Here is a 72,089-nt window from a genome sequence, read left to right as displayed (position 1 = left end):
CTAACAAATGAAAATTTAGAGTCGTGTTTGAAACTTAAAACAAGTTATATCCAAACTTTCTAAAACCATGCAAAGCTAACGCTCCCCATTGAATTTGTTTGCTCAAATGTACGTTATTGTTTTTTTTTTATTTTAAGTACAAGTTACATTGTTTAGTAAAATTTAAATTTTCTACTTGAATAACCATGCAAAGCCATCGCTCCCATTGAATTTGTTTGCTCAATTGTTTATTATTGAAGTACAAGTTAGTGTTGTAATCTAATTTGGTGAAAAACACTACTTTATATAAGTAATATATAAATATATAATAGATTAGTTTATCAATTATTTATGCGGTACTATTTATTGTTGGCAAGAAAAAAAATTTTGTGGCTCTTTAAAAACTTAAAAATTTTGTAAATTGTAATTTTTGACTCTTCCGACTCAAAAGGTTGCTTTAATCCTAAAAATTAAACCCAATTAGAACATTGACCTAGAGCTGGGGTCGGCAACCTTTTGAGTCAGAAGAGTCAAAAATTACAATTTACAAAATTTTTAAGTTTTTAAAGTTTTAAATTATGCAATTGTAAAAAAGGGTTATGTGTATATAAATGTGTAATATATATTGTATAAATGTATATATATATATTAGGGGTGATATATAAATGTTAAAGTTAGAAATAGGTGTGTCATAGTATTTATAATTATTATTCTATGTTTATTATGTTTCTTTGTCTTTCAGCTCATCACTTCACTTCAGTGGCTGAAATCCTCCATTCTACCATATAAATCAATTTTATTTATTTATATATATATTTTGTTATTTATACACTATATTTTTTTATTAGACCATATAAAAATGCATTTTTTAGTTCAAATTATTTTTATAAAATTCTATTTGAAATACTAATGATCCGGTTTTTTAAATTAGCATTTTTATAAATTATTTAAATTTTATTCGTTTTATTGACAAAATTAATCTTGTTCAAGAAATTTAAAACGCAAGTAAAGATATAGTGGCAATTTCTTGATTTAATGTAGTTTTTAAATCTGGTTCAGGTAGGATAAAAAATATATTTATTTATATATATATATATATATATATATATATATATAGGTTGTACTTTGATATTTATTATTTCACATAAGCTTTTTCTTAAATTTTTTTGGTAGGTAGAGTTTTTTGATTTTTTACTTTATTTGTTAAATTTTGAATACCCCCTTAGTTTCCCCAGTCAGCATTCAGCCACCTGCTTCAAAGAAGAAGCATGCTTGCATGTTAGTTTAATTTTTTCAAACCACCTGATTCTAGATTCTAGGGTCACCTGATTCTAGAGGTACCATAATAAATTATCTCATTTTGTTCGCTAATTTTTTTATTAAAAAAATTAATTTGCTTGCAACATTTAGCGTTTTTTTTGTGGTAAAAACATAAAGAGAAAGATTATTTAAAAAAAATCCAAGTAGCATAACTAACAATAATCCAAATTACTTCAAAACTTAATCATTTCTATTTCTAATATATTTGCTTTTTATATTAAAATGGCATGAACTGAACCTGGTCTTTAGGGTGTAATTTTACCTTTTACATATTTTAAAATTGTGGGGGAAATAAAGTGTGAAATTTAAGTGCGATCGAGATCAAAGTGTGAAATTCACTACAAAAATATACAAACTGTAAATAAAAATGAGACATGTGAAATTATACAGTTTACCAGATTATATTCAACATCTCATCTTTTCACTTCATGCTGCATCCTATATCTTCAGAGTACGAGATCGACCAATTTTTTCAGCTGCTTGATGGATTTGATCTTTGGATTTGCTGTGGTGATAAATGCAATGCTGTGTAGCCAAATGGTAAAATATTAAGGTAATTCTAATTCTTTACTACATTATATATATTTCATGTTAATACTAATATTTATTAAAAGACTCCATCAATTTGTTATGTTTAGCTTCAGTTAGAGCAACCAAGTAATGAAACTACTCACTCTGTGACTTCAACCAACCATTATCACTTACCTTGTACCAGGGGCCAGGGTCAGAGCATTAGCCCACCCGGGCTAGTCTAGCGGTTCATTGCAAATATTTGGATACTAGATTTTGGATACGGGTGATGTTTGTGTTTGGGTTTCAATTATCCTCATATCTCAGGAATGGTCAACCTGAGACTGAAGAAGACTACACTTAATTTACATTCATACATATCATCCTCTGAAGTAATACCTTATGGTAGTTCTGGAGGCTAAACAGAAAAATAAAGTGATACTGCAGTTACTTTTATTTCTAACTTTTTTAAATATTTTTGGTAGATCCATCAAATGTCATGTGAAAAACAGAAATGTTGTTTGGCAAATTACAATATGAATGCAATAAAGGAAACATTAGTATAATAAAGAGAAGAAATTTAGTAGAATTACATTTCAAGATATGCCAGTATCTGGTCAATGCCTAATTTATCTTAGATATATATATTTTATATGAGATATACCACCAAAACACAGTAGTTAGAAAAGTTAAACTTGCCATATTAATTTTCACTAACTGTTTTTCGCAGTATCCTGCATATTCGTATAAATTCTATTTTTATTACATTAAAACTTACTCTTTTTAATGATTTCCCTTTTTTACCATACATTATAATGTTATTTATTATGAAATTTGAAATATTATGAACATAAATGTAGATGTGAAAATATTTATAATTTAAAAAAAAATAATACAAATCAATTAAAAAGAATAAGTTAATATAAATAGTAATAGTTAATATAATATATAGGTTTATGGGAAATAAATAAGGTAAGTATAACCAGTTTGTATTAAATTATAACTAATCTAATTACTGTGTTTAGGTGGTTTATATTTCATATAATGTTAAATTTTTATATATATATATAAATTTTTATGAATTTTGTTAGTTATTGAAATGAAACTTCATAAGATTATCTTGTACATTTGTTGGCTTATATTTTAAGAAGACTTATTCATATGTTTATAATTAATAAATAATATTAATAAGTATAATATTATTTATCAGTTAACAGTACATCACTTGATTTTTCATCATTGTTAATAAAATTGAAATGTAGTATATAATTTAACTAAATTATTATTTTTGTAGACAATTATTTGTTTATAATGTAAAGAATAGCCATGAAAAGCAATTGATTTTGAAAGATTTCATCGTGTAAAATAAATGAAATAAGAATGAAATTATTGTTTGTTGTAGGTCCCAAGTCCACTGATAAGAACTTTTCTGTAGGGTTTTTTTATGTGTACTTTTGTGTATGTTTCTGTTTCAGGTTCAACATAAATTCTACATTAAAATTACTTAGATAAGCAGTGTAAATTAAGTTTTATGAAAATAGATTTACATTTTGTATATGCTGTGTATGTTTTTTCAGGTACAATGTAGATATTATTTTATTAGTTAAATCCGCGATCCCAATCCCTAATAGGGTCCCAGTAGGTTTCCCCATTGATAGGATATGAGTTTTTCAATGTATTTGTGTTGCATGGGAACTGTGTTCATACCTTGTAGTAAGGTCCAGTTCCTATGTCATAAAGGTGGAGGTTTTTCAGTCGGTGAGAGCCCGATACTACCGTCTGTTGCGGGCGCAGAGGGTGGCTGGTAGAGCTTTTTCCTCCTCGTACGCAAAACAAAAAAAAAAAAAAATTAACAGTTGTGATTTTGAGTTGTAGGTGCTGTCCTGGTAATTTGCTAATTTTTAAACTTTATTATCTAGACGCATACCAAATATTAATGCGATTTATCTTTCAAAACTTAAGATATAAATTTTTATACTAAAATAACAAAATGGTGGACAGCGGGAGAACGAAGGAGAAATTACCATTTTTCCTAAGTATATTTATTGTTTAGTTTTACAACTAGAATTCGAAAAAGTATATCTAGCCCATGATTTTCGAAACACTACAGCGTATATGTATAAAGTATATGTACAATTAAAGTAACAATAAAATTATTATTAATACTGTTTCATAGCAACAGTTCAAAACGTGTGACTAAAATAAAATTCATAAAGCAGACTACGTTACTACATTCCCAGGGCTTGTCACTGGGTGGTTTGTGCCATGAAACCATGGCACGCCAATGGGTGGCTGAGCACCAGTTGAGACACTGGACTCATTGAGCCTCGTCTCGCTGAGACTAGGCCGCCATTGGGTGACAAGCGGAATGTTTACGTGTACCGCCCGGTCAAGTGTGCTTGCCACCGGGTGTCTACCGAAAGAAAAGAGCCGTGCATTGCACGCAATTAAGATAATCCGAATCTTATATCGTAGCGTGTCGACAATGCACGGCCAGGTTTTTATCTTTCACTGGCAAGCAACAGCTTGTCAGGACCAGTATCATTCTGCTTGTCAATGGATGACAAGCCTAAGGTAAATAATCCCTTGACAGGGATTAAAGCTAAGACCGGCTGACCTAGAAGCCACTATATTAATTTTGTATGAACATTGTTCCTTATTTCAAGCTCCAGAATCAGTTTCCATAGTATTTTTCCTTCCCCCTGAATCTCTCACTCTCTCACTTTATATAATTTACAGAATTAATTTATAATTTTTTTAAGTATTTCAGGAATACATTTGCGTATGAATCAACACTTTTGATTATGAACCACAGACCTTTTTTAAAGAACTCGAGTGATACAGATTGTATTTTTAGTCTTAAAGAAATAATTTTATGAATTACTGGAAAGAATATATGTAATTTCAATGAAAGCTATGTCATTCTGTGAAAAAAAAAACGAAATTATATTTTTTGTTCGATTCTCGTCGTTTATAATTTTCTTCATTCATCTTATAACAACTTTTTATTTTCTTTAAATTTTCTTTAAGCTTTCAATTTATTTCTATTATCCATATTTTAAATAAGATATCCACCTTAAGTTAAGAAAAATTTCAAGTTTAATCAATACGACAATGTTTAACGTAGGACAAGCCCTCTTCTTACAATTCCAGCAATATTTTTGTCATCCCTTATTGTAAAGGTTGGTTATATCAAAAATTGTTTCAGATAAAAGTTTTAGGTAATATTTCGAAGAATAAGGGCCACTTTAAACCGATTCGATACTCTCTTCCAATTGAGGTAGGTATAATTTTTTGGTTCCCCCCCGGACCTATGGTTGGTAATATCTCCGCCTTAGAAACATCGTCTTTATAACAAAAGAAAGTAATTGCGTTGTCATTTTGCGTAAATGAAGTCGAGGATTCAAATGTATCACTTGCTGCTAAAATACTATTAACAGGTGGCGAATTTAATATGCTGTGAAACAGTTCAGTTTAGAATTTTGTTTAACAGGTAGGCAAATTTGATATGCTCTTACACAGTTCAGGATGTATTGTTTTAGAATTTTGTTTTACAGGTAGCAAATGTAATATGCTCTGTCACAGTTCAGAGTGTATTATTTTAGGTTCTTGCTTGACATGTAGCAAATTTAATGCGCTCTGACACTGATCATTGTGTATTATTCATATATTTCCTTATCAGGTGCCAAATATTATATACAATGTTTTTTTTTTTTTTTTTAATTATAAAATTTAATTTCATAGTGACAATGTAAATAAATATGTTGTATGCAGTTATAATACCTCTCAGGAATGCCGGGTATGCAAAGTATTCGTACCCCACCAACAATGTGGCGTCCCGTCTTTCATCATCCTGATATCGTTTATCGGGTTTCGGCTGAGGAAATGTGTGTATAAACATATGGTATATAAATTAAATGTGTGCAATATAAATATTTTAATGCTACAAATAGTTGTATCATTCTATTTATAATATTTTGCTATATGTTTGCCTTTGTCTTTTCAGCTCATCACTTCACTGCCACTGCTGAAGTCCTCCGCTCTATCTTATAAATCAATTTTATTTATATATATTTTTTTAGTATTACTTAGACTACTTAATGTATTTATTTTTTTTATTTATTTTATTTTATTCATCACATTAAATAAATTAATCTTTTAATTAAATGTAAGTTTAAGAAAGATATGTAAGTTTAAGATATGTAAGTTCTTTTTCTTATAGAATGTAATATATATTTCTTTTTATAGTTTTTATATTAATGGAACGCAAGAATGGCGGGAGTTTCAATATTTCTCCCTACAGATCGCAGAGGCTGGACAATGTTCCTTGCTGCCGTATCTTTCTATAATCGGGCGGATTTCATCGGTTATTTAGTGGCGGTTATAGATTTCAAGTTTTATTTATGGACGGATTTGCTCATTTCCGTTCCTACGAATATGGAATGCTAATCATAAATCCGTCCATAAAATATAACAAAACTTAAAACTTAGAACTTAGACCCGTCATTAAATAATAAACCCTTAAACACACCAGATTACAGAATCATACAGCAGCAAGGGGAGATTCAAAGGGAGACATTTTTGAAACTCCCGCCACCTTTGCATTCCATGGTTTAATTTATTTACTGGTTCTGACCGTGATAGACTAAGCTTTTGAGCCTAGTAATCCCGGCGTGATTCCCCTGCAGTCCATCCGCTGAAGTTCTTTCGGTACCAACACCTATGGGCTAGCAGGAGTGCGCCTACCGGAGCTCTAGCTATTTGGAGGGAGAAATGCGCCCCATTCTCCAGAGCGAGTCGCATATGGTGACTAAATGAAATTGTGTGGTGTCTTCGTGGGACAGTGTAGGGTGATGTCTAGCTTTTAATAGTTTTAACAAAATTTAATTGCGAAATTAAATTTGGAAATTTTGTGCGGTTTCCATTTATAGGTTACGCTCCTAAGCCTGGTTTGTCATCTTTTGACTCTCGAATCGCTTCTTCACGGTGGATCGTTTAATACGGCATGAGGCCGTTATCTTATACCCTGTGGAGTACGGTCCTCTCGGCAGATGTCCCGGAGATGGCCGTGTTCTGACACGGCCGCTCTCCCGAACATTCTGCGTGCCTGCACCACCGCCACCTCGGATACGGTGTGTACTTCCACATCGTAGCGAAGAGTGACGTTTCTGATGAACCACGATGCTCCAAATAACGTCCACAACGCTATGTTTTGGACGGCTTCTAATTTCTTTTGAACCGTGGAGTTCAACAAAGCTCCCCATGTCGGGTAAGGATATGTTAGAATTGGCAGGACGTATAGCCGAAAAATGAGCAATTTGGTCGCCAGTGGATATGGGCTGGCACTGTTCAGTACTGGGTTTAGTGAGGCCCTGACGGCCTTTTCCCTCTGGGTCACATATTAAACATGTTCTCCTTAGGTAAGCCGTTTGTCCAGGACTACTCTCAGGTTTTTGACTGTTTTCCCATAGGGGATTTTCTCTCCTGAGATTTCCAGCTTGTATGTGAACATCACTGCCACCGATTTTTCACCGTTGACCTTGATTCTCTACATACCGAGCCACGGCTCTAAAAGATCCAGTTGCCGTTGGAGTCTCTCGATCGCGTAATCTACACTTCCGGATTCAAAATAATATGTCGTGTCGTCTGCGTATAGAGCTGTTTTGACTCCTTCCGACAGCGGCATATCGTTGACGTAGGCCGTGTACAAAACTGTTGCAGTTAACGCTTTTCTATTTAGGCCTCCGACAAGATTGTCGATTACTATAACCCGTTGGAGGGTCGTCGAGTGGCCCTCCCTGAACCCAAATTGCTCAGGCCGTACTCCTTTTCACAAAGGTCGCCTAAGTCTCTCCAGGAAAATCCTTTCGAATGGCTTTGACAACACTGGTAATAAGGATATCGGCCTGTAATTGTGGGGAAAGAGCAGACTTTTCCCAGGTTTGGGTAGGCATACCACCTTTGCAGTTTTTCAGCAGTTCGGAAAATATATAACGTACAAAATTGACGTGAATATTGTGGTTGTGGTCGCGGTCATTATAAGAGCGGGTGGAACATTCCGGAATGTTGGATTCTTGCTATTCCAAGACTCGTGCTTAGCGTTGGGCCCATCCCAATTTTCTAGCACGGCATCTAGATCTGCGCTGGGTACTACTGAGTTTGGTTTATTATAAGCCGAAATCAGCCGATACACCGTGCCTAGATGCTCCACATCTAACATAACATAACATAACATAATGGAACAAGTCTGTTCCATTATGTTAGTGTGGAGGTCGACCCGCGTGTGTATATGGCGTCTGTGGTCTAAAATTGCGGTTCCGCCAGTGGCAGGGCGTCCTGGTTGTACTGGCCTATCCGTCATTCCGAATAGTCAGTTGTTTGTTCGTGTTCAGACACGTCTCAGACAACAGTATCACGTCTATTAGTAGATCCTCGGCTAGACGGTCCTTGGCTAGACGGCATAGTTATACCCTCTTGCCTACTACTGAATTGGCGTTCCACTGTAGCAATCTGAGAGTTTGCCTAACCTACTTCATGTACATTAGTACATGAGGTACATCATGAGTACTCATGATGTACTCTATAATGGATTGAATTCAGTCCTTAAGAGATTTTGCTTGGAGCAGGCGGGGCAATATTGCTAGAATTTCCGGTAGGACTCCTTAATTGTCACTTGTGACAAGAAATCCTTGCCGGAACTCTCCTTCGGGAGTGCGGTTATATTTATTTTGCCGCTGGAGGGGCCGGGAGTCGTTAATGCCTTTTTAGTGGGGCGTGGGGCTTCCGGGACCTTGGTGTGTTTGCCAGAAGTCGTGGGTTTGGCACCCGCCCTATTTGATTTTGCCGATTGTTCGGCTGCCTTTTTTTTCTGCGGAGCAGGCTTCGTCGCAGGCTTGTTCGGCTTTTTTGCCTCTACCTTCCTTGTAACTATTGCCGGTTTAGGCTTAGTTGGTTTCGGGGTAGGTGATTCCCTTTTTTCCACCGTCACCGTTGCCGCCGGTAAAAATACGTGGGACTGGGGGCTCGGTTTTCCCCCTCCGGCAACTCGTGCCCAGCTACATCTGTCAGTAACAACAGATTTTCTGGATACCCTTTTGCTTGTTCAGATGCTAATAATAAGGACAGCCGCTGTAATTGGCCGGGTGCGACCCCTTACAATTTGCACACGGGGCAGGCTCTTCACGGCTTCAGACACTTCGCCGTGTCGTGGTCTCCACCACATTTCACGCAGAGCTGTGCCCTGCGGCAGTAGTTCGACGAGTGGCCGAACTTTTGCATCTGTGGCATTGGGGCGGACCCCCTCGAGACACAAACGCGGTGACCTTAATTCTACAGTTTTCCATGTCATAAATGCCCTGGTGTCTGGCGTTCGTTTTTCGGCGACGAGGCACGTGAGTGTCTCCCTTCCGTCCCTCGTCATCAGCTTTTTAACTGAAACTGCCTCGTAACCGAGCGAGGACAGCTCCTCTATTACCTCTTCCGGGGTGGCCCATAACGGATGCCCCGGATAACCACTTTAAATAATACTTTAATAATACAAAGTAATTTCTTAAATAATCATATTTATTAACAAACTTAAATCCAAAATGTCGGTTTGATTATCTATTTAAGCTTCCATTTAAGAAGATCTATCTCGCCTTAAGTATTCTAAAAGCATCTAACATTTCATAAATCTATTTTCGATGTCACGCAGTATTTGAACATATACTGACTGGTCTTTTGCGAAGAAACATCAAGGAACTATTACAGTATATCCATTAGGAATCATTTTAGTTCTGTTTAAAAGGAATCATTTTAGTTCTGTTTAACTTTTACAGGAATGTTAAAACTAAAAATACACTCCATTAAACCTTTTGTATGAGCAAACTACAGATATAAACCCCCTTGTTATAGCCTTGTAGGGTATATGCCCTATCTTGCCTGCTGGTTATCCACTGTAATTATTAGTTTATTTCTATAAATGTATATGCTTAATAAATCATTTTCCCAACTCATGTAAAACTAAAATTGAGCACCTTCTCTTTTATAATTATATATGAGATTATAATTTGTCATTTAATTGGTACCTGTCACCTGCTATAAATCGTTCTGCACCTCCTCCCACTGTTCACATATATAAAATTTCTTTATAATTATGTTTCATATCGTTTTTGAAAAAGTACCTCTTTATGGATTACTGAATAGAATAATACGATTAATTTTTTTCTATAATCCTGCAGATAAAGATAACTTCAATATTGAATTTAATATTTGTATTATTTAATACCCGTTTTTACCTGGATTGTCATCGATCACAATTTGATTCCATTTGCTATTCATCAGTAACTTTTAATTTACAAAATTTCCATTTAAAAATTTTAAATCATTTTATCAAACATCCTTTTCTGCATCTTTGTTTCAATAGAATAATTTATAGAGCTTTTTTTAATTAATACCCGGATCGGCCATATTATGCTGTGAAAATGCATTCTTAAGAAAATCTTAAAAGGGGTAATTAAGAGGTCTGGATAGTAATGCAAACAAATGCACAAGTACAAAAGAGGAAAAAAATAAATATGGAAAATATAAGTAAATTCATTATGATTAAAAACTCTGTTGAGTAATTTATTCCTATGAAAGATCTAATTTTTTTCAAGTATCAAAAGTAATAGATATTTACCCCAAAGTTATACGTGTTCAAATCTATAATATTTATTTTTCTTTTGATATTATAAAACAATAAAAATCTTCTCGATAACTCATATATTCCTCTAGGTCAATGTTCTAATTGGGTTTAATTTTTAGGATTAAAGTTTTAAATTATGCAAGTGTAAAAACATACAGATTAAAGTGTATTATACAGATAGCAAATCTGATATGCTCAACAGTTAGCAAGTATGCATGATATGCTTTGAAAATGCTCAGGATGTATTATTTTAGATTGTTGCTTAATAGGTATAAATTTGATATGCTCTTGACACAATTCAGGGTTTATTATTCAGATTCTATCTCAACAGAGTTTTTTAAGCTCTGGTACAGTTCCGGGTGTATTATTTTATTTCCTTTGTTATCAAGTACCGAATTTTATATGTTGTGAAACAGTTAAGGGTGTATTATTATAGATTCTTGTTTAACATGTATCAAATTTGATATGCACAGACACAGTTCAGGGTGTATTAATCAAATCTTAGCTTATCAGCCACCATTTATGATATACAGTTTCTGTTTAATTTTAATTCTTGATTATATTATGGCATTGTAAATATCTATGTTGTATGCAGTGAATAATTCTCGCGAGTGCCGGGTATTTAAATCTTTCGTACCGCGTCTTCCGCGTCGCGCCCGTTTTTTATCATCCCGATATCGTTCATCGAGTTACGGTTAGGGGTTATGTGTATATAAATGTGTCTATATATTGGGGGTGTATATAAATGCTAAAGTTAGAAATAATTGTATGCATAGTATTTATAATTTTTCTATGTTTATTATGTTTCTTTGTCTTTCAGCTCATCAATTTACTACCAGTGGCTGAAGTCCTCCATTCTACCATATAAATCAATTTTATATATATATATATTTTTTTTTTTTTGTTTTGTTTTTACCATATAAAAATGCATTTTTTAGTTCAAATTCTATTAAAATTAATTATTCAAATTCAAGTTTTTATAAAATTCTATTTGAAATATTAATGATCTGATTTTTAAAATTAGCCTTTTTTATAAATTATTTAAATTTTATTCGTTTCATTGACAAAATTAATCTTGTTCAAGAAATTTAAAACGCCAAGTAAAGATATAGTGGCAATTCCTTGATTTAATGTAGCTTTTTAATCTGGTTCAGTTAAGATAAAATATATATATATATATATTATTTATTTATTTATATATATACTTTTACTTTTAGCTTTTTCTTAAATTTTTTTGGTAGGTAGTTAACAAAATTGAAGGTTAGAGCACGTCTATATTTATCTATTACAGTTTAACATTTTTTTTTATTTGAAGTATTTTAAATTTTGAATACCCCCTTGGTGCACGTTAGTTTAATTTTTTCAAACCAGGGTCAGCTGATTTTAGAGATGCCATAATAAATTATCTCATTTTATTCACTAATTTTTTTATTAAAAAAATTAATAAATATTTTTTTATAAAAAAAATTAATTTGCTTGCAACATTTAGCATTTTTTTGTGGTAAAAACGTAAATAGAATGATTATTTAAAAAAAATCCAAGTAGCATAGCAGTAATCGAAATTACTTCATAACTTAATCATTTTTATTTTTAATACATTTGCCTTTTATATTAAAAAGGAATGAACTGATCCTGGTTTTTATAGTGTAATTATTTTATCTTTTACATATTTCAAAATTGTCGTTCTCTCCTTCTCTCCCACTGTCTCTCTCTCTCATTCGCTCTCTGACTGGCTTTCCTCCTGTCATTGTTTCTGGCTGTGTTTCTCTCTCTCTCCCCCGTCTGTCTCTGTCTCTCGTTCTCTCTCTCTCTCTCCCCCCGTCTGTCTCTGTCTCTCTCCCCCCGTCTGTCTCTGTCTCTCGTTCTCTCTCTTTCTCTCCCCCCGTATGTCACTGTCTCTCGTTCTCTCTCTCTCTCTCTCTCCCCCCGTCTGTCACTGTCTCTCGTTCTCTCTCTCTCTCTCTCCCCGTCTGTCACTGTCTCTCGTTCTCTCTCTCTCTCCCCCCGTCTGTCGTTGTCTCTCGTTCTTTCTCTCTCTCCCTTTCTGGTTTTCCTTCTCTCTTTCCCTCTGTCTATCTTTCTGGTTGTCTTTAGCTCTATCCCTTTGTTTCTTTGTCTGTCTGTCTCTCTCTCTCTTCCTCTGTGTCACTTTCTTTCTCTTTATTAAATATTTATTAATTAAAAATTTACTCGATTAGTATTAGGGCACAAGAGTATATTTTTGTGAACATTTTGAAGTTATTTGATCAATTTCAGGACGATTCTGTAATTTATTGTATAATTTTACGGTTTTTAATTTTAATATTAATTTTGCGTATAGACATTTTGGTTTAGAGGTGACGCTTTCTTCCCCGTTGAGTGTGTGTGCTGCCAGGACAGCTGCACCTCCCTACTGTTGCTACTGGCGCAGAGAGGTCACGTGATGCGCCCTGCTGCTCTGCGCATCTCGCCGTGCTGCATAGCAACGACTTGTCAACCGTCGCCATAATGAAATTCCATATAACAGTCAAAAAAAAAAATTTACACCAATCAAGTGATTGGTGTATAAAAAGTGTGAAATTGAAGGCGATTGTGAAATTAACATTACATTCCTCACTACAAAAATATACAAACTGTAAATAAAAACGAGACATGTGAAATTATACAGGTTACCTGATTATATTCAATATCTTATCAACTTTTCACTTCATGCTGCATCCTACATCTTCAGAGTACCAGATCGACCGATTTTTTCAGCTGCTTGATGGATTTGTTCTTTGGATTAGCTGTGATGATAAATGCAATGCTGTGTAGCCAAATGGTAAAATATTAAGGTACTACAAATTCGTTACTACATTATATATATTTCATTATAATACTAATATTTACTAAAAGACTCCATCCATTTTTGTAATGTTTAGCTTCAGTTAGAGCGATCAAGTAATGGAGCTACTCGCTCTGTGACTTCAACCAACCATTATCACTTACCTTGTACCAGGGGCCAGGGTCAGACCATTAGCCCACCCGGGCTAGTCTAGTGGTTAACTCATCATTGCAAATATTTGATACTAGATTTTGGATACCGGTGATGTTTGTGGTTGGGTTTCAATTAACCTCATATCTCAGGAATGGTGCACCTGAGACTGAAGAAGACTACACTTAATTTACATTCATACATATCGTCCTCTGAAGTAATACCTTATGGTAGTTCTGGAGGCTAAACAGAAAAATAAAGTGATACTGCAGTTACTTTTATTTCTAACTTTTTTAAATATTTTTGGTAGATCCATTAAATGTCATGTGAAGAACAGAAATTTTTTGTGGCAAATTACATTATAAATGCAATAAAGGAAACATTAGTATAATAAAGAGAAGAAACTTAGTAGAATTACATTTCAAGATATCCCAGTATCTGGTCAATGCCTAATTTATCTCAGATATATATATTTTATATGAGATATACCACCAAAACACAGTAGTTTTCGCAGTATCCTGCATCTTCAGTCTATATTAAATTTGATTTTTATTACATTAAAACTTATTCTCTTTATTGATTTCTCTTTTTTACCATAAATTATGTGATTTATTGTGAAATTTGAAATATTATGAACATAAATGTAGTTGTGAAAATATTTATAATTTTAAAAAATAATACAAATCAATTAAAAATAAAAAGTTTTAATTTAATAAAATAGAATTTAATAACAACTGAAGGTGTGTGATACCGGGCAAACTGGTTGTTGGAAATAAATACTGTTATTCATATCAGTTAACAGCAGTACATCACTTGATTTTTTTTCATCATTGTTAATAAAATTGAAAAGTAACATATTCTTATAATTTAACTAAGTTATTCTCTTTTTAGACAATTATTTGTTTACAATGTAAAGAATAGCTATGAAAAGCAATTAATTTTATGAGATTTCATCGTGTAAAATAAATTAAATAAGAATCAAATTATTGTCGTGACAATCATCTTTTCACCAAGATACCCCAAAACATTTAATTATAATAAAAATTAATTTTCTGTACTTTATAGATTGAGAATGGGTTTTGATGAATGAAACAAAGCGATATCTTCATTTAACATATTATTAATAGAAGATGTACTGTGCGAGAATTTACAAGTGGTTTCACAAGCTTTTCTTTTTATATGGAAATTTTGTTTTGTCCTTGCTTTGGCGATGAATCTGTTGCCTGACGACAGCAGTTTGAAAGTATAATGAAACCATGCTCGCGCCTCATCTTTCAAAAATCGTAGAATATACTTACGAAATAGATGTTACATAAATATTTCATGAATTTTAAATACCATAGCAAACAAAGTGGAAGCCTATATAAAATTGTAGTGGAAGCCTATATAAAATTGTAAAAATAATCACAAAATACATGATTCAGTCCATACTATAAAAAACTTAAGTATGATGTAAAAAAACAAAGAATATTGAAAATTACTAAAAGGAAGTTAAGGTGGTGTACACCAATATCCTGTAAGTACCGATTTTTGTGTTACCATTCAACATTATTCTTAGTTGAAAATTTAGACTCGGCCGAGTAGGTTCTTATAACATACATTCCTGGATGCGTTATAGATCTGTTACCATCTATATCAGTGGAGCTTAATTCAGAATGACTATAGTATAGGATAACCTTTTACTATAGGATAATTTTCCACTAAAGTTACTTACTTTTGTTATTATTGTTTAATATTATAAATTTGCATGTTACAATTAAGTTGTGTCGTTTTTAAGTTGATAGTATAATATTCAGATAAAATCGCGGTAGGTCCCAAGTCCCAGTAGGGCCCAATGATGGAACTTTCCTGTAGGGATTTTTTTTATGTACTTTTGTGTATGTTTCTGTTTCAGGTTCAACATGTTTCTGTTTCAAGTCTTATGAATATAGATGTAAAGTTCTGTATATGCTGTGTATATTTTTCAGGTTCAACGTAGATATAATGTTATTATTACTTAGTTAAATCGCGTCCGCGATCCCAATCCCTAGGGGTCCCAGTAGGTTTTCCCATTGATAGGATATGATTTTTTCACCATATTTGTGTCGTATGGCAACCATGATCATACTTTATGGTTAGGTGCAATTCCTATTTCATAAAGGGGGAGGTTTTTTGGTCGGTGAGAGCATGACACTTCCGTTGTGTGCGCAGACGGTGGATGGTAGAGCTTTTTCCTACTCCTACGCAAAAAAAAAAAAAAAAAAAAAAAAAAAATTGTTTTTGTATTAGATACCTTACTAATATTTTTTGCTAGTGATTTTGAGTTGTAGGTGCTGTGTGGGGAGTATTTTTAAATTCCTGGAAGCTGTGACAAAAAAAATGATTACTGATTACTAAAATGTAATGTTGAAGGTGGAATATGATTATGGCAGTGAAAAATATTTTAATTAAAATGACTATCATCGTTGCTTCAAATCTGCATTGAATAAGAAGTGAGTACCATTAATGTCTAAATTAATAAACTAAATTTTTGTTTATTCAAATGCAGATAAATTGAAATAAATTAAATACAGTTTATAAAATTTTAAATCTCTGGAATTGAATTTTTAAAATATTTTATCACATATCTTCGCTTGTTCGATGATTAATCAGCTTCGCTAAATAAAAACCAACAATAGTTGCCCATTCCAGGATCCCATCTTCCTTGGTACTGATGCTCCATGGTCAGAATATCCTGACTGAAACGCTCTCCCTGCTCATCACTGACAGAACACAAATTTTCGGGAATAAAGTCTAGGTGATAGTGTAGGAAATGAATTATTAATGACATAAAAATATATATAACAAGGCCATAATTTATGACAATAGAGCATTTAGTAGTTTGGAATTTTGACACTATGCAGCTGTCAGGAAAAATAATTTTAAAAGTTGTACTGATATCTTGGCATAAACTTAATTTTGGACAACATTGAGAACCTTCATAATCTCCGCCTTAGAAACATCATTTTTATAACAAAAGAAAGTAATTGCGTTGTCATTTTGCGTAAATGAAGTCGAGGATTGAAATATATCATTTGCTGCTAAAATGGTATTAACAGGTGGGGAATTTAATATGTTGTGAAACAGTTCAGATTATATTATTTTAGGAAGTTTTGTTTAACAGGTAGCAAATTTGATATGCTTTTACACAGTTCAGGATGTATTATTTTAGAATTTTGTTTTACAGGTATCAAATGTAATATGCTCTGTCGCAGTTCAGAGTGTATTATTTTATGTTCTTACTTAACATGTAGCAAATTTAATGCGTTCTGACACTGATCATGGTGTATTATTCATATATTTCCTTATCAGGTGCCAAATATTATATACTATGTTTTTTTAAAATTATAATTTCATAGTGATATTGTAAATAAATATGTTGTATGGAGTTATAATTTCTCTCACGAATGCCGGGTATGCAAAGTATTCGTACCCCGCCAACAGCGTGGCGTCCGCCTTTCATCACCCTGATATCGTTCATCGGGTTTCGGCTCGGGAAATGTGTGTATAAACATGTGGTATATAAATTAAATGTGTGCAATATAAATATTTTAATCCCACAAATAGTTGTATCATTCTATTTATAATTTTTTTCTATATTTTTTGCCTTTGTCTTTTCAGCTCCTCCACTCTATCTTATAAATAAATTTTATTTATATTAATTTTTTTTAGTAGAGTACTTAAAAAGGTATTTTTTATTTTATTTTTTTAATTTTATTCATTACATTAAATAAATTAATCTAAGAAGTTTAAAAAGTAAGTAAAGATATAGTTTCAATTGTTTGATTAAATGTATATTTAAAACAAGTAAAATCCAGGCTTTTAAATCTTGTTCTTATAGAACATAATATATATTTCTTTTTATAGTTTTTATATTATATTTCATCCCTTTTTTTACTTTGATATTTATTATTTTATATAAATGCTTTCTTAAATTATTTTGATAGATAGCTAACCAAATTAAATGTTAGAGCATACATAAATTTATCTAATTGCAATCTTAAAATTCTTCTATTTTATCTTTTTTGAAAATATTTTAAATTTTGAATGCCCATTCACTTTCCCTAGTCAGCGTTCAGCCATCTGCCATCTGCTTCAAAGGTGTTGCACGCTTGCAAGTTAGTTTAATTTTTTGCAAATCAGGGTCACTGATTATAGAGAAATTGCCAAAATGAATTAAAATCTCATTTTATTCACTATTTTTTTTATTTTATTAAAACAAAAAAATTAAGTTACTTGCAATAAACTATGTTGCACCATTATTTTATACTGCAATGAGGCAGGGAGGCCGAGGCATTTGGGATGCAGTTACAAGCCGGGTCTGTACCGGAGCGGAACTGATCTCAATGCACCGGTTCTAAATTTCAAACAGTTGCTCATCTTCCACCTGTGGAGGAGGCTTTACAGCCTCACGATTGAAGCATGGCAGCAAGAATGGCACACCACAAGTAAGAGAAGGTCCTTGTATAGATTTATACAAGATCTTAGGGATGGTATATTCTCTGTCGTTTTTAAGAGGAACGGGAGCCTGAGTGCTCTTCAAAAATGTAAATTTAAACCAATATTTGTTTCGGTTTCACCTGGCAACTGATGAGCTGTGTGTCTGTGGGGAGGTCTAGTAGAACGAAGACATGATGTTCAACTGCCCAGCTCTTGAAGGGGGCCAGAACTCAGGCCACGCTGGAACTTGCTGGCATTCAGCGGCCTACGCATGGCAGCGAATTGCTCTCTTTAATGAGATAAATTTAATTATTGATAGTCATATATGTTTTAGTAGTTGACTGGGTGCGCCTACCCGTTATATATGACAAGTGGGTGGTGGGACACAAGCGAGTGGTGTATGGTACCATGCTTATTCCGGTCACGCTTTTAGGTTAGCTCTAGGAGCTAGTTAGGGCTAAACTGTTTTGAGGCTCAGTAGCCGTTTACGGTACAGACATTCGATCTTATGCTTTAGGGCAACCGAATGGGGTGGTGGCGGGGGAAATGCCAAGCAAACCAAATTACCTTTGTTTTTATGGCAAAAGCTTAAGTAGAATGATTATTTGAAAAAATTCATCTAGCATAACTGAAATCCAAATTATTTCAAAATTTAATCATTTTAAATGTAATATAGTTGTCTTGCATATTATAAAGACATGAACTGGTTATGGTTTTTGTAAGGTAATTATTCTATCTTATACATATTTTAAAATTGGAGGCGAAATAAAGTGATTGGTGTAAATAAAGTGTGAAATTGAAGTGTGACAAGATCAAAGTGTGTGAATTAACATTATCTTCCTCACTATAAAAGTACACTAACTATAAATAAATATTTGAGATGTAAAATTCTATAGTTTACCCCATTATATTCAGGATGTAAGCAACATATTAATAATCAATGATTTTGGATTGATTAAATCCAGTTAAATTCATATATACAGGTACGTTTAGTAAAATAAAATTTTGTTTCAGAAACAAAAGAACTACCTGATAATGAGATCATAAAGGAAACTTACTCCATAAGTTTTTGTTTGTGGGAATGGTTGAAATGTGAGGATACAAATAAAAGGTTAGACAAAAATGATGAACTGATCTCTTCCAATGTCAATGACTTCATCAAGGTTCACAGAGACATCATTAATTTGAAGACAGAAAATGTAAGGAAACGAGTTTAAAACTCCATCGAAGTCAAGGTAAAATTTTTAAACATTTATTGTAAATTTATACAGTATAAATCACAGTGAGTAATTTTAAATTAAAATTATTTTAATATTTGAAAGGTGTAAATTTATAATATTAAACAGCTGTTTTTATTTTTTATAAATTCATAACAATCTGTTGTTAAGTTAGTTCTGTTTTGGTCTCAAAAATTTTTTTTTTTGTTTTTTATTTATTTTATTAGATTATTTTTTTAATTAAGTTCGCTACATGTTTTTATAATAAAATTGTTACATCTATTAGTCATTTAACAAATTTATCTTATTTCTAACATAAAGAAATGTGTTTTTTGTTACCAAAATTTTTCTGTTTTTGGATAGATATCATGCAAACTACTGGAGATAAATGTCTGGAACTGTTTTATTCCATTTTTCAGGTCAGAAAATATATGAAATCTTCAAGATTTTACCCCATTTTCAGAGCCTTAGAAGTTTCACTTTGAAGTCATTTCATCTGTGGATCTGAAATCCGGGAGAAATTTTTCACTAGCCGTAACTCGATAACAAAGCGTTTATAAACATGTATTTGAGTGAATATAGTTCACTTTCTTCATGTTCTAGAATCAGTTTAAATAATATTACTGTAAAATGAAATAAAGTAATTTTTTTTAACCGAGCTATTTTTTTGAATAAAAAAGAATGAAATGTGAAAAATAAATAACTTTAGAAATATTACTCATATTTTTTTTCTTATTGAATTATGTATTGTAATTTTTTTTATATCGCAGGTTAATAATTATTAATAAATCAATATAGTTAAATTAAAAAAAAGGAAATGAAATCCGATTCTCGCCGATGTTCCTTCCCATTATAAGTTGCAAATATTTCATTAATAAAAATTTTATTGGGCTATAACCCTGTACGAATAAAAATAAGTACCACTTATGACATCGTTGAAAAGCTCTCAATGAGGGCTTATTACTGCAGTTAAGAAAATTTTTGGACACTTTTGGTCCAGTCAATTCAATCAAACGGGGAGGTGCACAACTAGATATTACAACAGTCCTAAATCCAAAATTTCAACATTCTACGGCCAATCGTTTTTGAGTTATGCGAGATACCTACATACGTACGTATAGACGTCACGCCTAACTAGTCAAAATGGACTCAGGGGTGGATAAAACGCAATTTTCGTTGAAATCTGATAACTGAAAGTTTTTCGCGATTACAATACTTACGAAGTAAAAATTGGCAAGAACGGTTTAGTAATCTGTCCTTGAGGTATGTTACAAAGTCTTAGCCAATTATTTTAAATATTTAAATATATAGATGTTTTGAATCCTACTTGAATTAATCTGAATTTCTTGCACAAAGTTATATTTAATTACCTCCAAGATAAATACATGGAATATTGTGGGTAGACTGTTAAAATGAATTTTATTTGAGGTGTTTCGAAACCACTTATGATACACTTTAGTCTTAAACCAATGTACATTTTAGATTTATGTATGTTAAGCCTTTTTAGCAGATTTCCAAAGAATTTAGAAATCGCTACTGCCCCCGATCTTGTTTATATACATACGCGTATGTATGTATAAAATTTTTTTGTCCCCTCTACCGGAAGGCAAACCTTAACCGATTTTGAAAAAACTTGACAGGGTGAAGTAATTCTATTGAGATTAGAGCCCCGTTGTTCTTCAAGCGAATTGGTTCACAGGAACTGGAGTTAAAAGAAAAATAAATTTTAAATTGAAATATTATTAGACATATAATTAAATGAATGAATTTAATGATGCTTGCTATCAACATATCTAAATGTAAGTACTATTACTGACTTATGACCAATTTTCCCATTTCCTTGATTAACAAAACCCTGACTTTTGTATAGTTTTTCCTATAAAACTATAGGGTCTTTAGTGTGTAAATAAAATAATAAACTGCAAAATAAATTTGGCTTCCATTATGTATGACTACTAATTATTAATGTTTGCAGTATCATCATCAAAAGAAAATAATATTTATTTTATTTTTATAATATTATCAATGAAATATTAAATTTTGCATATTAAAAATTCCAATAATGAAACTTTGTTGTGGAGTTGTCATGTAATGATCACCTAACTACTACCATTTCCATAACAACTGTTTTTATATTTTTATTTTTATTATTTATAATATTAAAGGTTGAATCATCATCCTTGCATTTTGTGATTTCACTATCATAAAATATATAGATAATTTATTTAAAAAATAATAATCAGCTATAAAAAGCTTAATAATTGAATTTTTTAAGCAGCTTGATATGCGTACTCTTCCAGTTCAGTAAGTAAATAATGATTAATTTAAATTAATACATATACTAATTATAGCATTAATTTAACTAAAACTTTTTTTCAGTATTTGTTTTCACATCTTTTCCTTTCACTGATGTTTTGTTTTGATATATTATATAATTATTTTGAGCATAACTCAATTTTATTTCTGACCGGATAAAATTGTTATTTTAAACATAACCAGTAAACGATTAAAGAAATGTTTTTAAACATGTAGACAATCTTTGGTAATGACATAAAATGCAATATCTAAATCTGATTTTTTTCATACTTACAGAATACACAATAACAATGCACAATAACATTTTGACATCCGAGTCTTTTATTCCCAAAGTATACACGTTTAGATTTTAACTCAAATCTTTTATAAATTACACTCCCATTACAGTTAGAAGATAATTAATAATATTCATATGTAAAAAAATAATTATTGCCTATTTAAGTAGCATAAAGATACAATTGGAAGAATATATTAAATGCTGCAAAATAATATTTATTAAAGAAAAACAATTTTTATCTGAAAATGATTTTTGTTAATAATTTCCAAGTAATTGGCAGATAAGGGGTAAAGATGAAAGAAATATAAATAATTATTCTTTATTTTCATAATCCAAAATATTTAGGTTACTGTTATTTTTATACATTATTTGCAGGGGAAGAAGAAGCCGCAGAGCTGTTAATTCTGCACCATACCAGAGGCCAAAGCCGTTTGAAACGTTACATTCACTCAATCCAATCATGACCAGGTATGTTAATACGTTATCTTTTTCATTGCAGTACTTTAAGCTCAAAAATGTTCATAATTTTCCATAGTCTATGTAATACTGACAAAGTTTCTTACACTTTCAGCTAAGAAATGAAAATGTAACTGAACTTTATTCAGTTTCTAATCTTATAATTTTAACACTAAGTTTACCATAAACTACATACATCAAGAAAATATTGTAAGAGGCAAAGATGAAAGAAATATAAATAATTATTCTTTATTTTCATAATCCAAAATATTTATTACTCTTATTTTTATATCTTATTTGCAGGGGAAGAAGCAGCCGCAAAGCAGTTAATTCTGCACCATACCAGAGGCCGACGCCATTTGAAAATTTACATTCACTCAGTCCAGTCAGGACCAGGTATGTTATCTTTTTCATTGCAGTACTTTAAGCTCAAAATTGTTCATAATTTTCCATAATCTGTGTAATGCTGATAGAAGATTCTTTTAAACTTTCAGCAAAGAAATGAATATATAACTGACCCAGAGCTGCCGTTATAGCGCTAACCTTTATAACTTTATAACTGAATAAATCAGTTCCTAATCTTGCAAAAAATATACCATAAACTACATCAAGAAAATATTTTAATTCATCTAACACACATTAACTCGTCTTTCTGTGAAAGTATTCTGTAAAGTATCCCTCGATACTACTTTTAATTAACATATTTAAGGAAATTTTAACTTTTCTATTTAGTTATTTTTTATTAATGATGATGAATTATTAGACTATAATTAATTATTCATTACCGTTTCAGTAAATACTATGTTTTTTGTTGTTCAATTTAAATTATTTACATTATTCTCTAATAATTGTCATTCGGAGCTTATCTTCTATTTTGCTTTGTTTTTTATTGTTAGTTTCTATAACTGGTGTTGTTGGATATTGCAATTCATTTTTTCATTATCGGTGATGTCCACTATTATGTAATATACAGTCCATTTTATTTGCGTAATTTTTATTGTTTATGTGGATTTTATTTATTATATTATTAATTTTCGTTTTCATTAATTTGAACAAGGAATTCTTTATAAAAGTATATTCATAAATAGTTTGCCACTGAATTAAAGAAACACTTTTTCCTTTTAGCTGGAAATGATTTTTGTTAAAACATTTTATACGATTAAGCAGATGAGATAAGGCAAAATAGGAAGAACTATTATTATATTTACTTATTAATTCTGTAATTTAAAAATATATATGATACTATTATTTTTATATAATTTATTTATTTTTAGGGCAAGACCCCACAAAGCTGCTGTTACTTCTACACCAAACCAGATGTCACAACTAGTTCAAAACTTAGCTTCGGGCTCTCAGCTCATAACCAGGTATATTAACTAATTAAGTGCAGTACTTAAATCTCAAAAATGTTTATACTTTTTGTAATGTATGTAATACAGACTGATGCTTCATACATTTTCAGCAACGAAATGACAATGTTATTCAGTTTCTTAGCTTATCCTAAGATAATTTTTAAGACTAAGTGTACTTGAAATTACATCAGAAAAATACTTACTTTAATCAAATGTTCTTTAAGTCACCTTTCTATTTTATCATGATTATATTTACAGTACAGGAATAATATGTGAAACTTTTGAGAGTCCCTAACACTGGGGAATATGTAAATTGTTTCCAAGATAAAAGAACAATTTTACTGTAGATCTTTATTTGCCAGTTTACTGATTGTTATGTTACTATCATAGATTTTGAAGATAAATGATTTAGCTACTCTATTGTCCAATGATATAATGATAGTTTTTTCAACTATTTAACCAATTTGCAGAAAAATGTTTTTGTGGAAATCTAAAATTAATTCTATTTAGTTTCCCATTTATTTTATGGATAGATTGCCATTAGTATGATATATATCCTACAAAATAAGTGAATGTTCTAATGCTATTTGGATATACCTTCACTTGTATTATCTTCTTTGAAGTAATGATTGATTGTATGTTGACCTATTCAGTATTGTATTTTGTTTTTGTATTTGTAAACTTAAATACACGATTAAGTAATGAAAATATGTAAGCTCTTTTAATTTACAAATTAAGCTTTCTTAATTCTACCACATCTGTTGAAGCCCTATTCCTAATCTGAATTTTTTTCTGTTCTTCATTCGAGTATTTATAATATGCAGGAAAAAATCTTACTTGTGTGATTAGATTAAATAGCTATGTGTTTAGATATTTTACTTGATTAACTGCTTTTTTGTTGAATTGAAAAAATAAATTTATCAACAAATTTTATTTTCCATTACTGATTCTATTGAATATTATGAGAAAGATACATCAGTAATTGTGCATTGTTGTTTTGATTATATGGAATCCAACTCTGCTAGCTTAGCATTTCTCTATTATTTGTACCTTTGTAATTTATATAATTAATTAGGTAGATGATAAATTATAAAAACTTTGAATATAAACTGTAAAAAGAGCTGGTGCATTTATGAAAATTAAAAATTACTTATTTTCAAAACTTGTAGTGAATTTGAATAATAATTAGACGGCAGGTTCAGTAACTAAATATCCTTTGTGACTTAATAAAAGCTGTTCTAACTATAAGAATTCAACTTAATTAGTTAATTGTATGGTTGAAGACCTTTAGTAAGTTTGAAACTAATGTATTTTAATGTAGGAAAGGAAACAGGCAGCATAAAAACTAGAAAAAGGGAACTTTCTTTCTTAGAATAAGTATTTCAGAATAAGAATGTATATGAAAGAAAGATAAAGTATGATTCAATAATAATACATTTGATTATGTAAATAATCATATTTTATTTTTGTAATTTAAAAATATTTAAGTTATACTGCTATTTTTAAATATTTTTCTTATTTTTAAGTATTTTTATTACTTTTAGTGAAAGTGCCCACACCATTGTTACTTCTGCATCAAATCAAACATCACAACCAGATCAAAACTTAGCTTCAGGCTCTCAAAACAAGATCAAGTATGTTTACTTTTTAAGTGCAGTATTTTTATTTCTTAAATGTTCATGCTTTACATAATCTTAATAATACTGATTGAAGCTTCAAACGTTTTCAGCAAAATAACTGATCTTTTTTCATTTTCTAAGCTCATACTAAGGTAATTGAACAATACATTACCTTGAAGTACAACAAGAAAATATTTAGTACCGGGTTTGGTTGTTGCCAAAATTTTGAAAACATTTTAATGGTACATAAATAAAATGACTGGTTACTATTATTATCTGATACGTTAGTCGAGCTGTAATTTGAACGTCATATATTCAAAAATCTTCAGTTGAAGCTATACACAGGGTTGAGTCTTGTAAACATATGTTCTCTTATTACATGACTTGGTATTATTAAACTCAATGCACCTCTACCTTACTGTTGACAGGAGAGGTAGTAAGATCAGATAGCAATCTATAACAATCCAGAATTAAAAAGATATAAACTAATGCCCAATGTGCGGCCTAATTGTCAATGTAAATTAGAATTCACTTGCTTTTGCAGTTCAAATCAGTATTATTTCATAACACTGACTTTACATGCCTTATATGCGATGCTACAACTTTTAACCTGAAAAGCTATAGAATTCTTAAGGGGTGGTTCATTGTTAATGAACCACCCCTACCTGTTCACTAACCTGGGTGGTTAAAATAAAATAAGTGAGGTTGAAAATTGCTATTATCCAGTTTAAGGTTACCTTAGCCGTTAAATTTTTCTTTCATATCAAAGGAACAGCTGTTGACTACTAAAGAGTAATCCCTAGTGTCTCTCTCTTGAACTAATATTGGGTGTTGTTTTTAACATTGTTCAACATCTCTGACTTTATACAGACTAACTTCCATGAACAAGATCAACATGATCGTATGCATAGCATTTTGTGTGAAATCTTGGAAATACTATTTACTTCTCTACCATCTTCCGTGGTTGTTCAGTATCACAATGCTCAATCATTTCTTTTTATTCTGATTAGTAGATTGGTTTTCAATTAACATTTTCACATTCACATCCATGTATGGTTACTACTCACAACACTGATTATGTATGTGTTATGGTTATGAAAGTCTGATGAGTTGCTATTTAAGAAGTCGTAAATGATCTATAAATTGTAGTTCTGCTTTCAAAATCATCTATGATAGACTTAACATCATGAAGTTTGTACAAGGAGGGTCCAAAACAACTCACAAAGCAGCATGAACAAATGCCCTTGGATAACTGACCAAAATTTGACCTGCTATGATAATGTAGGTGATGATGCTTTATTGGACAGAATCACTGGTAACAAAATACGAGTCAACCATTTCAAGCCAGAGGGAAAACAGCATAATATGGAATCAAAATAACCACAGCCAACTACCAGAAAAAAATTAAAAAGGGAGTCATAAGTAAGAAAATTGATAGAACTTTTTTGAGAATTATTAAATCTAGTACTTGAACATTATCAGGAAAGGGACTTTGCAAAGTAAGTAACATGACAATGTCCATCTGCACATTACTGCCCACACAGTTGTAACCCTCCCAATAATCAAAATCATTATACGTATAGAGTTAACCTTTTCTATAATTCTGATCTTCCTCCTTCAGACTATCACTTGTTTGTCTGTCTTAGAGGCCATTGATTCACCTTTGATCTAGGATTGAAGGAAGTAGTGCATGTATAGCTTGCACTATTACAAAAAACATATATACAAAAACCATGTTATTTACAAAAAACATTTTTTTTTGTTAAGTCATAAAGAAATTTAATGTTGGCAACTCATGAACTGCTGTAAAAAGTGCAATAAAAATCAATGGGGACTATATTGAAAAAATAAGTTTTTTATTTATAATGAAATCAAGTTTTTAGCTCCATTATGAAAATTATTCACTCACCTTTGTGTATAAATCTTGTAATAGAAAGGTACGAGTGTTTTTAAATAGATGTGGCTAATAAAGAGTATACTTTTGTATTAATTTCCGGATAAAAAATTTGTTGTTTTACTTTAAGCAAGCAAACTGAGTAAAAGGTCTTGACAAAATTATAATCTACAAAGCTTAAATACTTGAAATGTGAATGAATTCCTAGCAAGTTAAACAAAATGATCCAGAATAACAATTGAGTCGCTAAAAATTTACGTATATCAATAAATATGGTAGCATATATGGTAATCTGGGTTAAAGCTTTGAGTACCACCTGGAAGCCATGTTTGAAACAAATGTTTTTCACAAACAAAGGCAAAAGTGCTTACAGATATAGTATCATTACTAATTACTATACATTAATATTAAAAAACCTATTCGTATTATAACCCTCTATCCTTATTATAACCCTATAATAGGGCTACATTTTGGGTGGTAACCCTATTATATTAAATTTATTCTGTTTATATTTCATTCTGTTGTGTATATAATGCTTTATCCTAATTACTAACAATGTGTTTTTTCTGTTTGCCATTTAGATCACCCGCTATGAATCACTTTAATAGTAATGAGACCAATAGTTTCATGACGCATTTATCATTACTGTCAGTTGCCAAATTAAATGAAGACGGTTATTTATATTTTGATTTTGAAGAAACCAGCAGAACTGAAGAGGATTTAAATGTAAGTGGTATTTTTTTTAAATTTCATACTTACATTTTTTTTATAAGCTTATTGATTATTAAATGATCACTTATAAAAAGAGTTGAAGAAATTTGATTTATAATGGAGTGTTTGTGTAATTTTGTTTGATACATTTTTAATAAAATAATTTATTTATTATCTAAAAAATGGTTAATTATTAGAATTCAAATTTAATTATAATTAACATTATAATAAGTTCTAATAAAGTGATTTTTTTTCAATATAAGTGAATGAAATTTTATGCATGTTTAAGAATTAATTGGTTGGTTCAGTTTTTTATTTTTTTATCTATCATTATCATACTTATTTTTATTTTAGTAATTTTCTTTACACTCATTTATATAGGCTGGTAGTATTTCTTCTGATATAATATCTCTATTGTTTATTTGCATATTCGTGGTATGAATATATTTAGATGTAATAATTTTTAGGCCAAACAAAGACTCTTGTATCTTTGAATAGTTCAAAACTTTGTTTAGTTTAATTTATGAACTATCAAATCATTATCTGGTGTGAACAGGATTTTCTCAATCTTGGAAGTGGTACACTCTAACAGATAACCATTTGCTGCAAATTACAGAAATTCTGAAATGCTTTTGTCTGTTCTATTTTGTATTAATTTCATGTATCTGTAAAGTAAGATTCAACATATTTGATTTTTAACAAAATTTGCTTAATTTAAGATTTTATTTTTACGATTGTAAAAAAAAAAATTTAATATTTTTATGAAAATTTAAAAAAATGAATTGCACACTTATACTAACAATATCCAGTGTTGCAATGTATATCTATACAGATGTCATAACGCCACCTGCGCTGTTCTTTTATGTTTTGATGTACGTGAGGATTGTGTAAGTCATTCATGCAAGAAGTGTGGCCAGAGAATTGGAAATTGCATTTTCGGATTATGTTGGTAAATTTTCAGTGTGTGTATGCTCCTTGTTCAGAGTTTACAGTAATCATCAGTATTCTTTCAACATAAAAAGCAGTAAATACCAATATGATTTGCATACGTGTGGATTTTAATCACTGAAGTACCATTTTGTAAATTATTACTTGATATTACCATAATCAGATAAATTATTTTGCATTGTGTAGTTCCTCATAAATTGTTGAAGAATCTTATCACTAATATTTTAATGTGTTATTAATTCATTAATATAACAATTTTAATATGGTTCTGTTACAGGACAATGTTGACCAGAGAGCAAAAAGATCACATAAATCTCGTCAAGATCGTAATAAAAAACATAAAGGTAGATATTTTGATTGGTTTTCTTACACTAGCATTGCAGTGTAAAATATTGTTTAAATATTATAATTCTTTTTTCTTTAGAGACAATTGCTTTATCTGCATTTGGTATTAAACATCTCTGGTAAAGAAATATTGAGACTGTGCAGTTGAATGTAATAGGTACAAGGGCATTCAAAAGCATTTGTTACATTATGAAAACCTAAATGTTCAGGCTAATTAAGTGGTGAAGGGATCTTAAGTTATATAGAAAGATAAGAAAATCTTTATTGAAAATCTTAATTATATTCTTTTATGGAAAATGGGAACTACTTTTCAAATGACTATTGTACATTGGATTTATTTGAATAAATATTTAAATCTAATTTAAAGATATAATTACTTCTAATCAGACTTGAATTACCACTATCTATTTCATCACAATTATTCATTCTATCTAATTAAAATATATATAACAAATTTTTTTTTTTTTTTTTAATGATGTTAACAGCTGATTAGTTTTCTGTCATTATTTCAGTTAAATGTAGAAAAAAAATTACAAAAAAATTATTTTTCCCAATATTATTAATATACTAAGACATTTCAACATTTAAAAATGTTGATAAGAAATAACCCATAAGCGTTTGTTTTAACACACAACAAAAAAAAGCAGCCCAATTTAAAGAAAAATAATGTCCTATATTTAATGCGATTAGTTATAAATATTACAATTATTTATGCAAACAATATTTAAATCAAATTTTTTCTAAGGTATGTGTGTTTAACTTATCCACCATTTTTACAAAGCAATCCTGTACTCTCTTTTTCATATTCTGTGCAACCTTTTGATGAATAGCTCTTCCAATTTCTCATAATTCATGAGTTGTGCTGGCTTTCAGTTCTTTAATGGTGTGTTTGTGAGTTTTATGTGGGTGTAGAAGTCATTAATACATGATGTGAGTTGGAGCTTCAGTAGCAATGATTCTGACTATTAATGTAACCACTCAAATGAAATCAACACTTAATGCACTCCTGAACAAATAAGGTGATTCTAATCTTATCCAGAATATGAGCTCTAATTTTATTATGTTATAAAATTGAGCTGTAATATACAGAATATATCAGAACCTGAGTTTAATATGAGTAATATTAAAAATTACATTATTTGTTTAAATCACATAAAAGGAATCTTCTAAGAATGAATACCTCATAAAAAATATAATGGATAAATTACCAGTATTTTTATAACTTTTGGAGAAGATTCATTAACATAAGTTTTTTTTTATAGATAAACCGTATTCTAGAACTTCAAAAAAGTCTTCAAAAAAGTCCTCAAAAAATGCTGGCCAATCTGTACAAACAAATACATTTTATCTTTGCCCTAAAAAGTTTTCAAGTACTAACAGTGAAGATGATTTTATATTTAAAAAACCTCAAGTACCACCAAAAAGAATCATCAGAAAAAAGAAAAATAGGAAGGTGTAAGAATATACTAGGAGTATGACTAAAGTAAGTAATATGCTAGTTGAATATTTATAAATAAAGTTAATAGCCGAAGCAGGTTCTAATAACTGTATGCATTATATTAATACTACATGACTGTGCACAAATAATGGGATCTTATGTCTAAAAAAAAATCAATTTTCATTGTACTATGGTTTTATTACCTTGTAATCTTCCTCTGTTGAATGCAATTTGTTGCACAATTTTCAGTTCAAGATTAAAAAAGGTAGTGCTAATTACAAACAAGTGAGGGTTAAAAATAAAAGAAATCTTTTGTTTAAATAAATCTTAAATTTGCTTAAAAATTTTTTGTTTCTTTCAAAATATTAGTTTTTCTTACTGTCAAGAATTAAATCCATCTGAATATTTAGGTCCCCTCAAAATATACGGTTGTTTTTCTTTCAAATCTTCATTTAATAAATCTTTATTCTTGACTTGGTTCTTTCATAAATTAATCTTTTTGTTGGAATTGCTATATAATGGCTGTACGTTCATGTACAAGTACTGCTGGTGGTTAATGGATAGGTCTTCAGGAATAATATGCTCAGGCTTTCCTTTTGGATGTTTAGTACAAATTCTGAAATTATGGTCTTCCAAAACAGCATATATTTGATACGCCACGGGTCACTGTCAGCACTAACTCTAAAATAGAGAGTAATTGTAATTTTCAACAATAATTGGTAAATTTGTGATAGGAACATGTCCCAATTATGCTAGGATACTCTCTTGAATTTTCCCCTTGGTACTGCTAAAGTGTATCCGCCTGCTGATGTTTGTACAACACAATGCACTAATGCATTTCTGTTAAATCAGCCCTAATATACCATCAGATGCAATTCCATTATGACCGGCAAGGAGAAACTTAAAAAAAAAAAAGTCTTATTTCTCCCCGTTTTATTTGCTAGTTAAGGTATCGTAAGATTTTACTGTTTTTGTTTCGGCTTTGTGAGTTGTGGGTTTGTCCATCTTTAATTTTTTTTTGCCAGACAATTATGAGCACAATATATTTGCATAGTATTCGTTTAACACATTTTAGAAAAATCATATGGTTTCATTCTTACTGTAAAGAGCACTGCTGTTTGCCACACCTGATAGAAACTATATTTTCCCATCGGTGTCTTCATTACCACAGAAACTATTGTTGATATTTCCTGTAACCTTTGGTGTTCGTTTCAGATATAGGTAATTGCATCACCTAATAATTTTTGATGCTTGGAAGCCTATCTTGCAAGGGAATTGCATGCTTCTCTGAAAACATCATAGTAATTTTAATTAAAGTTATGGTATCTTTTAAAAAACTGAATAGTGAAAAGAAAATGAGTAATATTTGCCATTCTCAACCTTATCTAAAAAAGAATTCTTTGCTTGAAACATAGAGAAATAACATTTTATAAATCAAGTCATGCAAAAAAATTGAAAAAAGTTACAAATATTCATCCATCTTGGAGTTGTTTTTTTAATGTTCAGCTACTGATTGATGACTGTCTTCTTCTGTTGTCTTATACATTAGCAAACATTGTTGTTTTTCTTCTTTTGGTGTAAAAAACCAAATACAAGCTATTATGTTCTTGTGTAATTTTTAGGTTCATAAAATATCATGGTTGGCAATACTTTTTTAAATGATTGCTTTATCGCATATCGTACAAAACCGCCATTCAAAACAAGCTACTAAATCATTAAGACCAGCATTTATTTAGTCATATTATTTTGCTATATATTATTGTTTAATTTGAACAAAATATAACAAACAACTCGTTTGGAAAGACCAAAATTCAAGCTACTCAATGGTTAACGACTCCACTTAGAGGAACATTACTGGGGTATCTCATTGAAGGGGATCAAAAGTTTTTCCAAACCACTAGGATCGACAGTTTTCAACATATTTGAGATTTTTAAACAGAAAATTGAGATCCGATTGTAAATTGACAAAAATATTTTTCACAATCTTAAGTCTCTATTCATCATAAATTGATTGTGTATACATGCACACACAAAAGTATTTATTTATTATTTATATTAATTATTTGTCATAAAAAAAGAAGAAAACAAAGACTTTCTTATCTTTTAAGAAAATATTATTTTCTTTATTTATTTATTTTAAACTTATTATTAATATTTTAATTAACAATTTTTTTCGTGGCTATGTAGAACAAGTTTCGCATTCTCAACTTGGCAGATGGTATGGCCATCAGGATTAACAGTTTTGATTTCTGAAAAAAGTAAAACATGCAATTGTTTTACTTTTTTCAGCCTGCACAATATGATGAAATGTAGTTTGTGGTAAAAGAATAAATAATGAAAACAGAGTAAAAATGACGTAAAAGAGTAAAAATAAGTTTGTGCTTAACAAAGCTGTATTACAGATTTTTATGTTAGTGTATAGTTCTCAAGAAGCTTAACTATTTCTATAAATAACTCTCGTTTGTCATTTACTTTTCTTTTTTTAACTTTTGTTTTCTTCTTTTTTTTCAGTTTTAAGTAGAGATTTCATCAAATATATCTAGAAAAATTAACCCTTATAAATTTTTAAAATCATCAAAATTAATTAAAGTCTGTGGCTTCTTCTTCTACTACTACTACTGCTACTAGGATAACATATTATAATTAGAGAAAAGGCTAAGTGCACTAGGCCTACGTGGGATAGCACTATAAAAAAAACGCGCCAAATGCTGTACCTCAAAGGTGGTGTGGAAACCAGCTACCAAAATAGCTACACAAATAGACTTACACAATAAATTTTTGTACTTCATATAAAGATGGGTAAGATGGTGAAGATGATTCTGGTAATAATAGAGTTCTTTCCAGGAAATTTATTTACTTAGGCTGTTATCATACATTATTGTAAAATCATCACTCAGTGCATGGATTAACTTCGATGATATTGTGATTTGTAATAAATATTTTACTGTGTATTTTTCTGATGAAATTGCTTTTTTATTTATTTATTTATAAAATAATCATTGTGTTTGACAAATATATATATATATATATTTTAATTTAGTAGTTCATAATTATAATTGAAGATATGGAACAAGTAGGTTTGTGGAAATTCATAGAAAAACATTTTTTGAATGTAGGGCCAAAATTCAGAGGGAATCACCGTTTCACAACGGTACTGGGGTATCATTTATGATAAAAAGAATTTGCAAATGGGATATGATAAAGTAAAATACAAAAATAGGCTGTCAGGTCATTGACTGATGCGCATAAATATGAATGAAATAGACTGATATAAATTAATGTGTAGATTTATCCATAAGTTTATATTTATGAATGTGCTATTGTTTGTATCCTTAAAAAATAACAATGTCTACTCCTTGTTTTTGTGTAACACAATATAATACTAAGGTTTATCAAGAATCTTATGCTTTTATTGCCTTTTTTATAAATTACCAAACCATTTGAAGAATTTTTCCATCAATATATTTTAAATACAATTGAAAGATTTTTTTTACAGGAGCAATTCTAACATTGAACAAGATCGAGTAAAAATCAGGTTTTGTTTTTTAACTATTATTCTTCAATAAGTATTATCTAAAAATTCATAGACAGAATTGCTCCTGTAAAAAAATGAATTAATACTTATTGAAGAATAATAGTTAAAAAACAAATGTTAGTTTTGCAAGTAAGTGTTCAAAATAATTTTCAGCACTGTCTCAGTTGTGAATTATACGAGAAAAGTAATGAGATTGGTAACACTGCGAGCGATCTGGCAACACTGTGTCTATCGGTTTGTGCTAGACCGGTTTGTTCATCCCTTCCACGTGCTCAGTACGAGTTTCAACTTCCTAACACATCATTTTTGACAGCGCCATCAGTGAAGTTGTGTCTGTATCAACTTACAGATATAAACCCCCTTGTTAGCCTTCTAGGGTATTATATGCCTTACTTGCCTGCTGGTTATCCACTGTAATTATTAGTTTATTTCTATAAATTTATATGTTTAATAAATCATTTTCCAATTCGTGTAAAACTAAAATTCAGCACCTTCTCGTTTATAAATATATATAAGATTATAATTTGTCATTTAATTGGTACCTGTCACCTTGCTGTAAATCGTTCTGCACCTCCCACTGTTCACATATATAATTTCTTTCTAATTGTTTCATATCATTGTTGAAAAAGTACCTCTTTATGGATTACTGAATAGAATAATACGATTAATTTTTTTGTATAATCCTGCAGATAAAGATAACTTCAATATTGAATTTAATATTTGTATTATTTAATACTCGTTTCACTTGGATTGTCATTGATCACAATTTGATTTCCATTTGCTATTCATCAGTAACTTTTAATTTACAAAATTTCCATTTAAAAATTATAAATCATTTTATCAAACATGCTTTTCTGCATCTTTGTTTCAATAGAATAATTTATAGAGCTGTTTTAATTCCTACCTGAAATGGCTTTATTATGCTGTGTTAATGCATTCTTAAGAAAATTTTAAAAGGGGTAATTAAGAGGTCTGGATAGTAATGCAAACATCTGCACTAGTACAAAAGGGGAAAAAATAAATATTGGAAGTTTATAAATAAATTCATTATGATTAAAAACTCCTAATTTATTCCTATCAAAGATCTAATTTTTTTAAGTATCAAAAGTAATAGAAATTTACCCCAAAGTTATACGTGTTCAAATCTATAATATTTTTCTTTTGATATTATAAAACAATAAAAATCTTCTGGATAACAAATATATTCCTCTAGGTCAATGTTCTAATTGGGTTTAATTTTTAGGATTAAAGTTTTAAATTATGTAATTGTAAAAAGGGTTATGTGTATATATATTGTATAAATGCATATATATTAGGGGTTATATATAAATGATAAAATTAGAAATAAGTGTATCATAGTATTTATAAATGCGATATTTATTATTTTACTTTCTCTTTTCAGCTCATCACTTCACTTCAGTGGCTGAACTCCTCCATTCTACATATAAATAATCTTTATTTATTAATATATACATTTTATTTATTTATATACTTTATATAAATATATATATATATTTTGTTTTTAATTAGACCATATAAAAATACATTTTTTAGTTCAAATTGTTTTTATAATATTCTATTTGAAATATTAATGATCCGGTTTTTAAAATTACCCTTTTTTATAAATTATTTTTATATTTTATTCGTTTCATTTACAAAATTAATCTTGTTCAAGAAATTAAAAACGCAAGTAAAGATATAGTGGCAATTTATTTTATTTTTTATTTTACCTTTTACATGTTTTAAAATTGTTAGGGAAATAAAGTGATTGGTGTAAATAAAGTGTGAAATTGAAGTGCGATCAAGATGAAAGTATGAAATTAACATTATATTCCTCACTACAAAAATATACAAACTGTAAATAAAAATGAGACATGTGAAATTATACAGTTTACCCGATTATATTCAACATCTCATCAACTTTTCACTTCATGCTGCATCCTATATCTTCAACCGATTTTTTTCAGCTGCTTGATGGATTTGTCCTTTGGATTAGCTGTGGTGATAAATGCAATGCTGTGTAGCCAAATGGTAAAATATTAAGGTACTACTAATTCTTTACTACATTATATATATTTATATTTCATGATAATATTAATATTTATTAAGACTCCATTCATTTATGTAATGTTTAGCTTCAGTTAGAGCGACCAAATAATGGAGCTCCTTGCTCTGTGACTTCAACCAACCATTATCACTTAACTTGTACAGAGACCAGGGTCAGAGCATTAGCCCCTCCGGGCTAGTCTAGTGGTTAACTCATCATTGCAAATATCTGGATACTAGATTTTGGATACCGGTGATGTTTGTGGTTGGGTTTCAATTAACCGCAGTAGTATGAAAACCTTACATCCTGGATCACTAATACATTAAAGAACGAATAGTGCAATATATGAAGTCTCTTTTCACAAGATAGACAGCCAAGCAAGTGTCTATTTACTACAAAAAGCAGTCCAAAACCCGAATCTGTTTTTTTTTTACTAATCGATTTCAATAAAATGATCTAGTATGTAAGTAACTTATTCAAATACATTAAATAAGATTGATCCAGTATGTAAGGTCTCTTTTCACGGAGAGCACTGGCACTTTTTAGTTAAATTCTCACCACGCAAGCGTCTATCTACTACAAAAAGCACACCAAACATGACTGTTTTTCTTCGATAAATCGTTATCATTAAATTGATCCAGTATGTATGTAACTTATTGAAATACATTAAAGAAGATTGATCCAGAATGTAAGGTTTCTTTTCACGAGCTCCGATTGGTCGACTGATCACCCGGCAATTTTAAATCCAATAATTAAAAAATTAAAAAAAATGGCCTAACTCTAAAACGGTGTGTCCTAGCCCACTATTAATGTGATTTTGAAAGGCATAACCGAACGGGTATTTTCCAGTTTTTTGAATCGATAGCCACTAGTTTCATCCGCCTACATCCACCCATTCTCGAGATACGCCCTTTTCACAACATTTTTTGAAATTGAAGATGAAATAATATGACATTATATTAAATACAATATAAAATATAACATTATATAAAATATAATTTTATATATATATATACACAGATTGAGAATGGGTTTTGATAAATGAATAAAAGCTATATCTTCATTTAACGTATTATTAATAGAAGATATATTGTGTGAGAATTTACAAGTGGTTCACAGACTTTTTCTTTTTTTACATGGAAATTTTGTTTAGTTATGTATTGTTTTGCTTGCTTTGGCGATGAATCTCTTGCTTGACAGCAGTTTGAAAATATAATGAAACCATGCTCGCGCTTCATTTTTCAAAAATCGTTGTAGAATATACTTACAAAGTAGATGGTAGAAAATTTTTCATGAATTTTAAATACCATAGCAAGCAAAGTACGTGGAAGCCTATATAAAATTGTAAAAATAATAAAATAAATGATTCAGTTAATATTATAAAAAAATTAAGTATGATGTAAAAAAACAACGAAAATTGAAGATTACTAAAAGAAAGATCAGGTGGTGTACCAATATCCTGTAAGTACCGATTTTTGTTACCATTGAACATATTATTCTTAGTTGAAAATTTTAGTTCGGCCGAGTAGTTTCATATAACTATGCATAATAATTCATATAACTATCCTGTATGCGTAATAGATCTGTTAATTCAGAATGATTTTTCTGCCACTGTTCTTGGTAAAAGCGCTCTGATTTTGTACGAGAGGATCCCTGCTGCCTTAAAACTGGCTTAGGATTTCTTTGAGAGATTTGTTGTCTTGTTTAGCAATCCTTCTGTATATTACTCCTTTCTAACCTCCACTTTTTTCCTTTATTTTCTTGTTAAAATGTTGTTTTTCTATGAATTAACACTGGATATCTAAGGATGCGGGGGACGTTAAAAATTCACTGTTCTTGGTATCTATCTAGTCTGGAGGAGGGTATAGCTTTTGAACCTACCTAGCTAGTGATTCTATTTCTGCAAAAAATGTCTAAAAAAGTTCTACCTCAGGCTGAATTTTTAATAAGTAAAAATGGACCACCTAATCATTCTAACAAATATTTAATATTTTTTTAAATATTAATAATAATCTTAGTAATCCTATCCTGCGGTAATCTTAACAAGTGTACACAGAAAGATTTTCGCTTCTTTTTCATAGTATCAATTAAGGATTCCAAGTTTTCGTACAGAAATTTATTAGGCAATAATCTGCACTGATTTTCATGTTTATATTTTTTGTGTATGCAGGTTCTAAGAATCCTGCGTTCAACTTTAAGCAAAAAGGTTCAGTCCTATTTTTCTGATTTAATCTAAATAAAGTCTCGCTCGTGTAAGTAATTACCGGTTTAACCACAGTTTTGTAATGTCTAATTTTAGTGTTAATCGAGAGCGATATTTTGTTGTAAGTATTTTTGGTTACTTGTAGCACTTTGTCCAATTTTATTTTTCGTTACATTTACAAGTAATGATCTCTCCAAGATATTTAAATTTTTCTACAAGTTCTACTTTACTTGTAGTGTTACTTGTAGCACTTTGTCCAATTTTATTTTTCGTTACATTTACAAGTAATGATCTCTCCAAGATATTTAAATTTTTCTACAAGTTCTACTTTGTTTCTATTAATATTTACAGAATTAATAACTAAAGGATCTATAGCCATCATTTTAGTCTTTTCGTAAGAAATTTTAAGTCCAATTTTATTCGCAAGTTCTTCTAGACTTGTTATTTGTATTCTGGCTTTTGCGATACTATTAGCTAATAAAGCTAAGTCGTCGGTAAATCCTAGGCAGTTTAATTTAAGTTTTCCCTTTTGTATCCTATGTGAATATTTTTTGGACTAATTTTAAACCATTCACGCATCAGAAATTCTAGTGCACAATTAAATAATAAAGGCGAAAGTCCGTCGCCTTGTCTCAGTCCGGATTTTATGTAAAAAGGTTCGGAAAATTCGCCACGAAACTTCACTTTAGATTTTGTATTTGTCAATGTTAAACCGATCGTATTTACCGATTTAGGATCCGATCCGAGATTTCTCAGAATTTTTAACATCGAAGGCGTATGTATGCAATCATACGCTTTTTTGAAATCAATGAAATAAATAATATCTGCTTTTGCTTTCTATTATAAATATCTATAAGTAACTTCTAAGTAATAATTTGATCTGGACAACTGCGCCAAGCCGAAGACCAGCTTGGTAATCGCCTAGCTCGCTTTCTAGTTGCTCCTTAATTCTATTGTAAATAATTCTAGATAAAATTTTATACGTACAATCTAATAATGAAATTCCACGATAATTGTCTGGATTTGTCTTGTCGCCTTTTTTGTGTGAATTTTCTGTGAAATTTGGATTCCCAAATTTTAACCAGAGAATTATGAAAAGATTTCTTAACTGATTCTCCTCTGCATTTTTCCAAATTTCTACAACTGTTTGCTCCGCTTGCTTTATTATTTTTAAGTTCTTTAAGTGCATTTTCTACTTCTTTATAAGTCGGTGGTTTTCTGTTTGATTCTGGCGTTTTAATTTCTGTATTAACACTTATTTCTAGTAAATCTTTCGGTTCTTCGCAGTTAAAAAGCTTATTAAAAGCTTCTGCAAAGTTTTTGTTATCCGAGTAGCGAGCCTTTTACACTCCCTATCGGAATTTTGTTTTATATATATATATTCATATATATAGTTTTAAGTTTTATTTATTTTTAATATGATAGTTTTTAACGTAGTTTTAAGTTACATGTTAGTGTTTTTGTTATCCGAGAGTGGGCCTTTTACACCCATTCCGGATTTTGCTTACTGTGTAGTTTCAAGTTTTAATTACTTTTACTTTTACTTTTATTTATTTATTTTCCGGGGGATGATAACGATCAATCGTTTTTCGCCTTAAAAAAAAAAAAAAACAGTTTTCTTTTACCCTGTGGAGTACGGTCCTCTCGGCAGATGTCCCGCAGATGGCCGTGTTCGGACACGGCCGCTCTTCCAAACATTCTGCGTGCCTGCTCCACCGCCACCTCGGATACGGTGTGCACTTGCGCATCGTAGTGCGAAGAGAGACGTTTCTGACGAGCCACGGTGCTCCAAATATCGTCCGCAACGCTATGTTTTGGATGGCTTCTAATTTCTTTTGAAGCGTGGAGTTCAACAAAGCTCCACATGCTGAGTAAGGATATGCTAGAATTGGCAGGACGTATAGCCGAAAAATGAGCAATTTGGTCGCCAGTGGATATGGACTGGCACTGTTCAGTACTGGGTGTAGTGAGGCCCTCACGGCCTTTGCCCTTTGGGTCACATATTTAACATGTTCTCCTAAGGCAAGCCGTTTGTCCAGGACTACTCCCAGGTACTTGACTGTTTTCCCAAAGTGGATTTTCTCTCCTGAGATTTCCAGCTGCCTGGCTGGAGCACGTGTCTTGTATTATAACATCAGTGGCACCGATTTTTCACCGTTGACCTTGATTCTTCACATATTGAGCCATGGCTCTAATAGGTCCAGTTGCCGTTGGAATCTCTCGATCCCGTAATCTACACTTCCGGATTCATAATAATATGCCATGTCGTCTGCGTATAGAGCTGTTTTGACTCCTTCCGACAGCGGCATATCGTTGACGTAGGCTGTGTACAAGAACGGCGAAAGCACTGCTCCTTGGAGGACTCCAGCGGCTACGTCTCTGGTGGAGGAGATTGTTCCCCCTACGCGTACAAAAAATTGTCGGTGTAGTGAATAAGACCATATGAATCTGACATAGTGACAGGAAATCGTCGTATTTGCGAGTTTATACAGCAAGCCGCTATGCCAAACTTTGTCAAAGGCTTTAGCCACATCTATAAAAACGGTTGCAGTTACCACTTTTCTATTTAGGCTTCCGAGGAGTCCAGTTGGAGGTCGTCGAGTGGCCCTCCCTGAACCCAAATTGCTCAGGCCGCACTCCTTTTCCCCAATGTCACTTAAGTCTGTCCAAGAAAATCCTTCGAATAGCTTTGACAACACTGGGAATAAGCATATCGGCCTGTAATTCTGGGGAAAGAGCTGGCTTTTCCCAGGTTTAAGTAGGTATACCACCTTTGCAGTTTTCCAGCAATTCGGAAAATATCCAACGTACAAAATTGACGTGAATATTGTAGTTGTGGTCGCTATAAGAGCGGGTGGAACATTCCGGAATGCGCGGGCACCGATCCCGTCAACACCCGGAGCTTTGTCGGGGCTAGTGGCTTTGATTGCAGCCGAAACCTCCGCTTCAGTGACTTGATCTATTTCTAGTGGGGCGTCCTCCATCTGTGCTAAATAATCTACAAGGAAGAACTCCACTTCTGGTGTAGTAGTCGTTCATGGTAGGAGGGGGGTTTGGAGTAAATTGGTTCTCCAGTGTGTTGGCGAAAACCTCCGCCTTGTCCGCCTCCGAATCTGCCAAAAGGCCTCGTTGCCCCACAACCGGGTGGCGGGGCTTCGTTTTCTCTTCCCACTGAAACTCTCTAACTCCTACTACATCTACATTTATCCTATTCATTTCCCTCTTTAAATTTTCTAACCAACCAACCTTTTTTAAACTTCTAACATTCCATGCTCTGACTCGTAGAATGATATTTTTTAATTTTCTGGTGACCTCTTCCTTAGTAGTTCTCACCCTGGAGATCCTAATGGGGGACTAGTTTACCTCCGGAATATTTTACCAAGAAAGGCGTCTCCATCATTGCTATATGAAAATACAGAGAACTACATTTTCTTGGAAAAAAAGCAGCTGTAGTTTTCCATTTTTATCAGCTGCGTAGTACTCAGAGGACTGAGTGATGTTGATATGGCTGTTTTAAGTCGCCCTTAACACCTACTGAAAGAGCTGCTGCCCTCTTTCAGGAATCATTCCTTAGTCTGTATCTCAACAGATATCTCTTCGATATGGTTGAACCTTCGGTCCAGCTACTCTGTATCACTGAGCACTCAAGCTCCCTCACCAACGGCAAGGTGTCATGATTCATAGAGGGAGACTTCCAGTGTGTGTGACTAAATTTGTTAATATTTGCAGTAACGTAATCAAAAGAAAATTATATTATTATTTTTTTTTTGTAATATTATTAATATAAATATTAAATTTTACATATTAAAAATTTCAATAATCAAACTTTGTTATGGAGAGTCACTTTTTGGTTGTCATGTAATGATCACCTAACTACCTTTTCCATAACAACAGCTTTTATATTTTAATTTTTATTATTAATAAATATTAAAGGTTGAAACATCATCCTTGCATTTTATGTTTTTAATATCATAAAATAACACTTATTAATAAAATAATAAACTATAAAAAACCTAATAATTGAATTTTTTAAGCAGTCTGTTATGAGTAACCTTCCAGTTAAGTAAGTGAATAATGATTAATTTTATTTATGAGTATATTAATTATAGCTTTAAGTGAAATTTCCTTTTATTTCATCAAAATTACCATACTTTTTCTTTTACTGATATTTTGATTTATGCATAGAATTAGGTAGAACATAACTCAATTTTATTACTGTCGATTAAAGAAAAGTCTGTAAACATGGAGATAGTCTTTTGAAAATGATACAGATTGCAATATCTAAATCTGATTTCTTTTGATACTTAATAGAATAACTTCATTAAATGCCCAATAACATGTAGCTGTGGAGCTTTTCACCGCTCAAAAGCAATTCCTGAAATGTACAGATTTAGTTTTGAACTCAAATCTTTTGTAAATTATATTTGCAATGATAGTTACAACATAATTAATGTTTTCAAATTAGAAAAATTTCTCATTAAATAGTCTTAACATACACTTTAGAACAATTTATTAGGTGATCCAAATAAATTTTCATATTATTAGCTAAACAAATTTCGACATCTTCAAGAATTAGTATTTCCCCCATATTTAATATACATTAATAAATAGTACAGGAATCAATCCACTCAACTCTATTTTTTTTAACTGGAAATGATTTTTATTAATTATTTCCATAATGATTGAGCAGATGAAAAGGGATAAAGAGGAAAAAAGAGAAAATAATTTACAGTAATATTTTATTTACCTTTCAAATATTTGGGTTAGTGTTATTCTTAATTTTTTTTTTTAGGGGAAGAAGAGGCTGCAGAGCTGTTAATTCTGCACCATACCAGAAGCCAAAGCCAGCTGAAAACATTGATTCATCCTGTCAAATCATGACCAGGTATAACTTTTAAGTGTAGTAGGTTAAGGTCTAATGTTCAAACTTTCCATAAACTAAGTAATACTGACTGAAAATTCATACATTAAACAATGTAACCAATCTTTATTCAGCTTCTAAGTACATATTAAGATAATTTTAACAATAAATATACCTTAAATTACATCATGAAATATCTTCCCTCAACATTTCTTTCAATTAACATATTTAAGGAAGTGTAATTTCATTATTAGATTATAATTATTTATTGGACATTGGTAAATATAGCATCTACATTTTTTGTCTAACTTAAATTATTCTCTAATAATTCAGTCCTTCAGAATTTCTCTTGTCTTTTGTATTATTTTTTCTTCTACAACTCAATAATTACTGCTGTGTGATATTTAAAAGTCAGTTGGATTGAATCCTTCCTTTTCTGGCAGCAATTGTTGATTTGGTAGATTGCTTTCTAGATCGAAGGCCGCCATGATTGACATCCTCAATGTCCTCATGTATTGGTAGGTTCCGATTGTCAAAAATCTTCTTGTACTCTTATAAGAGCATTCATATGGCGCAGATTTGGGTAGCCATTCACAGGAGTAGACCTGCTAACCCTGGCAATCATTCTCATAGTGTTATTTAGTTGAGCATCTCTATGAACATAAGGGCTGTTAAGCATTGTGTTTGCTAAGGTTGATGTAAGATTCATTATCAATGTGGTAGTACTCCACATATTTGGCAATTATTCATGTTTAGCAATGACTCATAAAACTAATGATAAAAATAATTCAATTTTACATCATTAGCTAACAATCACTTTTAGCAGTATTAAATCATTTTGTGTCCTACAAATTTCATGATCTTCAAGAATTAGTGACTTATTCATAGTTAATATACATCAATAAATAGTACAAAAATCAATCCTTTTATTGTTAGACGATAAAACCAGCATTGATGGATCTTGTAATTAATTTTTAATTGTCTCACTAGTCATGATATTCACCATTTTGAAACCAGACCTTTTTTATACAGTAATTATTTTGTGTTCACAATTTTACATTAAAAACTTACTATTTAAATAATGAAAAATCATTGCGGTTCTCTGAAACGGGGTTGGTTATTATGGACTTTCTTTTTTATATTAATTTTTCATTAATTTTTCATCAATTCTTTAGAAAAATAAATCCCAAAATACTTTGACTCTGTATAAAAAATACAATTCCTTTTTTTATTTGGAAATGATTTTTCTATAATGTCCATATGATTAAGCAGATGAGTAGAGGCATAAAAAAAAAATTAAATAATTATCTTTTATTTCTGTAATTTAAAAATTTTTGTTACTATTATTTTTATATATATTTTATTTTATTTTTAGGGCAAGAACCCGCAGAACTGTTGCTCCTGCTACTTCTATTTCTACACCAAACCAGATGCCACTTCCAGTTCAAAACTTAGCTTCAAGCTCTCAAATCATGACCAGGTATTTTTAATGTAATTTTAATGTAGATCATTATTTGGCAGTTTACTGTTGGTTACATGTTACTATCTTAGATATTGAAGATAAATGATTTAGCTACTTAATTGTCCAATGATATAATGATAGTTTTTTCAACTATTTAACCAATTTGTAGAAAAATGTTTTTGTGGAAATCTAAAATTAATTCTGTTATTTTGTTTTCCATTTATTTTATGATTAGATTGCCATTAGTTTTAAATTTTATTATGAGATATATCCTACAAAATAAGTGAATGTTCTAATGCTGTTTGGATATACCTTTACTTGTATTATCTTCTGTGAAGTAATGATTGATTGTATATTGACCTAACCAGTATTGTATTTTATGTTTTTGTATCTGTAAACTTAAATACACGATTAAGTATAGCTATGTGTTTAGATATTTTACTTCATTAACTGCTTTTTTGTTGAATTGAAAAAACAACTTTATCAACAAATTTTATTTTCCATTACTGATTCTATTGAATATTATGAGAAAGATACATCAGTAATTGTGCATTGTTCTTTTGATTATATGGAATCCAACTCTGTTAGCTTAGCTATTCTCTATTATTTGTACCTTACCTGTTTTATTTTTCTCTTTGTTTTTTGTTCCGTTTGATTAGATTCAATAAAGCTAAAATTTTTAATTAATTTAGTAAATGATAAATTCTAAACTGAGAATATAAAATGTAAAAAGAGCTGGTGCATTATTGAAAATTAAAAATTACTTATTTTCCAAACTTGTAGAGAATTGGATAATAATTAGACGGCAGGTTCAGTAACTAAATATACTTTGTGACTTAATAAAAGCTGTTCTAACAATAACAATTCAACTTCATTAGTTTCTTGTATGGCTGAACATCTTTAGTGAGTTTTAAACTAATGGATTTTAATGTAGAAAAGGAAATGATAAAGGCAGCATAAAAACTAGAAAAAGGAACTTTCTTTCTTAGAATAAGAATAACAATTTTAGAATAAGAATGTATGTGAAAGAAAGATCAAGTATGATTCAATAATAATACATTTCATTGTGTAAATAATCATATTTTATTTTTGTAATTTAAAAATGTAAGTTATACTGCTATTTTTAAATATTTTTCTTATTTTTATGTATTTGTTTTTTAGTGAAAGTGCCAACACAACTGTTACTTCTACATCAAATCAGACACCACAACCGGATCAAAACTTAGATTCAGTCTCTCAAAACAAGATCGAGTATGTTTACTTTTTAAGTGCAGTATTTTTATTTCTTAAATGTTCATGCTCTACATAAATTTAATAATAATGCTGATTGAAGCTTCAAACGTTTTCAGCAAAATAACTGATCTTTTTTCATTTTCTAAGCTCATATTAAGGTAATTGAACAATACATTACCTTGAAGTACAACAAGAAAATATTTAGTACCTGGTTTGGTTGTTGCCAAAATTTTGAAAACATTTTAATGGTACATAAATAAAATGACTGGTTACTATTATTATCTGATATGTTAGTCGAGCTATAATTTGAACGTCATATATTCAAAAATCTTCAGTTGAAGCTATACACAGGCTTGAGTCCTGTAAACATATGCTCTCTTATTACATGACTTGGTATTATTCTCTTATAACTCAATGCACCTCTACCTTACTGTTGACAGGAGAGGTAGTAAGATCAGATAGCAATCTATAGCAATCCAGAATTAAAAAGATATAAACTAATGCCCAACATCCGGTCTAATTTCAATGTAAATTAGAATTCACTTCCTTTTGCAGTTTAAATCAGTACCATTTCATTACACTGATTTACACGCCTTATATGCAATGCTACAACTCTTAACCTGAAAAGCTACTAAAAAGCTATAGAATTCTTATCAAGGCTTAACAATGAAAAACTCCTTATCTTGATACTATTTACATTCCCACCCCTGCTTGTTCACTAACCTGGGTGGTTAAAATAAAATAAGTGAGGTTGAAAATTGCTATTATCCAGTTTAAGGTTACCTTAGCCCTTAGATTTTTCTTTCATATCAAAGGAACCGACGTTGACTACTAAAGAGTAATCCCTAGTGTCTCTTTCTTGATCTAATATTGGGTGTTGTTTTAAACATTGTTCATCATCTCCAACTTTATACAGACTAACTTCCATTGAACAAGATCAACATGATCGTATGCGTAGCATTTTGTGTGAAATCTTGGAAATACTATTTACTTCTCTACCATCTTCCGTGGTTGTTCAATAACACAATGCTCAATCTTTGCTTTTTATTCTGATTAGTAGTTGGGTTTTTAATTAACATTTTCACAAGTCTGATGAGTTGCTGTTTAAGAAGTCGTAAATGATCTACAAATTTTAGTTCTGCTTTCAAAATCATCTATGATAGACTTAATATCATGAAGTTTGTACAAGGAGGGTCCTAAACAACTCACGATGCAGCATGAACAAATGTCCTTGGATAACTGACCAGAATGTGACCTGCTATGATAATGTAGGTGATGATGCTTTATTGGACAGAATCACTGGTAACAAAATACGGGTCAACCATTTCAAGTCAGAGAGAAAACAGCATAATATGGAATCAAAATAGCTGTGGTTATTTTGATTACCAGAAAAAAATTAAAAAGGGAGTCATCGGTAAGAAAATTGATAGAACTTTTTTGAGAATTATTAAATCTAGTACTTGAACATTATCAGGAAAGGGACTTTGAAAAGTAAGTAACATGACAATGTCCATCTGCACATAACTGCCCACACAGTTGTAACCCTCCCAATAATGAAAATCATTATAGATATTGAGTTAACCTTTCTATAATTCTGATCTTCCTCCTTCAGACTATCACTTGTTTGCCTGTCTTAAAGAGATATTAGAGACCATTGATTCACCTTTGACCTAGGATTGAAGGAAGTAGTGCATGCATGGCTTGCACGCCATGCATGCACTACTATGCCATGCATGCAAGCCATGCATGCACTACTACAAAAAACATATATACAAAAACTATGTTATTTACAAAAAACTTTTTTTTTATTAAGTCATAAAGAAATGTAGTGTTGGCAACTCATGCAGTGTTGGAAAATGTGCAGTAAAAATCAATGGGGGCTATAATGAAAAAGGTTTTTTATTTTTAATGAAATTAAGTTTTTGCTCCATTGTGGAAATTATTCACTCACCTTTGTGTATTAATCTTGTAATAGAAGGTACAAGTATTTTTGAATATCTGTGTCTAATATAGCGTATACTTTTTTATTAATTTCCGGATAAAAATTTGTTGTTTTAATTATTAAAGCAAGCAAACTGAGCAAAGTTCCTTGACAAAATTACAATTTACAAAGCTTAAATACTTGAATTCTGAATGAATTTCCAGCAAGTAAAACAAAATAATCCAGAATAAGAATGAGTCACTAAAAATTTACGCATATCAATAATTATGGTAGCATATATGGTTATCTGAGTTCAAGCTTGAGTATCACCTGGAAGCCATGTTTGAAACAAATGTCTTTTAAAAACAAAGGTTAATACATAAGGCAAAAGTGCTAACAAATTTAGTATCATTAGTAATTTCTATACATTAATAATAAAAAACCTATTCGTATTAAAACCCTATCATAGGGCTACATTTTGGGTAACCCTATTTTATTAGTTAAATTTATTCTGTATTCTATTGTGTATATAATGCTTTATCCTAATTACTAACAATGTTTTTTTCTGTTTATCATTTAGTTTCATGAAGCAATTATCTTTACAACCAGTTTCCAAAATAAGTCGAAGTGATTTCACTAATATTAATTTAAAGGTAAGTTGGTAATTTTTTTAAAATTTCATACTTACATTTTTTCTATAAGCTTATTGTTTATTATTAAATGATCACTTGTAAGAAGAGCTGAAGAAATTTGTTTTATAATGGAGTGTTTGTGTAATTTTGTTTGATACATTTTATAATAAAATAATTTATTTATTATCTAAATTATGGTTAGTGTAATTAGAATTAAAATTTAATTATAATTAAAATTATAATATGTTCTAATAAAGTGATTTTTTTAAAAATACAAGTGAATGAAATTTTATGGATATTTAAGTATTAATTGGTTGGTTCAGTTTTTTATTTTTTTATTTGTCATTATCATACTTATTTTTATTTTAGTAATTTCCTTTACACTCATTTATATAGGCAGGTAGTATTTCTTCTGATACAACATCTCTATTGTTTATTCGCATATTCATGGTATATAAATATGTTTAGATGTAATAATCTTTAGGTTATCATTATTTGTTAACTTTTCATTGTATATTTGCTTAATACTCCAAACAAAGACTCTTGTATCTTTGAATAGTTCAAAACTTTGTTTAGTGTAATTTATGAATTATCAAATCATATTATCTGGTGTGGACAGGATTTTCTCAATCTTGGAAGTGGTACACTCTGTCTAATAGATAACCAGTTACTGCAAATAACAGAAATTCTGAAATGCTTTTGTTTGATCTGTTTTGTATTAATTCCATGTATCTGTAAAGTAAGATTCAAAAATTTGATTTTTAACAAAATTTGCTTTATTTAAGATTTTAGTTTTATGATTATAAAAAAATATTTTTTAAAATATATTTTTATGAAAATTAAAAAAAATGAATTGCACACTTATACTAACAATATCCAGTGTTGCAATGTCTATCTATACAGATGTCATAAACCCACCTGATGTTCTTTTGTGTTTTGATGTACGTGAGGATTGTGTAAGTCATTCATGCAAGAAGTGTGGCCAGAGAATTGGATCTTGCATTTTCGGGTTATGTTAGTAAATTTTCAGTGTGTGTAGGCTCCTTGTTCAGAGTTTACAGTAATCATCAGTATTCTTTCAACATAAAAAGCAGTAAATACCAATATGATTTGCATATGTGTGGATTTTAATCACTGAAGTACCAATTTGTAAATTATTACTTTATTACCATAATCAGACAGTTATTTTGCATTGTGTAGTTCATTAATTGTTGAAAAATCTTATCACTAATACTTTAATGTGTTAATATAACAATTGTAATATTGTTCTGTTACAGGACCATGTTGACCAGAGTGCAAAAAGATCATATAAATCTCGTCAAGATCGTAATGAAAAACATAAAGGTAGATACTTTTATTGGTTTTCTTACACTAGCATTGCAGTATGTGTTTAAAGATTATAAAGTCTAGAGATTATAATTATTTTTTCTTTAGAGACAATTGCTTTTTCCGCATTTGGTATTATACATCTCTGGCTAAGAAATATTGAGACTGTGCAGTTGAATGTAATAGGTTCAAGGACATACAAAAGCATTTAATACATTATGAAAACATAAATGTTCAGGCTAATTAAGTGGTGAAGGGATCTTAAGTTATATAGAAAGATAAGAAAATCTTTATTGAAAAATCTTAATTATATACTTTTATGGAAAATGGAACTACTTTTCAAATGACTATTGTACCATTGGATTTATTTGAATAAATATTTAAATCTAATTATAAGATATAGTTACTTCTAATCAGACTTGAATTACCACTATCTATTTCATCACAATTATTCATTCTATGTAATTAAAAAATATATAACATTTTTTTTTAATGATAACAGCTGATTAGTTTTGTCATTATTTCAGTTAAAAGTAGAAAAATATTGTAAAAAATAATTTTTTCCAATATTATTAATATACTATGGTGTACATTGAAAAAGTTGATAAAAAATAACTCATAAGCGTTTCTTTTAATGCACAACAAAAAAAAAGCAGCCCAATTTAAAGAAAGATAATGTCCTATATTTAATGCGATTAGTTATAAATATTACAATTATCTATGCAAACACTATTAAAATCAAATTTTTTCATAAGAAATGTGTGTTTAACTTATCGACCATTTTTACAAAGCAATCCTTTACCCCCTTTTTCATATTCTGTAAAACCCTTTGATGAATACCTCTTCCAATTTCTCATAATTCATGAAATGTGTTGGCTTTCAGTTCTTTAATGGTGTGTGAATTATTTTTGAGCTAGCCATAAGCCAGTCTGTATTACTCTTTCACTAAAGAAATTTCTCAGAAGGTCCATTGTTGCTCTTGCATGCGACATCTGGCCCCATCTTGTTGAAAACACGAATCTCATTTAAATTTTCAATAACTGTTACAGTTTCTTGGTAGAGGTCTACATTATGAGTATTTTCAAAGAATAAGGAGCCAGTTATACTTCCCCTGGAAATTGCACATCACACACCAGTTTTATGTGGGTGTAGAAGTCATCATTAATAGATGATGTGAGCATTGTTGCAGCTCCAGTAGTGATGATTCATGTAACCAACACTGAATCAACACTCAAATGAAATCAACACTCAATCTGTAAAAAATTGTATTATCTCAATCTGTATTATCCAACACTTAATGCTCTCCTGAACAAATAAGATCATTCTTATTTGTTATTATCTTATACAGAATATGAGCTCTAATTTTATTATGTTATAAAATTGAGCTGTAATATTTAGATTATATCAGAAACCTGTATATGAGTTTAATATGAGTCATCATATTAAAAATTACATTTGTTTAGATTACATTTTGTTTAAATCACATAAAAGGAATTTTATCTTCTAAGAATGAATAGCTCATAATAAAAAATATAATGGATAAACTGCCAGTATTTTTATAATTTTTGGAGAAGATTCATTAACACAAGTTTTTTTTTTAGATAAACCGTATTCTAGAACTTCAAAAAAGTCTTCAAAAAATGCTGGCCAATCTGTACCTCAAGTACCACCAAAAAGAATTATCAGAAAAAAGAAAAATAGGAAGGAGTAAGAATAGACTAGGAGTATGACTAAAGTAAGTAATATGCTAGTTGAATATTTATAAATAAAGTTAATAGCAGAAGCAGGTTCTATTAACTGTATGGATTATATTAATTACTACATGACTGTGCACAAATAATGGGATCTTATGTCTAAAAAAAAAATCAATTTCCATTGTATTATAGTTTTTATTACCTTGTAATCTTCCTCTGTTGAATGCTGTTGATGCTGTTAATGTTAATGGCTGTACATTCTTGTACGAGTACTGCTGGTGGTTAATGGATAGGTCTTCAGGAATAATATGCTCATGCATTCCTTTTGGATGTTTAGTACAAATTCTGAAATTACGGTCTTACAAAACAGCATATTCATGATACGCCACCAGTCACTGTCAGCACTAACTCTAAAATAGTGAGCAATTGTAATTTTCAACAAAAACTGGTAAATTTGTGATAGGAACATGTCCTAGTTATGCTAGGATACCGTCTTGAGTTATCCTCGTGGTACTGCTAAAGCGTATCCGCCTGCTGATGCTTGTACAACACAATGCACTACATCCTCATAAGTATCAATAGTGGCATTAATGTATTTGTTTAATCAACCCTAATATACCATCAGATGCAATTCCATTATGACCGGTAAGGAGAAACTAAAAAAAAAATTTCTTGTTTCTCCAAGTTTTATTTGCTAGTCAAGGTATCATAAGATTTTACTGTTTTTGTTTTGGCTCTCACAGTTATCAGCAAAGAGCTGTAATACGTCAACTTTTTTATTTTCTTAATAATAATGCAATGTACTTGCAGCACTATTTGAGCCTTTTCCAAAGCAATTCTCTTCATCCATAATAACCAAATACTACTGACCTAATCCTTCATTATAGATACTAAAAAGGCTAATTTTTTTAACAGATGTAAAGTATGCAATATCTATCATGTGTGATGATAGATAGCTTAGTTTCTGTACGCAATCAAATGATAGAACTGATTTTACTATTCACATGTGCTTTTGCAATCTGAGTCTGATAAAGTTGTCTTTGAACCCTCTAACCCTCTCCAAGTGAGTTGTGTCATTATTTTGCTATATATTATTGTTTAATTGGAACAAAATATAACAAACAACTCGTTCGGAAAGACTAAAATTCAAGCAAGCTACTCAATGGTTAACAGCGACTCTATTTAGAGTAACATTACTGGGGTATCTCATTGTAGGGGATCAAAAGTTTTTCCAAACCACTAGGATCGACAGTTTTCAAGATATTTGGGATTTTTAATCAGAAAATTGAGATCCGATGGTAAATTTAAAAAAATATTTTTCACAATCTAAGTCGCTATTGTACATCATAAATGGATTGTGTATACACGCACACACAAATGTATTTATTTTATTTAATTATTATTTATATTAATTATTTTTTAATTTGTGTTATAAAAAAAAAGAAAACAAAGACATTCTTATTTTTAAAGAAAATATTATTTTCTTTATTTATTTTAAACTTATTATTAATATTTTAATTAACGATTTTTTCGTGGTTTATGTAAAAAAAAGTTTGCATTCTTGACTTGGCAGATGGTGTGGTCATCATGCTTTACAGTTTGATTTCTGCAAAAAGTAAAACATGCAATTGTAGCCTGCACAATATGATGAAATATAGTTAGTGGTAAAAGAATAAATGATGAAAACAGAGTAAAAATGACGTAAAAGAGTAAAAATCAGTTTGTGCTTAACAAAGCTGTATTACAGATTATTATGTTAGTGTATAGTTTTAACCTATCACAAGAAGCTTAACTATTACTATAAATAACTCTCGTTTGCCATTTACTTTTCTTTTTTTAACTCTTGTTTTCTCCTTTTTTTTTCAGTTTTAAGTGGAGATTTCATCAAATATAACTAGAAAAATTAATACTTATAAACTTTTAAAATCATCAAAATTAATTAAAATCTTTGGCTTCTTCTACTACTACTACTGCTACTAATGGATAACATATTATAATTAGAGAAAAGGCTAAGTGCACTAGGCCTACGTGGGATAGCACTATAAAAAAAACGCGCCAAATGCTGTACCTCAAGGTGGTGTGGAAACCAGCTACCAAAATAGACTTAACACAAATTTTTGTACTTCATATAAAGATGGGTAAGTTGGTAAAGATGATTCTGGTAATAATATTAGAAATAGAGTTCTTTCCAGGGAATTTATTCACTTATGCTGTTATCATACATTATTGTAAAATCATCACAGTGCATGATTAATATCAAGGAGGATGTGATTTGTAATAAATAATTTACTGTGTATTTTTCTGTAACGTTTTTGTGTAACACAGTACAGTACCAAAGCTTAACAAGAAACTTGTGCTTTTATTGCCATTTTTTGTAAATTACCAAACCATTTGAAGAATTTTTCCATCAATATATTTTAAATACAATTGAAAGTTTTTTTTTACAGGAGCAATTCTGTCTATGAATTTTTATATAATACTTATTGAAGAATAATAATTTTACTGATTTTACTCGATTTTTACTCGATCTTGTTCAGTGTTAGTTTTGCAAGTAAGTGTTGAAAATAATTTTCAGTAGCGCAATCTCAATTGTGAATTATACGAGGTGTGTGAGAAAAGTAATGAGATTGGTAACACTGCGAGCGATCTGGCAAAGCTGTGTCTACCGGTTTGTGCTAGACCGGTTTGTTTATTCCTTCCACGTGCTTAGTACGAGTTTCAACTTGGTTCCGCTAATACATTATTTTTGACAGCGCCATCAGTGAAGTTGTGTTTTGTTGTGTCTGTAGCAAACTACAGATATACACCCCCTTGTTTTAGCCTTCTAGGGTATATACCCTATCTTGCCTGCTGGTTATCCACTGTAATTATTAGTTTATTTCTATAAATGCATATGTTTAATAAATCATTTTCCCAATTCGTGTAAAACTAAAATTGAGCACCTTCTTTTATAATTATATATGAGATTATAATTTGTCATTTAATTGTCATTTATCCTGTCACCTGCTATAAATCGTTCTGCACCTCCCACTGTTCATATATATAATTTCTTTCTAATTATGTTTCATATTGTTGTTGAAAAAGTACCTCTTTATGGATTACTGAATAGAATAATCCGACTTAATTTTTTTCTATAACCCTGCAGATAACTTCAATATTGAAATTTAATATTTGTATTTTTAATACCCGTTTTCACCTGGATTGTCATCGATCACAATTTGATTCCAATTGCTATTCATCAGTAATTTTTAATTTACAAAATTTCCATTTAAAAATTTTAAATCATTTTATCAAACATCCTTTTCTGCATCTTTGTTTCAATAGAATAATTTATAGAGCTTTTTTTAATTCCTACCCGGATCGGCCATATCATGCTGTGAAAATGAATTCTTAAGAAAATCTTAAAAGGGCTAATTAAGAGGTCTGGATAGTAATGCAAACATCTGCAAAAGTACAAAAGGGGGAAAAAAAGATATAAGTAAATTCATTATCATTATAAACTCTCTTGAGTAATTTATTTCTATGAAAAATCTATTCTATTTAATTATCAAAAGTAATAGAAATTTTTCCCCCAAAGTTATACTTTGAAAACAATAAAAAGGATTAAAGTTTTAAATTATGTAATTGTAAAAAGGGATATGTGTATATAAATGGGTATAATATTTGTATAAATGTCTATTAGGGTTGATATATAAATATTAAGTTAGAAATAGGTGTATCATAATATTTATAATTATTCGCTATTTTTTTTTTTGTCTTTTCAGCTCATCACTTCACTTCAGCGGCTGAAGTCGTCCTACATTCTACCATACAAACAAACATTATTTATTTATATACTATATATATATATATTTTTTTTTTGTTTTTAATTAGACCATATAAAAATATATTTATTAGTTCAAAATGTTTTTATAAAATTCTATTTGAAATATTATTGATCCGGTTTTTAAAATTACCCTTTTTTATAAATTATTTAAATTTTATTCGTTTCATATACAAAATTAATCTTGTTCGAAAATTTAAAACACAAGTAAAGATATAGTGGCAATTTATTTTATTTTTTATTTTATCATTTACATATTTTAAAATTGTGGGGAAATAAAGTGATTGGTGTAAATAAAGTGTGAAATTGAAGTGCGATGAAGATCAAAGTGTGAAATTAACATTATATTCCTCACTACAAAAATATACAATCTGTAAATAAAAATTAGACATGTGAAATTATACAGTTTACCCAATTATATTCAACATCTCATCAACTTTTCACTTCATGCTGCATCCTATGCCTTCATAGTACCAGATCGACAGATTTTTTTCAGCTGCTTGATGGATTTGATCTTTGGATTAGCTGTGGTGATAAATGCAATGCTGTGTAGCCAAATGGTAAAATATTAAGGTATTACTAATTCTTTACTACATTAATACATATTAATGTATACATCTTTACATCTTTACTACATATTATTTATTAAAAGACTCCATTCATTTATGTAATGTTTAGCTTCAGTTAAAGCGACCAAATAATGGAGCTCCTTGCTCTGTGACTTCAACCAACCATTATCACTTAACTTGTACAAGGGCCAGGGTCAGAGCATTAGCCCATCTGGGCTAGTATAGTGGTTAACTCATCATTGCAAATATTTGGATACTAGATTTTGGATACCGGTGGTGTGTGGTTGGGTTTCATTTAACAGCAGTAGTATGAAAACCTTACATCCTGTATCACTAACACATTCGAAAGAACAAATATTGCAATATATGAGGTCTCTTTTTCACAAGATCGACAGCCACTGTTCACTTAAATCTCACCACGCAAGTTACTACAAAAAGCAGTCCAAAACACGACTCTGTTTTTTCCACTAATCGATTTCAATAAACTGATCTAGTATGTAACTTATTCAAATACATTAAAGAAAATTGATCCAGAATGTAAGGTTTCTTTTCACGAGCGCTGATTGTTCTACTGATCACCCGCCAATTTTAAATCCAAAAAATTTAAAATTAAAAAAAAGGGTGTAACTAAACCGTCCTAGTCATTTTTAACGCGATTTGGAAAGGCTTAACCAAAAGGGTACTTTCCAGTTTTTTGAATTGATAGTTACTAGTTTCATCCGCATACATCCACGCATTCTCAAGATCCGCACTTTTCACAACATTTTTTTTGAAATTGATGATGAAATAAAATGACATTATATAAAATATAATTATATTATATTTTAAATAAATGTTAATTTAATGTTATATAAAATATAATTATCATATTTATATAATGTTAAATTTTATTAGCATGGTGGTCAAAATGTTACTGAAGTATTTGAATATATATTGCTTGCTTTAGCGGTGAATCTCCTGCCTGACAGCAGTTTGAAAATATAATGAAACCATGTTCGCGCTTCATTTTTAAAAAATCGTTGTAGAAAATACTTACAAAGTAGATGGTACATAAATATTTCATGAATTTTAAATACCATAGCAAACAAAGTAAGTGGAAGCCTATATAATATTGTAAAAATAATATAAAATACATGATTCAGTTAATATTATAAAAAACTTAAGTATGATGTAAAAAAACAAGGAATATTGAAGATTACTAAAAGGAAGACCAGGGGGTCATGTAATTGAATATCCTGTAAGTACAGATTTTTGTTACCATTCAACATTATTCTTAGCTGAAAGTTTTAGCTTGGCTGAGTAGGTTCATATAACATACATTCCTGGATGCGTAATAGATCTGTTTCTGTGGAGCTTAATTCAGAATGATATTTCTGCTTCTATTCTTGGTAAAAGCGCTCTGATCTTGCACGAGAGGATCCCTGCTGCCTTAAAAGGGGCTTAGGATTTCTTTGAGCAAATTGTTGTCTTGTTTAGCTATCCTTCTGTGGTTTACTCCTTTCTAATCTTCACTTTTTTCCTTTATTTTCTTTTAACTTGATCTATTAAATCTCACTGGATATCTAAGGATGCGTGGGACGTTAAAAATTCAGTGTTCTTGGTATCTATCTAGTCCGGAGGAGGGTATAGCTTTTGAACCTATCTAGCTAGTGATTATATTTCTGCAAAAAATGTCTATAAAGAGTACATCAGGCTGAATCTTTAATAAGTAATAATAGATCACCTAATCATTCTAACAAATATTTAATATTTTTTTTATATATTTTTTTTTTGTTTTTACATTATTAAATGAACTGCGATTCCAATCCCAGATATGGTCCCAGTAGGTTTCCCCATTGATATATGATTTTTTCCACCATATTTGTGTCGCATGGCAACTATGATCATGCTTTATAGTTAGGTGCAATTAGTATATCATAAAGATCCCAGTGTTGCAGTCTGGACCCCAGATGTTCATGTTGATGCTTTAACAATTTTTAAATTGCAAAGTAAATCTCATTACTTAATTAAGTGAGGAGATTTCTCATCAGATAAAGGAAGAAATTTTTCAGCATCCACACATTTTCATATTGTTTTCTAGCAATGTTAGATTAGATGGCGGTTTAGGTACAGGTACAGGTAACTCCTACCCATCTGGTACCAACTTTAGAGCTGGGAATACACCCGCATATTTTATGAACTTTTTGTTTTTGAATGAAAATCCAAATATATATATCATGTAAAAGTAGCAGTCTGTGAAGTGTGATCCTTAGGTTCACACCAAACCATCGGTACAATAAATGGGATGGCTTGTCGTTTCCCCTTCAACTGTTCAGTTACTGAGCACAATATAGAAATAACGTGAGGCACCCACATTTTATTTTGATCCCTGAGTGCACAATCAAAATAAAATGCATAAGCTGTTATTATCAAATCATAAATAAGTCTTTCTTTGAGATTTATGAGATTTACCTCTAATGTAACAATAATTGAACATCCACAAATGTTTGCAGAGGCTATGTAGGAAATAAAAATCTCTTTGTGTTAATACACAAAAGAGTTTTTTTCTATATTTAGTGTTTTTTATATTTTCATAAATTCTTCATAATTGTAGAAATACAAAATCATTTTCTTTATAATTAAACACTAATAACAGTCTGAACACAACATACAGTATAGACAATTGAAGCTAGACTGAATATGATAAGCTCTGTTGTAGACAAATCCGATGTCTGTTTGTCATCTTGTGTCTACTTCTCATGATCCAGTGTATATATAATTTATTTATTTTTTCTTTATTAAGCATATCTGCATATTGTTTAAAAGTAAATATACAAAACTATTCTTAATTGAAACCAATAGTAGATCAAAATGAGTAGATCAAAAGCATTACAAATTTACTATATATGCATTATAATTTACTATATATACCTTTACATAGTAAGAGATAAGCATCCAAAATTGCAGTGAGGAAAGTTGTGTAACATGCTAAATACAAAATTTGTGTTGTTGTGTTATTTCAACATTTCACAATATGTTTAAATTTAAACAAACAATGTTTTATTTACATGTAATAAAATATTTGATTATTAGTATGTTATTTAACACAAATAATTTTAATTAACTATTTCACATCTGCAACGATATTAGATTAGAAGAATTAATTAGATTAGAAGAATTAATTAGATTTTGACTACATTTTTAGTAAGTAGAAGCAAAGTATATAATGCGCTGTCACCAATTAGCTATCTATTATACTACACTAATAGATTTAGTACTCATCCACATCATCCTCATTCATTCTCTGAAGTATTATCTGAAAGGTATTTACTGGAGGCTAAACAGGAAAAAGAAAGAAAAGAAAGATTACTTCATATAAGAGATGAAGCATATCCTGACAGGTTTTAATGTATCTACTAAATTGTGAAATGATCTGCTTAATTTTCAAGGGAGTTTTATGGGATAAGAGTAACATCTTCACTTTCGCGGTTGAGATATGATATTTATAACCACTGATATTCTAATGCAGAATTTCCAAAATTTGCTGGAATATTATAATTTTCAAATGATATAAAAATCACTTATCATTTTTTTTTTAACTGTTTCAAGAAATGAAATCATCTTTATTTATTAATTAACTTACAGGCGTGATTATTCACTAAAAATTTCTGTATCTGCATCTGCCGTGTAGTTTCTGCCTTAACTAAGTTTGAATTTACATGTTAATGAATGATGTCATTTTGTCATTAAAAAATTCTTAAGTGTTTAGTGAAAAAATATAATTTTAATAGAACATATGAGATGAAGAGGTAATAATGATTTGAAAATTAATGTAATCATCAAAGTTTATTTATTGACCAGTAAAGAAAAATTCTATTTAAAATCAACATTTTGGCATTTTGTAATGTCATTTAGGAGAGGTACAGTGGTGGGAAGGTTTCTGTTATCAAACCATAATTTCTAAAAAAAACCGAATCGCCTTCCAGCTGCTGTTGATGTAGCCTACCATCGACATAATCTGTCACTTCCAATCTATTCTCAACATCACATAAAATACACTTTCATGATTTATTGCACTTTTAAAAGTAACATTTGTCTCTGATATCATTCTGTTATATAGCATTACTTTGTTCTTAGTACCATATAATATTCTTCATCTTTTGCATTTATTATTTTTCATTTTACCTTCAAATATCTTTTGTGAACAAAAAGAAAATAAAAACACAAGAAATAATGGGGATATAGCGGTTGTAACTTGGTAAAAAAAAACTTATGTGGTTACCACATAATTTCCTTGTTCGCCTATTAAATTACATATACACATTTTTTAATATGAAAAGGACATAAAATTTTATTTCATTAATAACTTCTGATATTTTTCATATATTTTTTTTATTATTATTGTCAAATAATTATTTAACGTAAAAATCTTTTTACAGTCAGAGGTCAACAATTATTAATAAATCAATATATTTAAATTTTAAAAAAATGTTAAAAAAGAAAAAAGAGGTGAAGTCAAATTCGAACTGCCTTCCCCTTGCAAAAGCCAAATATTTCATTAATTAAAATTTTATTTGGCTATAACTTTGGAAGCAATGAAAATAAGTACCACTTATTGATATATTGTTGAAAAGCTCTCAATGAGGGATCTTCATACTACAGTGAAAAAGTCCAAGATCCAAATTTTTTGAAGGTTTTTCGGTTTTTTATCAGTAATTTATTAACGAAATTCGACGGGCCTAAATTATTAGTACTGATCCCAGTAGGAGAAGATACCCACCACGTGACAGTTGCGATCGCCACACTACCTCCTCTGTACATAGTCTTTATGGATTTTACCGAAGGGCCTCTTCAAAATCTTCGCAAAAGGCATCTCTAGGGCTTGATCTAGCCTCAGTCAAGATGCCACCATTGCGAATGCCACGTGTGATATTCCAAAATGTGTAACAAAAATATCGTTAGGCAAAATGGGATGCCGAGCGAGCGAGCGAGCGAGACTGTTACGGGAGCATGGCAAAGATGGCACGGCGCGAGCACCTCTACCGCTGTATATCACAGACCAATGCTGAACAAAATTTTCGAGGAATTTTAGTCGAAATAAATATCATGTACCGTTTAGTGTCTGTTTTATGTTAAAATAAAATTTAGTACGCTTTCAATGTCTCGTTTTTATGTCAATCCGAACACTAAAAGCGACTCGGACTGACATACATACGGACCAATTTCTCTGTAGCGTTGGCCAAACCTAGGAACTAAAATTTTTCATCGAAAACTTCCACAAAAATTGAAATATATATATAAACTTTTGAACTGACGGTGGTTTTGGGGTTTGGGATATGTGACACACGAAGATATATAGAAATTTTCCCTAAGTCGAATGATGTTACCCATTACAATAGGTAGCATACTTTTGAAATTCCCTGAAAATAAGATGGTGGTACTCCCATTTCATTGTACCAGAGAAGTTGCGATCTGCAACTCGGAGGAACTTTATCCAAGGTCTGTAACGTTTTTTCACGTTAAATCAACGTCTGTGCGCCCCGACACAGTCACACCCGATTTTTAAAGTATATTTTTTAATGTTTTTCTTTTTTTTTACATTAATTATTTATAATTAGGCTATTTTTTTGTTATATACGGTTTCAGTAAATGAGGTTATTTGATATTTATTAGGTTTTTTATATAAAAATGAACTGCATGGTAACTAATAGTAACATAGATAAGAAATAAAAAATAACTAAAGCGAATTTCTAACATTAATTGGCACATTTTAGATTGTTACACTTTTCACAAAAACTAGCGTAAATTATTTTGCAAAGTACACAAAAAACGATATTTAATAACTTGGTTTGCATAAAAATGCTAAGAAACACAAATTTCACACAGATAAGAAAACTAATAAACACCTTATTTTGTACACAAAACAAACATTTACTTGAAAAATATTTTGTATTTTTTCTTCTTTTTTTGTCTTCACTCATTTGACTGGTTAGATGCAGTTATCCAGGATTCCCTATCTAGTGCTAGTCGTTTCATTTTGATCTAGTCCGTATATTTTACATCCGTAACAATTTATTTTACGTATTTCAAACGCGACCTGCCTGCGAAATTTTTCCAATCTACCTTTTCCTACAATATCAAAGCGGCTATTCCAGAATGTGTGGCCTAAAAGTCTCTGTCTCTTCTTTAACTATATTTTTCCAAACGCTTCTTTCTTCATCAATTTGCCGCAATACCTCTTCAATTGTCACTTTATTCACCCGTCCGATTTTTAATATTCTCCTATATACGGCATTTCAAAAGCTTCAAATTGTTTCTTCTTTAATATAAAGATTAAAACGCAACGGCCATAGGGAACATCCTTGTTGGACTCTTTTATATTACGGCTTCTTTTTTCTGTTCTTCGATGATTACTGTTGGAGTTTGGTTCCTGTAAACATTAGCGATTTTTTTCTATCTCTAATTTAATATGCTGTGATACAGTTCAGATTGTATTAGAAGTTTTAGAATTTTGTTTTACAGGTAGGAAGTGTAATATGCTCTACCACAATTCAGGGTGGCCGAAATCCTCCACTCTATCTTATAAATCAATTTTATTATTATTTTTTTTTTTTGTATTACTTAGACTACTTAAAAATGTATTTTTTATTTAATTTTTTTAAATTTTATACATTACATTAATCTTATAATTAAATGTATATTTAAAACAAGTAAAATCCGGGCTTTTAAATCTTTTTCTTATAGAATATAATACATATTTCTTTTTATCGTTTTTATATTAACGGAACGCAAGAATGTCGGGAGTTTAAATATTTCTCCCTACAGATCGCAGAGCCTGGACAACGTCCCTTGCTGCCGTATCGTTTTATTATCGGGCGGATTTCATCGGTTATTTAGTGGCGGTTATAGATTTTAAGTTTTATTTATGAACGGATTTGGTAATTTGCGTTCCTATCCGTATGGACCATGATGTAATTTATTTACTGGTTCTGACCGTTAGACTAAGCTTTTGAGCCTAGTAATCAAGGCGTGATTCCCCTTCATCCGCTGAAGTTCTTTCGGTACCAGCAACTATGGGCTAGCAGGAGTGCGCCTACCGGAGCTCTAGCTATTTGGAGGGAGAAATGCGCCCCGTTCTCCGGAGGGAGTCGTTTATGCTGACTAAATCAAATTGTGGTCTCTTCGTGGGACGGTGTGGGGTGATGTCTAGTTTTTTATAGTTTTACCAAAATTTAATTGCGAAAACGGTAACTTTCGCGGCCGTAGTTTTTGTTAGGTTTTCATTTATAGGTTACGCAATATAAAGGCCTCCTAAGCCTGGTTTGTCATTTTTTGACTCTCGAACCGCCTCTTCACGGTGGTTCGTTTAATACTGCATGTGGCAGTTTTCTTTTACCCTGTGGAGTATGGTCCTCTCAGCAGATGTCCCGGTGACGCAGGTTTGGCAGCGGCCCTCTTTGATTGTTCGGCTGACTTTTTTTTCTGCGGAGCAGGCTGCGTCGCAGGCTTGTTCGGCATTTTTGCCTCCACCTTCCTTGTAACTATTGCCGGTTAAGGCTTTGGTATGAGGGTAGGTAATTCCTTTTTTTCCACCGTCACCGTTGCCGCCCGTAAAAATAACTGTGGCTGGGGGCTCGGTTTTCCCCCTCCGGCAACTCGTGCCCAGCTACATCTCTCAGTAACAGCGGACGTTTTCTGGGTACCCTTTTGCTTGTTGAGCTGCTCCTTATAATAAGGACAGCCCCTGTAACTGGCCGGGTGCGACCCGTTACATATGCAGGCTTTTCGCGCGGCTTCATACACGTCGCCGTGTCTTGGTCTCCACCACATTTCACGCAGAGCTGTACCTTGCGGCAATAGTTCGACGAGTGGCCGCACTTTTGAATCTGTAGCATTGGGATGGGCCCTCTCGAGACACAAATGCGGTCACCACTGTGAATATTTTTTTTACAGTAGATTATAAGCATTTTAATCTTTGAAAGGTCTAAATTTATTGTACAAAAAACAGTTGGCTGTTTTTAATTTTTACAATTTGATATCGTCTTTCTGTTATGTTATGTTCTGTTGTTTTAGTTTTAATAATAAAACTTGTTCCTCTCGTGTTTTCTTGGTTTTCATAGACTTTTTTCAGTTTTCTCATAATTTAATTTTATACAAGTTTTAATAATAAAACTGACTTCCCTCTTCCTCCTGGAACTGTTTATAAAAACATTACTTCAAAGAAGGGGAAACCGCTTACGCACACAGTCATAACAATCCAACAATGTCAGATTCCACACAAACAACACTACTGGAAGCAATACATACAACACGTCAAATACATACACCGACAACAACACACAAGAACCTGCAAAAAACACGCTACCCCCACACGTACGTGAGGCACCCTAGGCACCTGTCCGCCCCCACGCCTTGTAGATTGAGTTTTCAAAGTATACATACAAATAAAAAATAACGAAATGTGAAAGTAAGAATATAATGTTTTTAAATAGAGTGTAAAAAAATGTGACAAAACTTTTGTAGGACTTTCCTGTCACCCGGCTTAAGCCACGTTTTGGGAGAAGACCAACTATGGGTTGTTTTTGATGCAAGTGGTGGAGGAACCCCATTTACGGGCACGTAGGCAGTGTCGGGCTCGCTAACAGGTTCCACAAGATGTTATTGAGTGCGTATGTGTTCCTGCACACTGCCGACTAAACCTCCATCCCTGGCTACCCACCCTTCCAGGTACAGCTGGTGTGCATTACTTCTGGGATGGGGAATACGTCCTCACACACATTCAGGCACCACAGTCAACAGACACCGACCTCACACACCACAAGGTACCTCACATTAGACTAAAATCACATCACACATTTCACAACATCCAATCTACAATAGATACCTCACGCCGCACATTCCACACATCACATCAATCAGTCACATTCAATCACATAAACAAACACCTCACAGGGAATCGAACATTACAGCATACTTAACTCACGGATCACCATCGGAAGCGGAAAGCGAGTGCCCAAAACCGCAGTGTACCCAGCCGACCCGAACACGCATGGGGAATCCCCTAAACTCTCATCCGCAGGCCTGTCAGCACCCGCACCCTCAGACAATCCCTTGTTCTACGATTTTCCTCGATATTGCGAAATTTCGTCAGAGAAAGAAAATAATATTTATTTTATTTTTATAATAAAATTTTGTATATTAAAAATTCCAATAATGAAACTTGGTTGTGGAGTTGTCATGTAATGATCACCTAACTACTACGATTTCCATAACAACTGTTTTTATATTTTAATTTTTATTATTTATAATATTAAAGGTTGAATCATCATCCTTGCATTTTGTGATTTCACTATCATAAAATATATAGATAATTTATTTAAAAAATAATAATCAGCTATAAAAAGCTTAATAATTAATTTTTTAAGCAGCCTGATGAGTACTCTTCCAGTTAAGTAAGTAAATAATGGTTAATTTAAATTAACAATTTACTAATTATAGTATTAATTTAACTAAAGCTTCTTTTCAGTATTTGTTCAAAATAATAATTATCTTTTCCTTTCACTGATATTTTGTTTTGATATATTATGTAATTACTTTGAGCATAAGCCAATTTTATTTCTGAACTTACAAAATTATGTTATTTTAAACATAACCAGTAAACGATTAAAGAAATGTTTTTAACGTGGAGACCATCCTTTGGTAATGACATAAAATGCAATATCTAAATCTGATTCTTTTCATACTTAACAGAACACCTTAATTAAATACCCAATAACATTTTGACATCTGAGTCTTTTTTATTCCCAAAGTATACATGTTTAGATATTAACTCAAATCTTTTAAAAATTACACTCCCATTACAGTTAGAAGATAATTAATAATATTCATATGTAAAATAATAATCATTGCCTCTTTAAGTAGCTTAAAGATACAATTGGAAGAATCTTAAATGCTACAATATAATATTTATTAAAGAAAATATTAATATTAATCTTTATTAAAGAAAAAAAACATTTTTTATCTGGAAATGATTTTTGTTAATAATTTCTAAGTAATTGGCAGATAAGGGGTAAAGATGAAAGAAATATAAATAATTATTCTTTATTTTCATAATCCAAAATATTTAGGTTATACTGTTATTTTTATACCTTATTTGCAGGGAAAGAAGAAGCCGCAGAGCTGTTAATTCTGCACCATACCAGAGGCCAAAGCCGCTTGAAAAGTTACATTCACTCAGTCCAATCAGGACCAGGTATGTTAATATGTTAACTTTTTCATTGCAGTACTTTAAGCTCAAAAATGTTCATAATTTGCCCTAGTCTATTTAACACTAACAGAAGCTTCTTAAACTTTGAGCATAGAAACGAAAATGAAACTAACCAAGAGCTGCTTTTATAGCTGACCTTTATAACTTTATAACAAAATAAATCAGTTTCTAATCTTATAAAAAATAATTTTAAATGTTCTTTGTCACCTTTCTATAATATCATGATTATATTTACAGTACAGGAATAATATGTGAAACTTTTAAGACAGTCCCTAACACTGGGGAAGATGTAATTGTTTCCAAGATTAAAGAACAACATACAATTTTGGTTGTTGCCAAAATTTTGAAAACATTTTAATGATAAATAAATAAAATGACTACTTACTATTATTATGTTTACATACTTTACTTCATTAACTGCTTTTTTGTTGAATTGAAAAAATTTTTTCAACAAATTTTATTTTCCACCACTGATTCTATTGAATATTATGAGAAATGCGCACCAGTAACTGTGCATTCTTGTTTTGATTATATAGAATCCAACTTCATTTCTCTATTATTTGTACCGTATCTATTTTATTTTTCCCTTGTGTATTTTGCCCCTTATTGAAATGATTAGAGACAATAAAGTTAAAATTTTAAATAAATTTATATAATTAATTAGGTAAATGATAAATTCTAAACTTAGAATATAAACTGTAAAATGAGCTGATACTTTAATGAAAATTAAAAATTATTTATTTTGAAAACATGTAGAGAATTGGATAATAATTAGACGGCAGGCAGTAACTAAATATCCTTTGTGACTTAATAAAAGCTGTTCTAACTATAAGAATCCAACTTCATTAGTTGTATGGTTGAACATCTTTAGTCAGTTTTAAACTAATGGATTTTAATGTAGAAAGGTAATGATAAAAGTCAGCATAAAAACTAGAAAAAGAGGGAACCTTCTTTCTTAGAATAAGAATAACATAAGAATATATATAAAAGAAAGATCAAGTATGATTCAATAATAATACATTTGATTGTGTAAATAATCAATTTTATTTTTGTAATTAAAAAATATTTATGTTACTGCTATTTTTATATATTTTTCTTATTTTTATGTATTTTTATTATTTTTAGTGAAAGTGCCCACACAACTGTGACTTCTACACCAAATCAGACACCACAACCGGATCAAAACTTAGCTTCAGTCTCTCAAAAAAAGATCGAGTATGTTTACTTTTTAAGTGCAGTATATTTATTTCTAAAATGTTTATACTTTATGTAATCTTAATAATACTAATTGAAGCTTCGTACGTTTTCAGCAAAATAACTGATCTTTCTTCATTTTCTAAGCCCATACTAAGGTAATTGAACAATACATTTACCTTGAAGTACATCAAGAAAATATTTAGTACCTGGTTTGGTTGTTGCCAAAATTTTGAAAACATTTTAATGATAAATAAATAAAATGACTACTTACTATTATTATCTGATATGTTAGTCAAACTGTAATTTGAACGTCATGTATTCAAAAATCTTCAGTTGAAGCTATACACAGACTTGAGTCCTGTAGAAATAAACTCTCTTATTCCAGAATTAAAAAGATATAAACTAATGCCTAACGAGCGGCCTAATAGTCAATGTAAATTAGAATTCATTTGCTCTTGCAGTTTAAATCAGTACCATTTCATTACACTGATTTACATGCCTTAAATGCAATGCTACTGAAAAGCTGATAAAAAAAAAAAAAATTCGTATCAAGGCTTAACAATGAAATCTCCTTACCTTGATACTATATGTATTCCCACCCCTGCTTGTTCACTAACCTGGGTGGTTTAAATAAAATAAGTAAGGTTGAAAATTGCTATTATCCAGGTTAAGGTTACCTTAGCCCTTAGGTATTTCTTTCATATCAAAGGAACCGCTGTTGACTAAAAGAGTAATCCCTAGTGTCTCTTTCTTGATCTAATATTGGGTGTTGTTTTAAACATTGTTCAACATCTCAAACTTTATACAGACTAACTTCTATTGAACAAGATCAACATGATCGTATGCGTAGCATTTTGTGTGAAATCTTGGAAATACTATTTACTTCTCTACCATCTTGCGTGGTTGTTCAGTAACACAATGCTCAATCTTTTTTTTTTATTCTGATTAGTAGTTTGGTTTGTAATTAACATTTTCACATTCACATCCATGTATGGTTACTACTCACAACACTGAGTATGTATGTGTTATGGTTATGAAAGTCTGATGAGTTGGTGTTTAAGATGTCGTAAATGATCTACAAATTGTAGTTCTGCTTTCAAAATCATGTGTGATAAACTTAACATCATGAAGTTTGTACAAGGAGGGTCCAAAACAACTCACAAAGCAGCATGAACAAATGCCCTTGGAAAACTGACCAAAATTTGACCTGCTATGATAATGTAGTGATGTTGCTTTATTGGACAGAATCACTGGTAACAAAATACGGGTCAACCATTTCAAGCCAAAGAGAAAACAGCATAATATGGGATAAAAATAACACAGTTATCTACCAGAAAAAATTAAAAAGGGAGTCATACGGAAGAAAATTGATAGAACCTTTTTGAGAATTATTAAATCTAGTACTTGAACATTATCAGGAAAGGGACTTTGAAAAGTAGTGCAAAAGTAGTGGAAAGGAAGTAGTGCATGCATAGCTTGCACTAGTACAAAAAATACGTATACAAAAACCATGTTATTTACAAAAAACATTTTTTTTATTAAGCCATAAAGAAATGTAGTGTTGGCAACTCATGCAGTGCTGGAAAAAGTGCAATAAAAATCAATTGGGACTATAATGAAAAAAGAATTTTTTTATATTTAATGAAATTAAGTTTTTAGCTCCATTGTGGAAATTATTCACTCACCTTTGTGTATAAATCTTACAAGTATTTTTGAATAGCTGTGTCTAATATAGAGTATACTTTTGTATTAATTTCCGGATAAAAAATTCATTGTTTTACTTATTAAAGCAAGCAAACTGAGCAAGGTTCCTTGACAAAATTATAATTTAGAACGCTTAAATACTTGAAATCTGAATGAATTTCCAGCAAGTAAAACAAAATGATCCAGAATAAGAAGTGAGTCACTAAAAATTTACGTATATCAATAATTATGGTAGCATATATGGTTATCTGGGTTCAAGCTTCGAGTACCACCTGGAAGCCATGTTTGAAACAAATGTCTTTCAAAAACAAAGGTTAATACATAAGGCAAAAGAGCTTACAAATTTAGGATCATTACTAGTTACTATACATTAATAATAAAAATCATATTCCTATTATAACCCTATATCACTGGGCTACATTTTGGGTAACCCTATTATAATAATTAAATTTTATTCTGTTTATATTTCCATTCTGTTGTGTCCTAATTACTCTAAATGCCCTAAATACCCTAAATGCTCTATCCTAATTACTAACAATGTGTTTTTTTCTGTTTGCCATTTAGATCATCTGCTATGAATCACAATAATAGTAATGAGACCAATAGTTTCATGACGCATTTATCATTACTGTCAGTTGCCAAATTAAATGAAGACGGTTATTTATATTTTGATTTTGAAGAAACCAGCAGAACTGAAGACGATTTAAATGTAAGTTGGTAATTTTTTTTTAATTTCATACGTACATTTTTTTTATAAGCATATTAATTATTATTAAATGATCACTTGTAAGAAGAGCTGAAGACATTTATTTAAATTTATTTATAATGGAGTGTTTGTGTAATTTTTCTTGATACATTTTATAATAAGTTCTAATGAAGTGATTTTTTTTTAGAAATATACGTGAATGAAATTTCATGCATATTTAAGTATTAAATAGTATCATTATCATACTTATTTTTATTTTAGTAGTTTCTGTTACACTCATTTATATAGGCAGATAGTATTTCTTCTGATACAACATCTCTATTGTTTATTTTCCATATTCGTGGTGTATAAATATGTTTAGATGTAATAATTTTTAGGTTATCATTAGTTGTTAATTGTTCATTGTATATTTGCTTAATACTCCAAACAAAGACTCTTGTATCTTTGAATAGTTCAAAACTTTGTTTAGTTTAATTTATGAATTCAAATCTTATTATCTGGTGTGGACAGGATTTTCTCAATCTTGGAAGTGGTACACTCTGTCTAATAGATAATCAATTGCTGCAAATAACAGAAATTCTGAAATGCTTTTGTCTGTTCTGTTTTGTATTAATTTCATGTATCTGTAAAGTCAGATTCAAAATATTTGATGTTTAACAAAATTTGCTTAATTTAAGAGAATTTATTTTTTTTTGCGATTATGAAAAAATATTTTTTTAATTAATAATATTTTTTGAAAATTAAAAAAAATGAATTGCACACTTATGCTAACAATATCCAATGTTGCAATGTATATCTATACAGATGTCGTAAACCCCACCTGCTGTTCTTTTGTGTTTTGATGTACGTGAGGATTGTGTAAGTCATTCATGCAAGAAGTGTGGCCAGAGAATTGGATCTTGCATTTACGGATTATGTTGATAAATTTTCAGTGTGTTTTGTAGGTTCCTTGTTCAGAGTTTACAGTAATCATCAGAATTCTTTCAACATAAAAAGCAGTAAATACCAATATGATTGGCATATGTGTGGATTTTAATCACTGAAGTACCATTTTGTAAATTATTACTTGATTAGTACCATAATCAGACAAATTATTATTTTGCATTGTGTAGTTCCTCATAAATTGATGAAGACTCTTATCACTAATATTTTAATGTGTTATTAATTCATTAATATAACAATTTTAATATTGTTCTGTTACAGGACAATGTTGACCAACGTGCAAAAAGATCACATAAATCTCGTCAAGATCGTAATAAAAAACATAAAGGTAGATATTTAGATTGGTTTTCTTACACTAGCATTGCAGCTTGTGTTTAAAGATTATAATTCTTTTTTCTTTAGAGACAATTGCTTTATCCGCATTTGGTATTATACATTTCTGGTAAAGAAATATTGAGAGTGTACTGTTTAATGTAATAGGTACAAGGACATACAAAAGCATTTAATACATTATGAAAACCTAAATGTTCAGGTTAATTAAGTGGAGAGGGGATCTTAAGTTATATAGAAAGATAAGAAAATCTTTATTATATACTTTTATGGAAAATGGGGACTACTCTTGAAATGACTTTTGTACATTGGATTTATTTGAATAAATTTTTTTTTTTTGATGTTAACAGCTGATTAGTTTTCTATCATTATTTCAGTTAAGTGTAGAAAAAAAATAAATGAATAATTTTTTCCAATATTATTAATATACTAAGGTGTACATTTAAAAATGTACACCATATTTAAAGAAAAATAATGTCCTATATTTAATGCGATTAGTTATAAATATTACAATTATCTATGCAAACAATATTTAAATGAAATTTTTTCATAAGATATGTGTGTTTAACTTATCCACCATTTTTACAAAGCAATCCTTTACCCTCTTTTTCTTATTCTGTGCAACCTTTTGGTGAATACCACTTCCAATTTCTCATAATTCATGAGTTGTGCTGGCTTTCAGTTTTTTAATGGTGTGTTTGTGAGTTTTATGTGGGTGTAGAAGTCATTAATACATGATGTGAGTTGGAGCTCCAGTAGCAATGATTCTGACTATTAATGTAACCACTCAAATGAAATCAACACTTAATGCTCTCCTGAACAAATAAGGTGATTCTAGTCGTATCCATAATATGAGCTCTAATTTTATTATGTTATAAAATTGAGCTGTAATATACAGAATATATCAGAAACCTGAGTTTAATATGAGTTATATTAAAAATTACATTATTTGTTTAAATCATATAAAAGGAATTTTATCTTCTAAGAATGAATACCTCATAAAAAATATAATGGATAAATTACCAGTGTTTTTATAACTTTTGGAGAAAATTCATTAACATAAGTTTTTTTTTTTATAGATAAACCGTATTCTAGAACTTCAAAAAAGTCTTCAAAAAAGTCCTCAAAAAATGCTGGCCAATCTGTACAAACAAATACATTTTATCTTTGCCCTAAAAAGTTTCCAAGTACTAACAGTGA

General features: G+C 30.5%; 2 protein-coding genes and 3 long non-coding RNA genes across 5 annotated transcripts in view; all 5 read left to right on the top strand.

The window, feature by feature from the left end:
* The first annotated feature begins 17,867 nt into the window (after nucleotides 1-17,867).
* LOC142330868 (uncharacterized) lies at nucleotides 17,868-28,316 on the top strand. The gene is made up of 7 exons (XM_075376332.1): nucleotides 17,868-17,893; nucleotides 22,071-22,163; nucleotides 22,455-22,547; nucleotides 23,426-23,518; nucleotides 25,048-25,137; nucleotides 27,598-27,742; nucleotides 28,284-28,316. Exons 1-7 carry the CDS (start codon nucleotides 17,868-17,870, stop codon nucleotides 28,314-28,316), a joined length of 573 nt encoding a protein of 190 aa, XP_075232447.1.
* A 630-nt stretch (nucleotides 28,317-28,946) lies between these two features.
* Nucleotides 28,947-35,428, top strand: LOC142331118 (uncharacterized). The gene is made up of 3 exons (XR_012757893.1): nucleotides 28,947-29,019; nucleotides 30,283-30,503; nucleotides 35,396-35,428. It is a non-coding gene; the product is annotated as an uncharacterized LOC142331118 (long non-coding RNA).
* Nucleotides 35,429-42,286: 6,858 nt separating this feature from the next.
* LOC142330867 (uncharacterized) lies at nucleotides 42,287-51,397 on the top strand. Its single transcript, XM_075376331.1, has 7 exons — nucleotides 42,287-42,306; nucleotides 43,036-43,128; nucleotides 44,480-44,584; nucleotides 45,728-45,817; nucleotides 48,301-48,373; nucleotides 49,630-49,696; nucleotides 51,280-51,397. Exons 1-7 carry the CDS (start codon nucleotides 42,287-42,289, stop codon nucleotides 51,387-51,389), a joined length of 558 nt encoding a protein of 185 aa, XP_075232446.1. The 3' UTR covers nucleotides 51,390-51,397.
* Nucleotides 51,398-55,677: 4,280 nt separating this feature from the next.
* LOC142331358 (uncharacterized) lies at nucleotides 55,678-67,225 on the top strand. Its single transcript, XR_012757968.1, has 3 exons — nucleotides 55,678-55,768; nucleotides 65,903-65,995; nucleotides 67,136-67,225. It is a non-coding gene; the product is annotated as an uncharacterized LOC142331358 (long non-coding RNA).
* Nucleotides 67,226-70,814: 3,589 nt separating this feature from the next.
* The window catches only part of LOC142331102 (uncharacterized), a 5,953-nt gene continuing 4,678 nt past the window's right edge, over nucleotides 70,815-72,089 (top strand). The window contains exons 1-2 of the long non-coding RNA XR_012757888.1: nucleotides 70,815-70,887; nucleotides 71,969-72,089. The exon at nucleotides 71,969-72,089 is cut by the window's right edge and continues 100 nt beyond it. This is a non-coding gene — a long non-coding RNA (uncharacterized LOC142331102). The remainder of the gene's footprint in view (nucleotides 70,888-71,968) is intronic.

Source organism: Lycorma delicatula, chromosome 10, assembly GCF_047948215.1.
Source record: "Lycorma delicatula isolate Av1 chromosome 10, ASM4794821v1, whole genome shotgun sequence".
NCBI classification, from domain to species: Eukaryota; Metazoa; Arthropoda; class Insecta; order Hemiptera; family Fulgoridae; genus Lycorma; species Lycorma delicatula.
Note: the sequence above shows the minus strand (reverse complement) of the source record. Positions and strands in the feature narration are given on the sequence as shown.

What these genes read in the sequence shown, in the direction of transcription:
- LOC142330867 (XM_075376331.1), top strand. Translation starts at nt 42,287, where the DNA reads ATGAGTAACCTTCCAGTTAA. An exon ending in TCCTGTCAAATCATGACCAG is followed by an intron (nt 43,129 to 44,479) that starts GTATAACTTTTA and finishes TTTTATTTTTAG; the next exon opens with GGCAAGAACCCGCAGAACTG. An exon ending in GTCTCTCAAAACAAGATCGA is followed by an intron (nt 45,818 to 48,300) that starts GTATGTTTACTT and finishes TTTATCATTTAG; the next exon opens with TTTCATGAAGCAATTATCTT.
- LOC142330868 (XM_075376332.1), top strand. Translation starts at nt 17,868, where the DNA reads ATGGCAGCAAGAATGGCACACCACAA. An exon ending in GGCTCTCAGCTCATAACCAG is followed by an intron (nt 23,519 to 25,047) that starts GTATATTAACTA and finishes TATTACTTTTAG; the next exon opens with TGAAAGTGCCCACACCATTG. An exon ending in GGCTCTCAAAACAAGATCAA is followed by an intron (nt 25,138 to 27,597) that starts GTATGTTTACTT and finishes TTTGCCATTTAG; the next exon opens with ATCACCCGCTATGAATCACT.